Source organism: Triturus cristatus, chromosome 1_2, assembly GCF_964204655.1.
Source record: "Triturus cristatus chromosome 1_2, aTriCri1.1, whole genome shotgun sequence".
In the NCBI taxonomy this organism is placed as follows: domain Eukaryota; kingdom Metazoa; phylum Chordata; class Amphibia; order Caudata; family Salamandridae; genus Triturus; species Triturus cristatus.
In genome coordinates, this window is record NC_140580.1 from 709615238 (window position 1) to 709687326 (window position 72089).

Below are 72089 nucleotides of genomic sequence, written 5' to 3' on the forward strand. Positions count from 1 at the left end.
AAGTCTCTGGACAACTTGAAAAAGTTATTTCGATGAGTTAGATGCCTTGACAATTGCCTGCGCAAAGTAGCTACTCTTTTTCTTTTTTTTTTTAGATCTTTGTATGAAGTTAAGGCCTTCTGGGATAGTAGTTTCATATGGTTATTATAGTTTTTTTCTCCAAATCCTTTCTTGCCTTCTGCAGGCTTGTTTTTCAAGCCTCAGAGCTTCTGAGAACCAGGGAGACACGGGTTCCTTCCTAAAGGAGCACTGATTTTTGGTAGGAACTAGCTCCCTGAAGGTGTCAGACAACCAATTTGTATAGCATGCGGCCGCTAACTCGGCCTCGGCAGGTGGGGGAGGGTAGTGCTCAGCTATGGATTGTTCCAGAATAGCAGAGTTTATTTTGCTCCAGTCAATGTACCTGACGGTGGTTGGACCATTCTGCCTTTGCGGACGATTGCTAAGAATTTCGGTAGAGAACCTGATAACCAAATGATCGGACCAAATCACCGGAAGGGTGCTAATAATTTTTAAAGATGGATCATTAGACAAGAGGCCATCTAAAGTATGACCAGCTCAGTGCGTAGGCTCCTAAACTAACTGTTCTAGTCCTAGAGAATTTGCAATATTAAGGAGATTGGTTGTGTGTTTATCGTATGAGGCCTCAAGGTAGGAATTGAAGTCTCCTAGTATAGTAAAAAAGAATTGAGAAAGGAGACTGCTTGTCAGAACACACCAGTGCCGACCGCTGCGTGCGACAAGAACACTGACAGGTAACTGTGGTGTGTGCGCGGGGAATCATGAAGAAACTACGATTCCCGGCAGCCTTAGAGGTGGCGTAGCGACGCGCGTGTCAGTGGCGTCACCATTACTTCAAGGATCGGCAGAATGGAGCCTGTGCCGCTAATCGTGGTTGTTCACGGAGGGTCTTGATTGCTGACGGGTCGGTAAGGGTGCTTTGCACCAAGCTACGTTTGTATATCTGTACTTGAGAGATAGCGGGATCGTTTCCCACATTTGTGGTGCGTAGGCAGCGCACATTGACTGCATTAACCACTCGTTGTGAGTGTGGATCACGGAGTGCTGCTGTAAGCATTTCGAGATAGCAACTCTCTTTTCCCCAGATACACTCTTGTTGGCGAGCTACACTTACGATAGGCTCATGCAGAGTGTAGGGTGAGGAGGCTCGTTTGTGGAAACCTTTGTGAATCTCATTGTTACCGGATAGTGGGAGATTCTACTGACCACGGGTTTTGATGCCTAATTTATTTGTTGTTACATTACTGCATTTCTGAAAGTCAGCATATGACATTTGGGAGGATTATGGATTGCAATCCTCAAAACATGAGTGGTATGAAGTAATACTATTGTGTTATCCAACTGCTGCTATATTGACATTATATTCTGAATAACCATCCTTCTGGTTGCTTTCCCTGTTCTGTATTTATTTTCTTCACAGCAGGTGTTAGGACTAGAGAGAGCTATGTGGCCTATTCTCTCGGCCCCTGTTAAACCATCCACCTGCATAATAGGGTATGTGTAATTCCTGTAGGCAGACTTGTCTCATTACCTGGAAGGTCTTTTATTATCTTTATGAATTTTATTGTTTTTTATATCCAAGTAGAGGTATATCTATATGCTGTGGATGATCTTCTACTACAGACAGCTCTTGTAGCATAAGGCAGCACAACGTTTATTTCTTTACAGGTATAAAAGGGGTAGAAATGAAATGATGATATGAAACAGTATGTCAGAATCATAAGTGTTTTCCTAAGACAAGGGTTGATTGTTTTTTTTTCCGCGTGTTTCAGGTCTCCCTCCCCACTGTTCCCTTCCTTTCCTTCCCCCGCTTGATCACCTTTTATGTCTGTTTATTTGCTATCAGACATAGGGGATATCAGGAGGTGGACCACAATATCTTCAATACGATCTCGAGGATTCAGTTCTGACACTGCTCTCTGCTAAAACTTGAAAAGTATAGCAGAACGTATTTTTATTGCCTCCCGGGGTCTATAAAGATGGATTCCAGAGAAAAGAACTTGGCAGTCTTTAGTAATTTTAAACTGGATTGCCTCGTGGTCTTCAATAGTCACTCCCATGCAGAACGCGGATAGTACATTGCGATGGATAAGTGCTATCCCACCGCCTCTTTTAGCATGTCTGTCTTGCCTGAAAAGGGCATAGTCCTTGGGGACGGCGCTCACGAAATCCGGGCTGCAAGCAATGTCTCCCCAAGTCTCAGTGATAAATAGACAGTCCAGCCCTGCTGTGTCAATCAGCTCTGTGATCACTATTGAATGTTTAGGAAGCAAGCGGGCATTCACTAACGCCCAATTGAATCTCTTAGTTTTGTGCAAGGAGTCAGCTTTTTCGGAGGGCCCTAAGGAGAGCATTGGTTCCCCTACTGTTCTGATGGACGGATTTATAATTTGACAGTTGCACGTAGAGCAAGTAAGCGGCGAGAGCCGTGAGAGCAACCTGGGGTCCATGCAACGGCAGTCATTCATTATAACTGGTCGTAGCTCCCAAAGCTCGTTTGCTGAGTAGGTCAACTTTTGTGAGGGTCCTAAGTCCAAAAAGCCATGGGTCCTGTCCCTAGGCCCAGTCCAGGCGCGGACGGGCACAGACGGGCTTGCCTTAGGCCCACCTTCGGCCCAACAGCGGCGCGCCAGCTGGGCGCGTCCGACTCAGCATCTGAATTTTATTGCTGCCCTGAAGCGGAAGTGCAAATAGAAAGGGGAGGAGCTGTACCCCTCCGCTCTGAGAAGTTGGCCTGGTACATGCTGACCACTAATTAAAGTGGTCACCTTGTACCAGTCCAAACAACCCTTATTGATGATTAGGTTAAAGACAACCTTTATTGAAAGCTATCCTAGTGGTAGCTTTGGAGAGCAGCCTTCAGGCTAAGTCTCGAAGGAATGTAAAGCAGCTTGTTTTACCAGATCAGAACCTCCTGAATGACCAAATGAAAGGAGAACCACACAAGGAATATATAAAATATATGTATTTATTACTAAACACTCTCTACTAACCTCTTTATGAGATTACAGAACAAAGCACACAATATTAAATCACTAGAACGACAGTAAATAGCACAATACACAGTGGGCTCCAGGGGGAGACCAACGCATATACTAAGAAAGAGGTATAACAACCACGACTTGACTAGACACAGTGCCTAGACCACGTAGAATCGCTGGGACCCCAAGGAACCACCCAAGGTAGTGACACAGGGGACCCACGGAGGACGGGTGCAGTGTGTGAACACAGGCGCGAGCTCTGTACAACTCTATGGGAAAGTCACGGTTGGAAATTTAAAGATTAAGTACACTTCGGAGAGGACTTTAAGCAAACCCAGTTAAACATAGAAGGTTCTAAGGCCAGCACCCTTGAGAGTACTGAGGTACCTGTGGAGGAGATGGCAGTGGGCATCCAAGGGTTGACACACAAAAAAGCTCCTGGTCCGGACGGAATTCCGCCAGACCTTTATCTAAGCAGGGTTGATCTCTGGGCCCCAATCCTAACAAGGGTAATAAACACAGCTATCGCAACAGGCATGCCACGATCCTGGTCCGAGGCTATAATTGTCCCAATTTTTAAAAAAGGAAAAAAGGATGACCCGAAGTGCTACCGACCCATATCTTTAATTAATGTGACGGCCAAAGTTTTGGGCCGAGTAGTCTTAAACCGCCTATTAGATTGGGCTGAAGAACACCAAATAATTTCGGACTTGCAATATGGGTTCAGGACTGGAAAATCAACCACAGATCAGTGTCTGAACCTTTACTTATTAGTGGCTAAATATACCATCTCAAGCGACCAGGCTGTATATTTGGGGTTCATGGATCTCTCATCCTCTTTTGATCATGTCAACAGGGAAAAGCTCTGGGATCTGATGATCAGACTAGGGGTAGATCAGGGCCTAGTTGACATCTTAAGAGCACTCCACTGGAACACCTCTGCTAAAGTGCGCTTTAACATGGATGGTGACACTACGGCACCCTTCTCTTGCACCAGCGGGGTGAGACAGGGATGTATTTTGGCCCCGTTCCTGTTCTCACTGTATATAAATGAGCTAGAACAGGCATTATGCAAACTGAATGCAGATACCCCTAGAATAGGGTCCTGATCGGTCCCCGTGTTGTTGTATGGTGACGATGCGGTACTCTTAGCCCGTACACCAAAATGCCTTCAGAGTTTGATAGATGGGTTTGTGAGTTTTATGGCCAGTTTAGATCTGTCGGCCACCTTAACTAAATCCTATGTATTACTGGCTGGATCTAAACCTTGTAAAAAGTTCCTATATAAGATAGGCACACACAATATGGAACAGGACCTTCTCCTACCTGGGTTTACCTTTTGATGGGCTTTTAAATTTTAAATTTTTAATTGAAGAGCGGGCCTCAAAATTAATAGGATCCACAGGGGCCATAATGAACTTCGGCCGCAGGTTGGGCAGGTGGTCTCCAGAACAGGTCATGCACCTATACGGCTCAATCTGCTGCCCTAAAGTAATGTATGGGGCTGTGGTTTGGGGTTTTGCATGCACTCAGCAATTACAGATTGAAGAGAACAAATTCTTGAGGAAGATCCTCCAAACCTCACAAAGTATATCGGCCCATATTACTCACGCTGAACTGGGAAGGGCACATATGGAGGACCTGATTAAGGCCAGACCTCTTATGGCTTGGCTAAAAATTTGGTCCAATACGGAGGCAGGTTTGAGCAGACAAATAATTAGAGACTGCATGGATAGAGATAAGGGAATGTGCATTCCATGGTTGAAATATGTAAGGACTGTTCTGGAGGGATTAGGTTGTAAGGACCTTTTTTATTAATCCAATTACAATAACCCCAGAGGACAGGCTTAGAACTCAAAGAAGTTTTTATGCAAAGGAAGCTGCACGGAGAGCGGTTCTTGAAGAAAGCAAGCCTTCGGTGCGTGCTCATAGCATGGTAAAGACAGTAGAAGCTATGGAACCGTACCTTGCCCTTATGCATAATGCACAGGATAGGTTTTTAATCACTCGATTCAGGCTCAATCTCTTACATCACCTGCTGGCTGATCCACCTGGTTTTACTGTTACAGTTGAGCAGAAGGGTACCTGCGGCTGCGAAAATAGGTCTCCGCAGGATACCCTTCACTTTGTTTTATTATGCCCTTTTGTATTCGGTACCCAGGCGTAGCTTTTTACAAAGGATCTTAAAACAAATGAAGTTCAGACATGCCAAGGTCGCTCTTTTATATTTACAAAGGTCTGAAAATCCGTTGACATTGGCTTGTATCATTAATTTTATTAAAGTTGCAATAAGACTTAGGAATACTAGGGGGCAAAGTTGAATGAACTGAGGTCAAGTGTAACTTTGTGATGCACAAATGTAACCAGAATGTATTGAAATGAAGTTTTTTTTTTTTTTTTTTCTTTTCTGTATTATTGTACTTGCCGGTGGAATTCAAGCCTGGATCCGAGGTGAGAAGAACCTGAAAGCAGAGGGGACAGAGTGTGGATCACTTCACAGTGACCAGGGGCACGATAAACGAATGCCCACCGATGTCGGGTGTTTCAGGTGAGAAGAGGTGTAGCTTGACTCTGCAGCCACAGGGACCAGGAGACGTCAAAGATGACCAAAGTCCGGAGGTGAGCTGTCCCATGAAGGATGTCAAGTGCTGGATGGTCAGTGTCCGGATTGAACACCAACAAGCCTTGGCAACTGCAACCCATGCGGGCAGAGGAAAGATGATTCGGTGAGGACCAGCAAGGTCCTGGGGACTCTCCAAGTTATGGAGAGTAAGGGCACGTCTGGAGCAACCAGGAAAGCCCACGGAAAGTCAAAGTTACTTTCACAAGGACCCACAGGCCAACGGAACAGGGATCGCGAAGGGACCTCGAGCTGAATCACAAAATACCAGCCCACTGAACACTCGTGGAGTGTAGGCCGGAAATCTTCAGTGGAATTACTGCTCGGGGTCAGGACTACAAGTAGCCCAGAGCACAGTCTCAGGGTTCACAAAAAAGCATATGCTGCTGCAAAAGTATGCGGTGCACAGGGGTTCAGGTTGCACGGTCCCCACGAGGGATACCGGCCTCAGAATTGCTTAGAGCGCAGATCAACCTCAGAGATTTTGGTAACCCACCTCCTGTGTTGCAGAAGTCTTCAGAGTCCTCCGAAGCTTGGGAGATGCAAACTGGTCAGATGCATTTTAGGTGCCTGCCTTGCAGGGAAGTAACTCCTTTACTCCAAGGGAGATTCTTCAGTCATCCAGCATCGTGAAGATCATCGAAGTACTTGGTTTCTGTAGCAGAGTTTAGTCCAGGTAAAATCTAAAGTCCTGTAGTCAGGAGTTCCTACTTTATACCCAAGGAAGGGGTGGGACAAACTCTCAGGACCCACCTATGGGATGGTCAGGACAGAGGGGTGGCTACACCCATGTATTTTGTCCAGTTTCACGCCAGAGCAGGAGAAAATGGCTCCTGCCACCGGCTTGAGCTGGACTTTGCACAGGGACACCAAATGTGCCCCCAGTGCAGACATCAAAGCACTCTCAGAGTACACCCACCCAGCCCCAATACACTAAAGCCTTTCTGGGAGGTGGTTACACCTCCCTGTGATTGGAAGCCTATTGTAAAGCCTTCCCCTGCTCGAGCTTGGCTCAGCAGCAGGAGGGCAGACTCGTGTCTGTGGCTAGCAGCATCCATTTTGTGATGTCCCAGTCGAGAAAGCTGGTATCGGGTAGCGAAGTATGTCACATTTGCACCACTAGGAGGGTGGAATCATTCCTCCCCTGCAAGTTACTGGCAGGGAGGTATGATTCCAAGGTGTTTGACACCAAACACAGCATGTTTCTATGCAGCTGTTTTAAACATAGCATTTACCTTGAGGTTATAATGCACTTAAATATATATGGTTGGCTGCATCACAAACAACCCAGGAAAATAGGTTCCGAAGGCTGCAGAGGGGCTCTGCTCATGCAGGTGCACTCTTTCACATAAAACCCAGCACCCTGCCTTCAGGATTGATAAGGTCTGCCATATTGATGAATGATAGGTTTATATGTGCAGCGATATAGAATATATATAGTGAACATATATCTAAGTAAGGGGTGCATGCACCACCTTACACAGGCTGCTGTAGCAGACCTGAGGGTGTCATTTTAAATGGTCTCTTAGGGGTGGCACAATACATGCTGCAGCCCCTGGGAGGCCGCTGGGGTACCTGTACCCTGGGTACATAGTATACCATATACTAGGGACTTTTAAGGGTACCCCAGAATCAAATCTGGAGTGTACCTAAAGTACATGCAGTCAATTTAGGAGAAAGCAGCTAGACTGGGGTCCTGGATAGTAGGATACCAGTCAGACTAAGTCGAAAACAGTGTCACATCAGCAAAAAGTGAGGGTAACTATAAGAAGCAGATCCTACTCTCCTACACACCACCCCCAAACGTAAGGACATTAAACTAACCTTGACCAGTTGAGTCTTCAGGTTCTAAGTGGAAATATCTGGAGAGTCCATCTGCATTTGCATGGTTACTGCCAGGTCTATGTTCCACTGTATAGTCCATCCCCTATAGGTGTTACACACACGTAGCATCGAGCGCGCTGCGGCAGCCTAAACAATTAATAGCAGAGTCCGTGATGCTGGCCACGCACAGAACTACAATTCCCATGAGGCTAGGCGTGCACGTCACGTTGCAGGAACACCCATAAAGGCAGAAACGATGCGAGGCAAAGTGTCGGAAATTCTTCGTCTCTGGAGGTGGTGTTGGCGTCCTGTGTATCCAGTGAGGTCCGGTAAGGGTGCTTTGCACTGACTCTCCCTCAACCTTAGGTTTTCCTGTGGGTGCCGTACTCCTTTGGTGAGCGCCACTGCGCTTGTGCGGAGGAAGGTGGTTGCCTGCATCAGTCTCCTGTTATGTGCTTGCCCTGGTAGGCTACCGGTAATGTTAGCACGGCGATGACTCTGCTCACGTCATGCCACATACCTGGTGTTCTGACCGCACCGGTCATGGGATTTTAGCCCTTATCCTTGAAACAGCGGTGACTGGGCTCAAGTCACGCTGTTAACTTTAAAACTTGGTGTTTTCAAATCTGCTGCCTTGTTTGCTCTACATCAAGTATTGGAGGTCATGGTGAATGCAACCATCATATGGATTGAGATACTATTAATAATATTATATGCTTGAATATAATATCTATCACGGAGTGAAGATTTAAGTTTTGTTGTTTCTTCTGGCTCTATTTTCAACAGGGGTATCAAGGTGTGGTATAGGACTACGCTCTATCCCTGTGAGGCATAGTGGAGTCTAGAAAGGGTAGGTTGCTGTTAGAAACCTATTCAAGTGTATTTTGGGGTAGTTCATCTCTACGCTGTTGTTCTATGAATGGTGTGAATTTTGCTCTATGAATGTCTTCTTCTATGTTTCCCACATTACAGCCAAAACGAAGAAATTGATACTTTTACACCGACAACCTAATTATGATAGAAGTGCCTTATTCTACGGGTGTCATTCTGTTTTTGTTACAGGTATAAGAGAATGCGCATGTAGCCATTGTTTCTTAAGGTCTATCTTTAGTAGGAGTGAAGTCACGGTGCTTATAATTGTTCTTATCATGTCAGGTCTCCCTCCCTGCTGTACCCATCCTATCCTTCCCTCGCTTGATCCTCCCACTGACCTGTGCCATTACGGCTACTAAGGCTTGGGTATATCAAGAGGTGGATCCTTCAGAGCAACAAACCGATCCTGAGGACAGACCAACGTGACAGAATTTCTGACCCACAAATTTAGTTGTCCCGGTCAGTTTGTGCAGAATGGCCACTCTTGATGACGTTCTAGCTGTTCTTGCCAATGTGCAGGCATAGCTAGCAACGTCATATCAGGAAGCTGCAGATCTCAAGGCCAGGGTAGAAGGGATGCAACGAAACCCTTTTAACATAGGGGGACAGGCAGCTGTACCCACCAATGCTCTCGTAGTTGAAATGCCAGTATCCATACCGTTAGCGACCCCGGAAAGGTTTCATGGGGAGTCGGGCAAGGTCCAAGTGTTCTTAATGAAGATCATGTTCCACTTTTCTTGAAAACATAAATCCTTCCCCACTAATCAAGCAAGGGTAGCCTTTCTTATCTCGTATTTAGCCGGCGATGCGGCACAATGGGCGATGCCGTTGGTAAATAGAGACGATCCCCTTCTGTTTGATTGGGAATCATTTAAAACTGAGTTCTTGATGCTGTTTGATAGATGTTCGGAGTCGTTCACCGCTGTTAGGGAATTACTGGAGCTGAGGCAGGGTAATAAGGAGCTGGTGATATATCTAAATGCCTTTTGGAGGTTAGTGACAGAAACAAAGTGGCCCGAGGCTAAACAAGCTGCGCTATTCCATCAGGGGTTAATTGAGGAGCTTAAGGACGTAATCGCTCAGATCGACCCCCAGCCTACTAGTTGGGGGGATCTGATTAGTCTAGTGCTGCGTTTAGATCATAGAATCAGTGAGCGAAAAGGGGATCATAAGAGGAAAGAAAGAATCATACCACCGTTTGAACGACCAAGAAACACTAAAGCACACCGCACTCAAGTATCAGAGCCTATGGATATAGGAACTATACGAGCGGCGGTAATACAGGCCAAAAAAGCCGTACGACGTAAACATGGCCTTTGTCTATATTGTGGCAAAAAAGGCCACTATGTTAAGGAATGCCCTGTAAAGCCCAAGAACAACCGATTTCGTAACTGTAGAACGGCAACTGCCGCCATGGATACGGCACAGGAAAAATAACTGACTCAAGAAAAGACGAAGGGGTTTCTTGGGGTCAGGCATATCTCCCTTCCTTACGTAACGACAACCCATCAGCGCAGGGACATTTGTTTATTACTTTACTGCTACTCGTACAGTCGGAATGGACACGAGCCTCAGCCATGATCGATTCTGGAGCCACGGGCATATTCATGGATATAGGGTAAGCAAAACGCAGAAGCATATGCCTAGTGCCCAAAGACAGGCTAGAGGAAGTCTATGCATTAGACAGAAGAAAACTAGACACAGAACCCATAGGATACAACTCAGGAGAAATAGAGGTCCAATATGGAACCTCTCACCGGGAACACCTAACTTTCAACATCATCCAAGCTCCCCAGTATGGGATTATATTGGGGTTACTGTGGTTGATAGAACACAACCCGGAAATCAGTTGGAGGACCAGAACAGTGCAAATGAATTCTCCCTATTGTATGGAGCATTCCCTATGTAAGCTTGAAGGACCTGCGGCAGCTCTAGCCTCCGGTATGACTATAGCCACAGCTGCCGAAAAAGATATCCAACTACCCTCAGTATATCAGGCATACACAGAGGTGTTTAATGACGTCCAGGCAGAAGAACTACCTCCCCATAGACAATATGATTGTCAAATTGACCTTGTTCCTGGGGCGGTAGTGCCTAGCGGGAGAATGTATGCCTTTACTGAGCCTGAGAATCTCCATCTCAGAGCATACTTGGATAAGTACTTGGAATTGGGTTTCATCCGTCTTTCGAAGTCTCCTGCGGCTTCCCCGCTTTTCTTCATACCCAAGGCTAATAGCGAGTTACGCGCCTGCATCGACTTCAGAGCGTTGAATGCCATCACAGTGAAGAACCGCTACCCCTTACCTCTGATCCCAGTGTTACTTGAACAAGTAAAAAAGGCTAAGATCTACACCAAATTGGACCTCAAGGGCACCTATCACCTGGTTCGCATGAGGAGTGGCGATGAGTGGAAGACCGTGTTCAAGACCCGTTACGGATTATTTGAATATTTGGTGATGCCTCTTTGGTTATGCAACGCCCCTGCTGAGTTTCAATACTGCCTGAATGATGTGTTGCGTGAGATCCTAGACCACTATGCGGTGCTATACATCGACAATATTCTCATCTACTCAGAAAATGAGAACACACACATTGGACATGTGGAGTCTGTATTACAGATCCTGCAAAAACATCACCTGTTCTGCAAACTGAGTAAGTGCAAATTCCACGTTAGTACGGTGGAGTTCCTCGGCGTCATGCTCACTCCACATGGACAAGAAATGGCTGAAAGAAAAATCACAGCGGTTAAGGACTGGCCTCATCCTCAGTATGTGCGTGATGTTCAAAGTTTTATTGGGTTCGCGAACTTCTACCGTCGATTCATAAACCAATTCTCCAAATTGGTTGCACCCATAACACAACTGCTGAGAAAAATGCAGAAGTTCGAGTGAAACAAAGAGGCCCAAGATGCATTCTTAGCTCTGGAAACAGCCTTTGTCACCGCCCCAATCTTGACTCACCCTGACCCAGAGAAGCCCTACATCGTTGAGGCAGATGCATCTGATGTGGCATTAGGGGCTGTGTTATCTCAAAGGCATTTTTCCATGGAACAACTTCATCCAGTAGAATATATGTTGAGAAAAATGAACGACGCAGAAAGGAACTACAACATATCGGAAAAAGAGCTCTTGGCCATCAAAAACACCTTCATGGAGTGGAGAAATTTTTTGATGGGCGCCCAGCACGTGATCACGGTTTATACTGACCACCGAAATCTACAATTCATGACCGCAGCTCGACATCTTACCCCTCGCCAGCTCGGATGGATGTTATTCTTCTTAGAATTTCACTTCATTATCACTTACAGGCTGGAATCAGAGAACAGAAAAGCAGATGCCCTCACCAGACAGTGTCTTCCAAAGACATGGAAATAGAACAGGTGCGTTCCATCATTGACCCTACAAAAGTTCTGTGTGTGATACAGCCAGATACCTTCCTCAAAGACGTACTCAAGGGAGTTAACACATTTTCATGGAGGACCTGGCTGAAAAGCCATACGGAATGGCAAATCAGGAATGGTTTCCCAATGAACAAAGAACGCCTGTTGGTACCTACTGAGAAGCTCAGGAAACAAGTATAACTTTGGTGTCATGAATCGCCAAGTGCAGGACATCATGGGGTAGAAAAAACCATGCAACTTATCAACAGACAGTTCTGGTGGCTGTCTCTCAGGATAGACATTAACCCCTTCCATGCTGCGCAGATTCCGCCGCTGTGCTGACGGAATCTTGCGCGGGCGGGGTCATGACGGAACGGTTCCGTCATGAGCACAGCTCAACCGTGGCTCATGACGGAACCGTTCCGTCATGAGCACCGAAGGGGTTAAATGCTGGATAAAAGCTTGTGAAACATGTGCAAAGATGAAATCCAATCAACTACGCCCACAGGGCCTGCTGCAACCTCTCCCTACTCCCAGCAGTCCATGGGAAAACATATCATTGGATTTTGTTGTGGGGTTGCCAGTGGATAAAGGATGCCCGGTAATTCTTGTAGTTGTTGACTAAACAAACAGCAACGGCGGACCTTCTATGCTGCACCTCGTGCCAGTTCCTATGTGTGAAGACGCTGTGCAACCAACCCCTACGCCAGCCGTTGAGTGGCGTTACTGTGCTCCAGATCAAAAAACAATTGTAACAAGTTGGGATGTGCGCAGCTCACAAAGTCCAACAGGCCAGTATAGGTGAAAAATTAGCTTCTTTTATTGGAAATGTTTTTCTTAAAAGCATTACCTTTTTTATCAATTCAGCCAACGAGTTTCGTTCCCATATAGGGAACTTCCTCAGGGCAAAAGTGATATCAACTGAAAATCACAACGTGTATCTGCCAAAATTGCAAGAGCTCATTGTATAACGGGTGATAGTTATTCATAAAAAATGTGTGTTATGCTCCCAAATGGCCCTGAATTAAAGCCCAAACCACTCTGAAATTGGAAGACCCAAGCCACTCATGGGTTGGCAAAAATTTCAGCTCGATGTTATGCCGATGTAATACCTTTCCGTTTGGCCCGTATCTGCACTTATGAACAAGCCATTTCGAATGTAGGCAGTCGTAAAGATGATAATAAATAATCAGAAAGCAGTAGGTATCTTTGGCAGGTTCATCTAGTCATCATTACGTTGTCCCAAGTCGTAAAACATAAAAAATTGTCAATTGAATCACATGTATTGCATCGTGGTTCGTAAAGTGATAACTTAAACCGCAGCATTCCTCACAATCTGGAAACGTGCTGTATATAGTGCTTCCTTTGATGTTTTACGACTTGGGACAACGTAATAAAGACTAGATGAACCTGCCAAAGATATCTACCGCTTTCTGATTATTTATTATCATCGTTACGACTGCCTACATTCGAAATGGCTTGTTCATAAGTGCAGATATGGGCCAAACGGAAAAGTATTACATCGGCATAACATCGATCTGAAATTTTTGCCACCCCCTGAGTGTCTTGGGTCTTCCCATTTCGGAGTGGCTTGGGCTTTAATTCAGGGCCATTTGGGAGTAGAACTCACATTTTTTATGAATAACTATTGCCCGTTATACAATGAGCTCTTGCAATTTTGGCAGATACACATTGGGATTTTCAGTTGATATCACTTTTGCCCTGTGGAAGTTCCCTATATGGGAACGAAACGCGTTGGCTGCATTGGTCAAAAATGTAATGCTTTTAAGAAAAACATTTCCAATTAAAGAAGCTAATTTTTCGCCTACACTGGCCTGTTGGACTTTGTGAGCTGCGCACCCCCACTTGTTACAATAGTAATCGTTGACTATTTAACGAAAATGGGACACTTCGTGGCATGCAGGACGATTCCTTCAGCACGCCAGTTAGCTCATCGATTGATGAGACATGTGTTACGCTTGCACGGTTTACCAAGAATCTTTGTGTCAGACAGGGATTCTCAGTTTACGGCCCAGTTCTGGAGAGTATGGTGTTCATCGCTCCATATAACAATGGCCCTGTCTACAAATTACAACCCTCAAACAGATGGGCTAACTGAGCGTCTCAAACAAACGCTCAAGCAGTACTTGCGCTGTTATGTGGACAATAGCACTAAGGAGTGGGTGGATTATCATTCACTAGCGGAAATAGCCTATAACAATGCCACACACAGTTCTACTTGTACCTCCCCATTCTATTGCATCTATGGATGCCATCCTAGGTTTCTTCCTTTCATCCATCCAACAGAAAACACCAACTTACCCGAAGTATCTCAGAGGGTGGCCCATATCCGAGATACATTGGTCAATACGCAAGGGTACCTGAAGGCGACAAAACGCTGATATAAAGCCACAGCAGAAAAACACAGATGACCTGGACCGCTGTACAAAAAAGGGGATACCGTTTGGTTATCTACCAGAAATATACGCTTTAGAAAACACAACGTGTTTAGCCCCAGGTATATCGGCCCCTACAAGCTCAGTAAATGCATCAGTCCAGTGGCCATGAAACTGGAACTGCCATCACATCTACGTATCATCCCGTTTTTCATGTATCTTTGCTAAAGCCTTGATGCACTTCCGCAAGTAAGCGGCCTCCGCCTCTCTTGGTCCATGAGAACCCGGAATATGAGGTGCGGGGTATACTAGACTCCAAGCTGCGCGGCAGTCGACTCTGGTACCTGGTGGCCTGGAAGGGCCCGTATCTGCACGTATGAACAAGCCATTTCGAATGTAGGCAGTCGTAACGATGATAATAAATAATCAGAAAGCGGTAGGTATCTTTGGCAGGTTCATCTAGTCATCATTACGTTGTCCCAAGTCGTAAAACATCCAACGTTGTCAATTAAATCACATGTATTGCATTATGGTTCGTAAAGTGTAATAACTTAAAGCGCAGCGTTCCTCACAATCTGGAAACGTGCCATATATAGAGCTTCCTTTGATGTTTTACGACTTGGGATAGCGTCAGCATCAGCTGAAACAGAGTCCAGATACACAACTGGCACAGTACACACACTCGCACAAGACAACAGCGCCTGCCCGCCCATGCACACCCAGGCAGAGGCATCACAAAGGCACCCACCGCCCACGGAACATGCCCGCCCATGCACACGCAGGCCTCACTACTCATCTTCCGCCACCGGCGTGTAGACTGAATGTCCCACCATGTGCCGCTGCAAACCACAAGCCCGGGCCTGCGGACATGGCACCCTCCACACCATGCAGCCACGCTCCGCAGGCCACCAGGTCTCACGTGTCTTGATGGGTCTGGAATACTCCATGGCTGAGGACATACCAGTGCACCCGGCAACATCACAGGCTGCACACCTGCTCAGTTTTGATTTGTTCAGCATTACATACATCAATTGTGTGTCTTTTGCACACCCTATCAGCCCAATGGTTGCCAATAAGTCTTTGACCCGGCAGCTAAACCACGTGGCGATAGGCCCGTGCTGCCCGCTGGCTCTGGCCTACACTGCGGTCCAGCAGGGCACACGAAACCTGAGTTGCCTGGACCGCCGGGACGGCGCATCATCGCAGGGTGCCCACCCGCTCAGCAGCTTAAGGTGCCACTGACTCAGTGCACCCAAAGTCACCGTTCCGTGGCGGGGTGCCTGCCGCAATGCGCCGGGTGCGACTAACCCTGTGCAACCCCAGCCAGTGCCACGTGGTGGTCGGCCCGTGCCGTACGCAGGCTTAGGTTGCCACTAACCCTGTGCGCAACAAAACTCATGTGCCCTTCATGATTGGTAACCATGGCGTCCGTCATCCAGTCACCAAGGGCAGAGGAGAATGTGACGTCGTCGGCCCCTTATGTTGGCGTTGTCACATGACCTGCGACGCTTGTGCCGGATGGGTGTGGTGTACGTGCAAACCTGCCCTCAGGGAGTGGCTGTGACATGCTGACAACTAGACCAGTGACCTACACACCACAAGCGAGTTTGCCTGTGACGGGGAGCAACAAGGGCCCCCCCTCGGAGCATAAGCGGAGTGGTCTGGCCTGTCGTACGCCAGACCAGTGCAGGGCTTGCCACAATGACACGTAAGCTCTGGGCGTGGTTCAGTCCATGTCCGGACAAGGAAGTGAGTGATGCGTGTGTCTCAGTTGTAGTGTCCATGGGACCCTGTACACAAAATGCAATGTAGCACCCTCTGACTAGCATCCCACAGGATGACCATCATTGATGCAAGGGAAATCACTGTCCCTACATTCATCCACACATGCAGACATGACTGATGATGGACATGATACAGCAGTCCGTCAATGGATCTTTATTGCACATCCAGTGCAGTTATGCAGCCGGAGCATTTCAGGGCAATGCCCAGCACACTGCACACTATGGGCCTGTGGAGGGCCAGCCAGAGTACATCCAGGGATGACAAGTCCTGCTGAAGGGAAGGGTACAGTCCGCAACCTGGTCACCAATCCGGAAATGGCAGTCCATGTCGCTGTCCAAGGTGAATGCAGCGGAGTGTATCGTGGGTCAGTGGAAGGTCATGAGGCCATGTGCGGGACCAAGCAGACACAGACCAGGTGGCTGTAATGAATGCTAGTGCCCAGTTCTTCTGATCACAGTCCCATCCACGTCCTCGTCCCCGGGTGTGTGCCCTGCCCCACCTGTGGGTGTTGCAGAACCAGCTGCCGCACTGTGTGCCACTGACACATGAGGGGCCTGAGTGGATACGCCTGCCGCACTGTGTGCCACTGACACATCAGGGGCCTGAGTAGATCCGGCTGCTGCACTGGGAGGCACTGACACACCAGGAGGTGGGGATGTGGATGGTGTGGGGGCAGCAGCATTCATCGGCGCCACGCCTTGTGGCGGCAATGCCATGGTGGAGGTCTGTAGGGCATGATAGATCCCAGCTACATTTTGATGATGTGCAGCGGTGGCTGCCATCCTTTCTGCCTCTATACACACCATGTCCTCCATGAGCCTCCGTATGTGTGCCAGCTCACGGCTGATTTCGCTGGAGCCACTCTGAGCGAACAGCTGTTCTACTCTCTGCGTCATGACTCCAGCGATGTCAGTCAGGGCTTGTTGGAGACCATGGGGCGGACATAGACACCCAAGGATGGTGTCCAGTTTGGCAGCACCTGCCCACCCGCATCTGCTCAGCCGTCTCCATCTGGCACTACAGCACACGACATTGGAAGGCCATGTGTTGTTCCTGGAGGTCTTGGGAGGGTGCCGGGGCTGTGGGTGCCTCCTGCTGGGTGGTTTGGGTGGTGGGTGGGGTCTCATCGATGTAGCTGGGCTGCCCTGAGCCTGGAGGTGAGTGGCAGATGAGGTCAATGATGTCTTGGATGGTTTGGGTGTTGATGCTGGCATTGTCCTCCTCGTCATCCGTGAAGAGTGGCTGGGACTGCTCTGCAGGAGGTGTTGACGGTGCCCCTGCAATGTGAAGGGGAGATGGTGTATTATTATGTGTCCACATGTGTGTAGACAAATGGTACAGGTTGACATTCAGACAGCATGGCATTGTACATTGTGACAGTCTGTAGATCTGGGCGCTGACCCAGAGCCATTGTGGGTGTGCACTGTGCTCTACTTGATTGGGCATGTGTGCCATCATGGCCATCTCCACCCATCCCCCCAGTACCTGGTGGTCACTCACCCTGTTGCGGTTGTGTAGTGTCCTGTCGAGCAGTGTCCGGTCCCCCGACTTCGGCCACAGTCACGCTGATGACTGTTGACACCAACTCCTCCATGTCATCCAGCTCCAGCTGTGGCGCTGGGCCCCCACCTCCAGTCTGCATTGCTGTCTTCTGGTTGGCGGAGAGTTTCTCCTTGGTCTTCCGCTTGATGTCATTCCATCGCCTCTTGACCTCGTCCATTGTCCGCTTGTGCTCTCCGACGGCATTCACCTTGTCGACGATGTCCCGCCATATTGCAGTTTTGGTGCCCAGTGACACATTGGAGGTGATGAAGAGTTGTTGATGGTGTTCCGTCACCTCAGTGATTATGATCCTGTTCTCCTGCGGACTGAACTTCGTCTTCTTGTCCTTGCCCTTCCCTGTCCCCGTGGTCCCAGGCTGGTCGTCCGGGGTGCTTATGGGGTTGCGCTTGTCCTCTGCGCCTGCTCCGGCTGACTCCATGGTGCTTGGGTGTAGGTCAATTTGTGTGTGAGTGTTTTTTCTGCTTTTATTGAGATTTTTCCCACCTGCCAGGTGTGTGTTGCAGGCCTGGCGCTGCTAATCGCTGACTTCCTCATCGCGCTTTGGCCCATCGCGTGTTTTTGGTGTTGTGGTTTGTGTTTTTATTTCCATCGAGGTGGTTTTATCGCAGACATTGTCCGCGGTTTTGGCAGACTATCGCATGCTACCGCCTTGTTGTGAATCCTACTTTGTCACGGGTTATTTTCCCGCGATGGGCTGCGATATTGAAAGTTGTGTTACGCTACTGTTGCGGTAGTTATCACACGTTCTTGTGAATATACCCCTTGGTGTTTTCATCTCTGCTTCCTTATTTGCTCTACATCAACTGTTGGAGGTCGTGGTAAACGGAACCATGAAATGGATTGAGATACTATTAACAATATTATATGCTTGAATATGATATCTATCACTGAGTGAAGATTTATGTTTTGTTGTTTCTTCTGGCTCTATTTTCAACAGGGGTATCAAGGAGTGGTATAGGACTACGCTCTATCCCTGTGAGGCATTGTGGAGTCTAGAAAGGGTAGGTTGCTGTTAGAAACCTATTCAAGTGTATTTTGGGGTAGTACATCTCTACGCTGTTGTATGAATGGTGTGAATTTTGCTCTATGAATGTTTTCTTCTATGTTTCCCACATTACAGCCAAAACGAAGAAATGGATACTTTTACACCGACAACCTAATTATGGTAGAAGTGTCTTATTCTACGGGTGTCATTCTTTTTTTGTTACAGGTATAAGAGATTGCGCATGTAGCCATTTTTTCTTAAGGTCTATATTTAGTATGTGTGAACTACACGGTGCTTATAATTGTTCTTATCATTTCAGGTCTCCCTCCCTGCTGTTCCCATCCTATCCTTCCCTCGCTTGATCCTCCCACTAACCTGTGCCATTAGGGCTACTAAGGCTTGGGGATATCAAGAGGTGGACCCTTCTGAGCAACAAACTATCCTGAGCACAGACCAACGTGACAGTAGGGAAATGGACCACCTCAAAAGTTTGGGATTTTCACCCTTCATCTGTTTTAGCCATAAGACAGGCTTATGGTCTGTCTAAACAATGAAGTGAGTGCCAGACAAGTATGGCATCAGCTTCTTCAGAGCCCAAACCACAGCAAAGGCTTCCCTCTCAATAGCTAACCTACGTTTCTCTCTGGGGGTCAGCCTTCTGCTAATAAAAGTTACTGGCTGATCCTGACCCTCATCATTCAAATGTGATAACACAGCACCTACCCCCAACTCAGATGCATCTGTTTGGACAATTAATTGTTTGGAATAGTCAGGACTTTGCAGAATGGGAGCAGTGCACATGGCCTGCTTCAGGTCATTAAATGCCTTTTGACAGCTAACTGTCTACTGAACTTTTTTTGGCATTGTTTTGGAATTTAAGTCATTCAAAGGGGCCACTAGGGATCCATGACCTTTGACAAACCTCCTATAGTACCCAGTCAGGCCCAAGAAAGCTCTGGCCTGAGTCTGGGTGGTTGGAGCAACCCAGTCCATGATGGTTTGGATTTTGCTCTGCAATGGTTGAACCTGACCTCCACCCACAAGGTGGCCCAGGTATACAACTTGACTCTGCCCCATCTGGCACTTGGTGGCCTTGATAGTGAGGCCTGCTTTCTGCAGGGCCTCCAAAACATTTCTCAGGTGGACCAGGTGATCCTCCCAGGTGGAGCTAAAGACAGCAATATCATCTAGATAAGCGCACTATAGGCTTCCAGGCCTGTAAGGACTTTATTCACCAACCTTTGAAAAGTGGCAGGTGCATTCTTCAAAGCAAATGGCATCACCAAAAATTGGTAGTGCCCACTAGGGGTAGAAAATGCTGTTTTTGGCTTTGTATCCTCAGCTAGTCTGATTTGCCAGTAGCCAGCTGTTAGTGCAAATGTGCTCAGAAACTTGGCTGAGGTTAAAACTATCTATAAGCTCATCTGCCCTTGGTATTGGATGGGCATCAGTCCTAGTGACTGCATTGAGACCCCTGTAGTCAACACAAAACCTCATCTCTCTCTTACCATTCTGGGTGTGAGGTGTGGGTACCAAGACTACTGGACTAGCCCAAGGGCTATCTGAGGGCTCAATTACTCCCAGGTTCACATTTTCTGGACTTCAGTCCTGATACAGTCCCTGACAAGGTCAGGTTGCCTGTAAATCTTATTTTTAACAGGCAGACTGTCACCTGTATCCACTTCATGAGTGAACCAGGTAGTCTGACTTGGATTCAGTGAAAACATATGTCTAAACTGATTAAGACTTTTTCTGCAATCAGTTTGCTGCTGGACAGTGAGGCTGCCTGCCAAGGCTACACCATCAACTGACCCATCATCAGGGTTCTGTGAGAGCAGGTCAGGGAGTGGATCACTCTCTTTCTCCTGTCCCTCATCAGTAGCCATGAACAAGCCCATGTCAGCCCTGTCGACATATGGTGTGAGACTGTTCACATGGAGCACCCTATGGGGGTTCCTGGGAGTTCCAAGGTCCACCAGGTAGGTAACCTCTCCCTTTTGCGCAATGATTGTATGAGGGCCACTCCACTTATCTTGGAGGGCTGCTGGGGCCACAGGCTCCAACACCCATACTTTCTGTCCTGGCTGACAAACAGTCAGCACAGCCTTTTGGTCATGCCAGGCCTTTTGCAATTCCTAGCTAGCCTCAAGGTTTTTGGTTGCCTTCTTCGTGATCTCAGCCATCCTGGAGCGGAGACCAAGTAGATAGTCCACAATATCCTGTTTAGGGGGTGTGAGAGGTAACTCCCATCCCTCCTTCACTAGACACAAAGGACTCCTAACTGGATGTCCAAACAGAAATTCAAAAGGGCTGTAACCAACCCCCTTCTGAGGAACCTCTCTGTAGACAAAGAGAAGACTGGGCAAAAGTACGTCTCATCTGCACCTAAGCTTTTCTGGGAGACCTTTAATCATGCCCTTGAGGGTTTTGTTGAACCTTTCAACTAACCCATTGCATTGTGGGTTATAAGGGGTGGTAAATTTTTAATTTACGCCACACTCCTTCCACATAGCAGTCAAGTAACTAGACATGAAGTTTGCATCTCTGTCTGATACTACCTCCTTAGGAAAACCCACCCTGGAAAAGTTTCGCAGGAGGGCTCTAGCCACCACAGGAGCTGTGGTAGTTCTAAAGGGAATTTCCTCTGGAAACCTAGTGGCATGGTCCACCACCACCAGTATGAATCTGTGCCCAGATGCAGTTTGAGAATCCATGGAACCAACTATGTCGATCTCAACCCTCTCAAAGGGAAACCCCACCACAGGTAGTGGTATCAGGGGGGCCTTTGTAGTACCACCTGCCTTACCACTGGATTGACAGGTGACTCAGGAGTGACAAAACTCCTTGGTGTCTTCAGACATGTGAGGCCAATGAAAGTGAGGGACAATTCTGTCCCAAGTCTTGTTTTGGCCTAGGTGACCTGCTAATGGGATGTCATGTGCCAGTGTCAATAGGAAGCCCCTAAACTTCAGAGGTATAACCAACCTCCTGGTGGCACCAGGCTTGGGGTCTCTACTCTCTGAGTAAAGGAGTCCGTCAACCCAGTAGGTCCTATGGGACCCACTGGCACTTCCAGCAGCCTCAGCAGCAGCTTGCTGCCTGAGAGGTTCAAGAGAGGGGCAGCTCTGCTGCTCCTGGCTCAGATCTGCCCTAGAAGGGCCCCCTGTTCCACTGAGACAGTTCCTCCTTCAGGACTAAGATGATCTCCCTCAAAAGACTGATCTGTATTCTGAGGCAGGGGGGAAGACACTGCCTTACCCCTATTGCTCCTTCTCTTGGAAGGCGCCTGGTCCATTTTTCCAGGATCCAGGGCCTGTTCAGTGGAAGACATTTTTGCCTGTGACCTAGTCATAGCAAACACATCTGCAGGGATTCCCAACATTTCTGCATGAGTCCTGAGTTCCACTTCAGCCCAAGCTGAAGTTTCTAAATCATTTCCCAATAAGCATTTAACAGGGAGGTCTGCACTTACCACAACCTTCATAGGGCCAGTTACCCCTCCCCAGGTGAAAAAACAACTGCCAAGGAATGGTCTGTCATGACATTGCTTGCATTGGTCACTCGGGACATCTCACCAAGTATGATTTGCTCAGGAGCCACAAGATCCTTTGTCACCATTGTGACACTTGCTCCTGTGTCCCTGAATGCCAAGGCCTCTTTTCCATTGATCAAAGGCTGCTGTCTGTATTTGCCAGATTACTGGGACTGACATATAAGGAGGCAATATCCATGCCTCCATCATAGATCAACACAGCCTGAGTTGGAATTCTGACTAGGCCAGAGTCCATCTCTGGTTAACCCTACTACGCCCTTATTCTGTGTACCACCACTTGGAGCTGAACTAGGGGGAACAGTTGTCTTAGGGGCAGTGGTGGTTGGAGTTGAGTCCTTGGACTTGGTACAATCACTTGTCCAATGGGTCCTTTGTTTACAGATTTGACACAATGGCTTTTTCTTGCCTTTACCCTTGTTTGATTGTGACTCCCTACCAGATGAAGATTTTGGGGGCCCTTGAGAAGACTTCTGGTCTTTACCCTTCTCCCCAGCCTTATCAGAGTTTTTAGAATCTTGCTTCTTAGAGTCACCACCTCGGTTCTGAACTTTCTGCCTCACCCTGGTTCTGACCCATGTGTCTGCCTTCTGGCCCAATTCTTGGGGAGAGGCCAGATCAGAGTCCACCGGGTACTGATGCAACAGCTGATTTTGTTTATTAGGGATCTGCTCCCTCATAATTAAATTGTACAATCCTTTAAAATCACACACTTTACTGCCAAGTAACCAGGCTTCCAGAGCCTTAGTAGCACAATCTACAAAGTCAACCCATTCTTGAGTCTGTGCCTTTTGGGTATCTCTGAACTTAATGCTGTATTGTTCAGTGGTTATGCCAAAGCTATCTGTCAGAGCACTCTTCAAGACTTTGTAATTATCAGCATCCTCTTCACTACAGTGAAGAGCTTGTCTCTACCTTTGTCTGCGAAGGAGAGCCACAAGATTGCTGCCCACTGCTCTTGAGGGACCCTCTGTACAGGCCCTCTCTAGTGCAGTTATCCATTTGTGGATGTCATCCTCATCCTGGTAGGGAGGGACAATCTTGTTCTGGTTCCTATGGTCATGAGTATGTTCTCTACCTCTAGGGACACTGTTGCTGCCACCATGGGGCTCTAGCCCCAACCTTTTGGAAGCTCTCTGGAGCTCCAGGGATTACCTATTTCTGGCCAATTGCTCTCTCTTGATTCTGAACTTAGCTCTCTCAAACTCAAGCAGTTGGCACTTCTTCTCATAAGATGATTCCCTTTTATTAGAAGCAGAGGTCCCTACAGAAGTACCAGCATGATTAGATTCCTGAGAAGGAGATCTTGATCTTCTTGGTAAACTGTTAACTCTTCCAGGTGGGGTAAAGAGAGGGCCACTGAGGCCTTCTCCCTCACCCAAGGGAAGAATTGGATTGTCCTGGTTAGAATCACCTTGGTCCTCCTGGTCAGCATTGGGGTCCAGGTTATAGAAGTTTCCACTTCCTGGCCTTCCCTCCTCTGCTGCCTCACCCAACTTGCCTGCCTCATCAGACCCTGGGGTCTTTCTGAGGTCATCTAACAGCAAAGTCTCTATGAAACGTTGAGTGCTTGCATGTCTCCCAGTCTTCAGTTTCCTAGATGTACATATATTTCTCAATTCTTAGAATGAGAGATGGTCATACTCCGTTGGCAAGGAGCCACTGGCTTCAGGCCTAGAAGACATACTAGAGTTATGGGGTGTAGGCACCTACCTAACCTAGTGGGAGCTACTAAACTCTCTTGAGTTGGAGAAAGGGTGTGCTAGACCCTTGACTTACCCAACTCTAAGTTCAGTAGAACTTCCTTATTATAGTCTTGATTTATGTGTACCTAATATCTTTAGTGGTTTTCAGTTAGTCACTCAATGAGATTATCTGGTAAAATAATTGCAAGCTTGAATCCCAACCACTGCACACTAATGTGAGAAGTTGGCCTGGTATATCCTGACCACTAATTAAAGTGAGCACCTTGTACCAGTCCAAACAACCCTTATTGATGATTAGGTTAAAGACAACGTTTTTTGAAAGCTATCCTAGTGGTAGCTATGGAGAGCAGCCTCCAGGATAAGTCTCGAAAGAATGTAAAGCAGCTTGTTTTACCAGATCAGAACCTCCTGAATGACCAAATGAAAGGAGAATCACACAAGGAACATATAAAATATATTTATTTATTACTAAACACTCTCTACTAACCTCTTTATGAGATTAGAGAACAGAGCACACAATATTAAATCACTAGAACGACAGTAAATAGCACAATACACAGTGGGCTCCAGGGGGAGACCAAACCATATACTAAGAAAGTGGTATAACAACCACGGCTTGACTAGACACAGTGCCTAGAGCACGTAGAATTGCTGGGACCCCAAGGTAGTGACACATGGGACCCAAGGAGGACGGGTGCAGTGTGTGAGCACAGGCGCATGCTCCGTACAACTCTATGGGAAAGTCGCGGTTGGAATTTTAAAGATTAAGGACACTTCGGAGAGGACTTTAAGCAAACCCAGTTAAACATAGAAGGTTTTAAGGCCAGCACCCTTCATAGTACGGAGGTACCCGTGTTACCTATCCCAGAGGAGCCGGGTGCATTGGGCTCAAGTGATGTCAGAAACCTTCGTAGTTTTCAATGGCGTGATGCGAAAAAGTGCTGCTGCTGGGAAGATGAAAAGTGTCCAATGGAATCCAAGCCTGGATCCGAGGTAAGGAGAACCTAAAAGCAGAGGGGACAAAGTCTGGTTCACTTCACAGTGACCAGGGGCACGATAGACAAATGCCCACCGATGTCGGGTGTTTCAGGTGAGAAGAGGTGAAGCTTGACTCTGCAGCCACCGGGACCAGGAGACGTCGACGATGACCAAAGTCTGGTGGTGATGTGTCCCACAAAGGATGTCGACTGCTGGGTGATCAGTGTCCGGATTGAACACCAACAAGCCTTGGCAACTGCAACCCACACGGGCAGAAGAAAGATGCTTCGGTGAGGACCAGCAAGGTCCTGGGGACTCTCCAAGCTATGGAGAGTCAGGGCACATCTGGAGCAATCTGGAAAGCCCACAGAAAGTCAAAGTTACCTTCAGAGGGACCCACAGGCCAACAGACCAGGGATCGCGATCACAAAATACCAGCCCACGGAACACTCGTGGAGTGTAGGCCAGAAATATTCAGTGGAATTACTGCTCAGGCTCAGGACTACCAGTAGCCCAAAGCACAGCCTCAGGGCTTGCCAAAAAGCATGTGCTGCTGCAAAAGTATGCGGTGCACAGGGGTTCGGGTTGCACGGACCCCACGAGGGATACGGGCCTCAGAATTGCTGAGAGCGCAGATCAACCTCAGAGACTTTGGGAACCCACCTCCTGTGTTGCAGAAATCTTCGGAGTCCTCAGGAGCTCAGGAGATGCAAACCGGTCAGATGCATTTTAGGTGCCTGCCTTGCAGGGAAGTAACTCCTTTACTCCAAGGGAGATTCTTCAGTCATCCAGCGTCGTGCAGATCGTCAAAGTACTTGGTTTCTGTAACAGAGTTTAGTCCAGGTATAATCTAAAGTCCTGTAGTCAGGGGTCCAACTTTATACCCAAGGAAGGGGTGGGACAAACTCTGGGGACCCATCTACGGGAGGGTCAGGACAGAGGGGTGGCCACACCCATGTCCTTGGTCCAGTTTCGCACCAGAGCAGGAGCAAATGGCTCCTGCAACCGGTTTGAGCTGGACTATGCACAGGGACACCAAATGTGCCCCCAATGCAGACATCAAAGCACTCTCAGAGTGCACCCACCCAGCCCCAAAACACTAAAGCCTGTCTGGGAGGTGGTTACACCTCCCTGTGACAGGAAGCCAATTGTCAAGTCTTCCCCTGCTCGAGCTTGGCTCAGCAGCAGGAGGGCAGACTTGTGACTGTGGCTGGCAGCATCCATTTTGTGATGCCCAGGTCGAGAAAGCTGGTACCAGGTAGCCGGTATGTCACATTTGCCCCTCTAGGAGGGTGGAATCATACCTCCCCCGCCAGTTACTGGTGGGGAGGTATGATTCCAAGGTGTTTGACACCAAATACGACATGTTTCTATGCAGCCGTTTTAAAGTTAGCATATACCACGAGGTTATAATGCACTTAAATATATATGGTTGGCTGCATCACAAACAACCCCGAAAAATAGGTTCCAAAGGCTGCAGAGGGGCTCTGCTCATGCAGGTGCACCCTCTCACATAAAACCCAGCACCCTGCCTTCAGGATTGATAAGGTCTGCCATAGGGGTGACTGATAGGTTTATATGTGCAATGATATAGAATAGATATAGTGAACCTATATCTAAGTAAAGGGTGCATGCACCACCTTATACAGGCTGCTGTAGCAGACCTGTGGTATCATTTTGAATGGTCTCTCAGGGGTGGCACAATACATGCTGTAGCCCCTGGGAAGCCTCTGGGGTACCTATGCCCTGGGTACATAGTATACCATATACTAGGGACTTATAAGGGTACCCCAGAATCCAATCTGGAGCGTATCTAAAGTACATGCAGACAATTTAGAGGAGAAAGCAGCTAGACTGGGGTCCTGGATAGCAGGATCCCAGTCAGACTAAGTCGAAAACAGTGTCACATCAGCAAAAAGGGTGGGTAACTATAAGAAGCAGATCGTACTCTCCCACATCCGCTACAATCGGCAATGCCGTGGCGGAACGGGGGCACAGAGAGAAGCAAAACAGCTGCAAGAACATGAGTAAATACGCCACACAAATGCTAGCTAAAAGTATAATTAAAAGCGCCTATAGTCTGTTTAAGACCGATAAAATAATGCCAGAGGTTAAAATGTTAAAAAGAAACACTCGTTAAAACAGAACACAAGTTTTAAAAATGCCAGGATCCAACGAGGGCTTTCACCTCGCACTCACCGCACTCCAACCATCACTTTTTGCATACCAAGGGGCATATTTATTATTCCCTTTGTGTCAATATCTTGATGCAAATGAAAAATTTGATTCATGAAGCCACGCAAGGCTGCCTTCAATGGCTGTGTGGCTTTATAAATCTCTAGTAATGTAACACAACGCAAATCACTGCGTTGCATTATTCTGTGCCAGGGAGGCGTTTCCATGGGTGATGCGTGGATGATCCCACACAACATCGATGGATTTTGATGCATTCCAAGATATACAAGAACAGGTGAACCTGAGAATGTGCTAAAAAGATATGCCTCCCCAGGAGAGGCATAACGAGGAGAAATATCTTTAATTCTCCTCGTTTTTCCTCTTTCTGTGTGTTCTGCATTCTGAAGCACATATAGAAAGGGGAAAACGCCTCTCAAGATTGTTTTTGTGCAGGAAGGTACCGCTTCCTGCAGAAAAATAGTCACCCTTGCACCAAGGTGCCTGTGTTGTCGCTACGCAGCCCTTTGTGCTCCAGCGGAAAGGATAGGAATGTCCTGTATTACCTTAAATACAGTACATTTCTGTCCTTTCCCAGTGACGCACTACATCACAGCAAGGTGACTTGCTATGCTGTGCCACTTTTTCATAAATATGACCCGTTATCTTTTGAGTTGTCAGCAGGACGTTCTTACTGTTCCTGCCAACTCCTGCGCCAAAAGTGAAGCACCGGTGCCATTGTTTATACAAATAGGCCCCCAGATCACTCTCTAGGTAGTAAGGTAAACCAATAATCAGGACTGAGTAGGCCCCTTAGGTCTCTGGCCATGGTGCCACTGCACCTGCTGCACCATTGATAGCTACCCCGGTCCTAAAAAATGACAGGGGAGTTGTTTTTTAGTGTCAAGAAGAGCAACGTTTAACGTGTAAATCTGTAAGTTATATTAGGTTGTGTGGTTGATCGACCACATTTTTTAGGAGAAATCGAGCCTAATGTTTTTTAAGGCTTATTGGATCGTTTTCTTTCGATGGCAACATACTGATGACTGCCTCTTGCAATATGGCGAGTTTGCTTGGGTATTTTTCAAAAGACTCACTGTGGAGCAGTTGGAGAGTGTTGATGATGCTTTCTTGTTACTAACTATTTGGAAAAGTGTACATTTGATACCGGGTTGGTTTAAAATCTTGTTGTTGCCTACTGCTTCTTACCCTGACAATCCTTCATGCTTGATCGGCGACTCACAGACTAGTGATGGCATCAGTGGCATGGGGGGCGGTGGGTGCGGCCGCCCCAGGTGTCATCACTGAGGGGGCTGGCAAAATGGCCAAAATATGTTTTAAACACATGTGTTTGCCATTTTGTCAAGCCGGGGTGACAAGTGCCATCACTGAGGGGGTGACAAAATGGCCAAAATACGTGTTTTAAACACATGTTTTTTTGCCATTTTGTCAAGCGGGGTGTGACAAGAAATTTTTCTCACCAGGTACCACCTGTCCTTTCTACGCCACTGGATGGCATTACGCTGGTCTTTGGTATTTCGGTCAAAATCAACTAAGAGAAACACCCGCCAAGTTTGTATAGTAGTGGGCCTAAAACAAAGGTCCCTAGATAAGACAAACACTAACTGGAGCTGAATGGACAAATTGATTACATAATGACATCACAACATTGATAGATAGAAAAATATATTTCTTATTTATTTTTATGGATACGGCATTTTCAAAAGATTTTTTTAAATTATACACATAAAAACATTAAATAATGAAAAACAACGGCTATGCTACATAACAGTTATACACAATGTTTTTCAATGTCCCACACATCACTAAATTCATACACACATACATTCATTCCGTCAGCAATCACGCTAACAAATAACGGTCTGGGTGGAGAAACTTCCAGATGAGATCATCTAGGTGGTTAACTCATATATCATCCAGTTAGGAGATAAAGATATTGTAGAGTGAGAAATGCCGAAAGTTCAAACGCCAACGCGCGTTTCGGAATCAGACCCAAAACTGGGCCCCACCTTCATCACGGTGAAGACAGATAGGTAGTGGGGGACATGAACCAAACTTTAAAACTAAATCCGCAACAATATGGGTTTATGTGCACATCTTCACTGGATGGATGTATATATATTCAGAGACTCAACTGGCCGCTTGTCCAATCCGGGCGACTGGTTATGGCAGGAAGGATTCTATAAGTGTTGGTCCCGCGGATCAAGTAGGATTAAATGCATTTAGCGGTGTTTAAAAAGAATAGCCCAGGAAGGTGCAACTAGATCTCCGATTTGCGGCAGGGCGGTGATAAATGCAAACTGGTTTCCACACGAATACAGGTGGTTCAAAGATAAGCTGCCCTGTGACGCAAGGGCTTCATCAGGGTCATGGATATCGTGTTTTTAAAGCAACGGATATTTTCTGTCTATACTAGTTCCGCCATATAGCAAAACGCCGATCACAGGTCAGGCAGCGCGCCGAAATCGTCCTGGATCCTCATTTGGTATTTCGGGATCAGCCTGGCCTCTGGCTGTTCGGAATATTTTTGTTTCCCTCAGGTTCTGGTTTTTTATAATGCATGGCGATAAAAAAGTGGTTGCCCATAAACTCCTAACCCAATTTAATGAAATACACCTAAAAAAACGGGATGATTAGCTACAAACCAACAAAAGGATACCATGTATGAAGCGTTGTCACCAAAGGAAAAAGAAATGCAATCCATGGAGACAAAAATAGCATACCTGTGGGTAGGTTCGAGCATCAAATATTAATAGCACATTTTTGAACGATATAAAAATGATTGCCCACAAAAGGCAAACTGCCTTAACCATTAAAGGCTGTTAATAAAAGCGCCACACTACTTAAACAGTGCTTACACCAATAATAGAACGCATTTGAAAGGAATTTATACAAGGGCAAATCTTCAACAACATTCCAGAAATGCCCTTACGGAAAAACGAGTGGCATTCGAATCAAAGAGAGGACCCCTTCTAGGTGTGTAAGTGAGTATGACGACCCAGCCTTCCAAGTAAGGGACCATCTATTATCCAGCCTGTTGGACTTTGTAAACTTTTGTTTTACCTGTGGGCTTTAATTCATTTACAGACAGTATGATTTAGAAATGATTCTCTGATGTAGTGTGCTAACGCTCCTTTAGGAACACTGGTAAGGTAAATGTGTGTATCCGACGCACTCAACCAGGGCCAGCAAGGGAGACGTTACTGCCCCGTAGAGCAATGACATTTTACTTCACTTTTCCTGGTTGAGGAACTTGGGGCCATATGTAGAAAATAACTTTTGCTTTCGGGAAAAACGTCCCTATTCAAAAATCGTCCCATTTACGACCACAGAAATTATTTTCATATGTACATAACACAATTTGCGATTCAGTAACATGTTACAAAATCACGATTTATGTTTAGAAATTTGGTATTCGGAAGGGACGTGTTTAGTGCGTCCCTTCCATATACCGAATTGCAGTGCCATGTATGAATGGTTTGTGACTGAATTATGGTTGCAAAACATTCATTTATTTACAGACACCTCAAGGGAGGTGTTAATCATTTGCATATTGGCAATCATTGGCAAATGGGAAGGGGTCCCTATGGGACACCTTACCCCTTGTGAAAGTTGAAACAAATATATTTAAGAGCAGGCAGTGGTCCAAGGGACCACAAACGTTTCATTTTATGTTTTGTAATGCATCCCATTTCACTTTAAGGAAAACAGGCTCTATTTATTAATAAGCTATAACAGACATGGTGGTCTGCAGACCCCAGCAGGCCACCCTCCCTGTGATGGCTTATATTCCTAATGGGTCGCAAATTGCAACCTACCTCTTTAAGGTTCATGAGTAGGTCTATTTGGGGGGGCGTGGCTAACCGCCGGCAATGGCGGACCTGACTCGGTAGAGCTCCGGACCCTCCCGGGGCGAATCAACACTTACAAGCCGTTTTCACAGCTCCATCTGCGGGGGGCTTGCAGCGGCAGATGTCCTCAACCCCCGGTGACGGCGTGATCGGCGCGAAGGCTGCAGAGGAGCGGAGGTACAACCGCTGGGAACACAGGCCTACCTGCTCTGTGACGCAAAGGGGAGCCGAGGGCTGGAGTGCGGGGCGGGCCGCCGAATGGAGATGCTGAGGTCTAGTTCCCTGAGCCCCTGCGCTGGACGCGGAGCTGGCCGGACGGACCCAGAGAGACAGCCAAAGACCCGGGGGCCCTGCCAGATGACGAGGAGCTCCGGATGGGAGTGGGGGGCTGCCGGGAGACGATGGGAGTGCGGAGGTGAGCCAAGACGGAGCGCGCGGCGGCCAGAGGAGGTGGGCTGCGAAGCCGGCCGGCCTGATTCTATCAAGGACGTGCCCCCCCCCTCGTGATAGAGCCTGGGACGACTGAATTCTTCCCCTGCCGCCAGCCTTGATGACTGAGTTAGGCCGGTGGTGACAGAGGCAGCGAGAGAGGCGGGACATCTGCGCTGGTTGGCGCCAGGAGGAGGTCTCGTGTACGCCTGAGCTTTGAGGGCCAAATACGTAACCCCTTACACCGGGAGCTGTTGACGGGCGCCTAAGTGACAGAACAGGAGAAGAGGCAAGCACCTAGGAAGCGAGGAGGAGCAGGCTGTGAAGCGGTAGGAGGCCGCACGAACCAGAGAGTGTCAATACGGAACCCCCCCTCTTCCCTCGGCCCCCCCCTGACCCTCCTGGAGCTACGAGGGTGAAGCCAGCTGGGGACTGCGAATGGGGAGCCTTGGAGTGGTACCCGGCTATCGTCTCCCCCCCTCGAGACCATAACCGACGAAGCCCTCTCTCATGGGGTGCGGCGGACTAGGGGACAAAAGCAGCGGCACGGGGACTCACCGGGAGGCCGCGACAGGAGTTCGTGGTGGCCGTGCGGGAATTCGTGGGAGGAGAGAGACGAGAGAAGGAGGACCTGGCCGGCCCTGGTGGCCATGGTGTGTGGTTCTCTGCTGGAGAGGTCGGCGCCTCTATTGCCGGGCTGGGGCCCGGAGCTGATCTGGAAGCTGAGCCGGGGCCCCCCCCTCCACCGATACCCACTTGAGGAGATAGATCGAGCGGCATTTGTCCTGGGAGTGGGAGAGAAGCCCTATTGGATCACCTTTGAGGTCGATCCGCCGGGGAAGGAGGTGGAGGTGTGAAGCCATGGGAAGGACCAAGACTAAGGAGAACCAGCGGGCTAGCGGCCCCCCCCATGGTACCGGACCGGGCCGATGGAACCCCCTTGCGGGGAGCGTCCGTGGCGACTGCCGCGCAGGGCGCGCCGGATAAGCTGGACCTCATCCTGCAGGAGATACGGGACTCAAGGGCCGCAATGGAGCTCCAACTGGGTATGTTGACCACGGGGCTGCAACTGCTGAAGGCAGATCACGCCAAACTGGCGGATGCAGTAAAAGAACATGGCCAATCCCTTGCAGACCTTACACCTGTGGTGGCTGATCACTCCTCCTCCCTGAAACGGCTGCAACAGCAGGTTACCTCGCTCCTGGACCGTGTGGAGGATGCGGTAGGTAGAAACCGGCGCAACAACATCCGCGTCATAGGGCTGCCGAACGCTGTGAGGGGAATAAGGCGGCTGACTTCATGGAAACGTGGTTCCGGGAACATGTAGCCCCGGAGGGACTCTCACCCTACTTCTGTGTAGAGAGAGCACACAGAATACCGACGGGACAGCCAAGGCCTGGGGCGCTGCCCCGACCTCTAATTGTTAAAATCCTCAATTATAGAGACCGCGACATGCTCCTGCAGAAGGCTAGGGAACGAACACTGATACAGTACGAAAACCAACGTGTCTCATTATACTCGGACTCTACTGCGATGGTGCAGAGACAGAGGCCGTCCTATCAGACAGTAAAGAAAAAGATGCAGACTGCACAGCTTAAATATGCACTCCTCTACCCCGCACGCCTCAAGGTGCTGCACAACAAGAAGACTCATTTCTTTGAGAGCCCAGCGGATGTGGAGGAGTGGATGGAGGTCATGGGCATCGGTCCCAGTAAGGCGGTAGGCATGGAGAGCACCTCACAGGATTTGGAAAAGCTCTGACAACGGACCTCTGGAAGATCAGAGAGCACTAAAGACGGGAGAGGCGGAGCAGGGCCCTCGCGAGAGCAGCAGCGGAGAGAGCGGGAGGGGGCGCTGTCGGTGGCCGGCTCCTTCCGCGATGATTTGAACAAGACCGCCACGGACTCGGAGGATGGCACGGTTCATTCTGACACCGATAATAGTGTTATACTCTTCCATACCATCACGCCGAGAGCGGCCGACGACCTGATGGATGAATAAGGCGAAAAGCTGGAACACTGACATTTGAGTCTCCTACTAGTGTCTTTAACGCAAGGCGGGCAAGCACCCGGCAACTGAGCAATTGCTATCTCCTTTCCTAAAATGATAATTTGCTGGGTGATCTGGTGGGATGCTGGGGTTGGTGATTGAGCGGTGCGTTGCTGGCCATGGACTCTGCCACCGTATCCATATAGCTGTGACCTACCCTTACGTGTCTGACGCTCACGGGGGAACTATATGATATGTACTGATATCCTACACACGCTAATGTTGGCACCCCACTTACCCTGCAACCCTTTCTTTTTACCCCCCCCCCGGGAGACAGGGTACCGTTGAGCCACTGAGTACTGGGCCATCTAAGGAAATATGTTTGGATGCAGAGTTAGCTACCCCCCCATGGCGTATGCACTGTTAATCGTTATGTACCATTTGTGCACTATTGTTGGGCCCAACGCAGTTTAGGCGTTGTGCCACGTTTTGTTCAAGTTGTTGGGGAAAAGGGTCTCCTGGTCGGTACTGCCTCGCTAGGGCCACGCGGAGATACGCTCCGCTCTTACACGAGACAATGCTGGGGACTGCTGCTGATAGGATCGTACAACCTGCTTACATGGAACGTGAGGGGACTGGGGGCAATGCAGAAAAGACATCGTATACACGCATTCCTACTCAGACGCAAGACTCAAATAGCATACCTCCAAGAGTCTCACCTCACTGACTCTGAAACGCAGAAAATGAGGAAAAAATGGAGAGGGACCCTATATTCCACGACTTACTCTGCCTTTGCTAGAGGGGCGACTATCTGGGTACGTCATGGGGTTCCCTTTGCCCCACTGGAACGACGGATAGACGATCAGGGACGGCACATACTGGTAAAGGGAACACTCGATGGGTCTCTGGTGGTCCTTGGGAGTATCTATGCCCCTAACTTTGACCAGGACCGCTTTCTAGGTCGACTGAGTGGAGTGTTGGCTGACTGGGTAGGAATCCCCTGGGTGTAGGGCGGGGACTGGAACTAGTGCTTGATATTGGCCAGGACATATCACACGCCCCCCTCCAGGGTACGACCGTTAGTAAGATCACGGACCACTTCACCACGTGGGTAGGTGGGTGGACACTCTCGGATGCGTGGCGTTGTCGATACCCGGCACACAAGGAATACTCCTACTACTCCCCGGTGCATGACCTGCACACCAGAATCGACAGGTTTCTTTGCTCCAGCTCACTTATTGAGAAAATACACAGCTCCACATACTTAGCTAAGACTTTTTCTGACCATAGTCCCTTAGAACTCACTTCAGTGGGGCGTGGTGCCTACCCCGGTGCCCACCTGGAAACTACACCCATACCTGCTCGAAGATGCCCCCTTCCGCGTGACACTTTCTGACACGGTTACTAATTACCTAACCGATAATTGGAATACTGCGACATTGCGCTTGATAGAATGGGATGCTCTGAAGGTAGTAGTGATCAGAGGTGCGACTATAGGACAATTGGTGGGGGCCCGCCAAGAGACACACCAGAAGCTGCAAGATATTGAGAATAAGCTACATGCCCTGGAGAGGGAAGTGATATCAGACCCTACAAAGCGAGAAAGGCTGCAATCCGCTCACATAGAACATGAGGAAACCCTAGAAACACTGAGAGTAATAGACCACAAAACTTACTTGCAGCGTAAACATGTAGATGCGGACAGAGCAGGCACCCTGCTAGCCCGCATGGTCAGAGACAGACCCGACCCGCCGATTATAGCTAGCATTCGCACTATGACGGGCCAAGTAGTCCATACACAGGCAGAAATAAACACCGCCTTCAGAGACTACCTTGGTAAACTTTATGGACCCCCCTCCCCGGTAGACGGCTCCTCTATTGCCGACTTCTTCCAAGACCTACCTTTCCCGACCCTTTCGGAGGAAGTACGGAAAAACATAGATGGACCGATCACCCAACAGGAGATCCGAACCGCAATTAAAGGCTTAAACCGTAATAAAACGCCAGGGCTTGATGGTCTCCCGGTCGAGTTTTATCTTACATATGCGGAGTCCTTGGTGCCCACTCTGGAGGCCGTCTATAAGACGGCTATGGAGATGGGGCGCTTACCAGATTCTACGATGCAGGGACTGGTTATGTCTATCCCCAAGCCGGGGAGAGACGTGCTGGACATGTCAAACTATAGACCCCTCTCTATGTTGGCTACTGAATACAAAATACTGAGTAAAGCCCTCGCCAACCGCATACAACTGCACCTCCCTGCACTTATACATGGTGACCAGTGTGGTTTCCTCCCAAACCGCAGCACTTCCCTTAATACTAGACGGTTGCATGCAATTATGGAGGCTATCCCAAGGACTCACCACCAGGCTGGATGTATTGCACTGGACCTTAAGAAGGCGTTTGACTCCCTCTCATGGGATTTTATGTTTGCAACGCTCCGCCGCTTTGGGTTCCCAGACACATACTTACAATGGGTCCGTTTGTTATATACGTCCCCGACGACCAGGGCCCGTACGGGCTGTTATATATCTGAGGCCTACAGCATTCATCGCAGCACAAGGCAGGGATGCCCTCTGTCCCCATTGCTGTTCGTGCTGGCATTAGAACCGCTAGCCCTGGCACTCCGACGGTCGGCTGCCCAACTTGGTATCTGTATCGACGGAGTTTACCATTTACTGTCTATTTATGCAGACAACATGCTACTATACTTACGAGACCTTACCGCTGATGCGGCCCCCCTCCCGGACACATTTGCGGTGTTTGAGCGACTATCGGGCCTGGCTATCAACCCCGACAAATCGACATGCTATTTCTTCCAAGAAACAGCACACGTAACTCATTTGCGATTTGGCACTTACTCCTTCATGGTGGCTCCCACTACATTTAAATACCTTGGTATACAGGTATATCGAACGCAGGAGGACCAGATAGATGGCAATATCCAATGGGCAATAACGGGGCTCCGGGCTAGTGTGGGCTTCTGGTCTTCCTTGCCCCTTTCAGTAATGGGACGGATCACCATTGCTAAGATGGTGATGCTGCCTCGTCTGCTTTACTACTTTGTGAACTTGCCGGTGAACCTCCCACAATCCATTTTTAAGACGCTCGACAGTCTGTTGCTCACCCTTATATGGGGTTCGGGTCGGAGACGGATAAGTCTCAGGAAGCTCCAGCTGGGGACGCAGAGTGGTGGCCTGGGAGTCCCGGACTTCAGAGGATACTATTATGCTAGTCAACTCCAGTGGCTATCCTATTGGACGGCGGGGAGGAATCTTGGCGAGATTGGGTTTACACCGCAGAGGCTGCACAGAGGGGAGCTACACACCCTATTATTGCCGAGGGCTCGTGTTCCCCCTGACTGCCCCCCACTATTGAGGACTGCCCTGGTATGCTGGAGGAAGGCCCTGGCTTACACATCGGTAGCAACCCCATACGCCGGGAATATACCCCTGTTAGGCATGCCCACGCCACAGGGGAGACTCACACAGACTAGACTCCAGGCATGGATGGACAGTGGGATAGATGAGGTGGGAGCCTTTTTTGGGGATGGCACATTGATAGACCACGATACCTTCCTACAAGTCACGGGGGCGCCACCAAGACTTTATCTCTTACATGCAGCTACCACACACTATATCAGAGCTACCTGGGCCCCACAGCGGACTGAGCCCCGACAGCACGCCTTAGTACACCTCCTCTATTATATGGGACCTGGGAGACACTTAGAGCGTTGGTTATATACTGGAGTACGAACACACGCGGCAACAGCTCTCACCTCCCTTAGGGAGCAATGAATGATGGACTCAGGGGTGGAACTCACCGACCGTGCATGGAAATGCATTCTGGAGCATCCCAAAAAAGTGTCGCGCAATGTGCGGCTTAAATTCATACAGACAATGGTGCTGCACAGATCATACCTCACACCGAAGCGACTCCATTGTATGTTCCCGGACTCACCCCATAGCTGCCCCAGATGTAGAGAGGATGAAGCAGGATTTCTCCACATGCTATGGTCCTGCCCTCGACTGCGGGAATACTGGGAAGGGGTACGGCATTCCCTAGCTACAGTAACACACCTACCGGTCCCAGACGATGCCCTGAATTGTCTGGTGGGCCTTCGCAAACGATCTAAAGTTCAGAAGGCGCAGCTCAGGTTTGTGGATCTCGCCCTCATTTTAGCAATTAGGGCGATCACTATGAGATGGAAATCCCCCAGAGGTCCAGCGGTCACGGTATGGCAGGCTGAAATGCTGCAGTCGGGCAGGGCGGAGGGGGTGACCATCAGGAGGGAGGAGGAGAGAGGGCTGAGGAAGCAACATATCTCCCTAGAATGGGAGGCCACACTAATAGCACTGGAAGCAATGGACCTGGCCCACACACCGGACACTACGTCATCGTAAAACAATCAGTGCGAGTTTATTTGGGCCGGTACGACTTGAAGAGTTGGAAGGTTGTGACTCGAACCAGTACGCGATACCCCCGAAGCAATTGCTCTCATAATGACTTCCCTGTTATTGCGAATGCAGCAACAGTTTGACTGACCAGGAGAGGGCTAGGGTGGGATAAGAGGGGGGGATGGGGACAAGTTGGGGGTTGAATTTAATAAACGCACTATTTTTGGGTAATAATGCAATATGTAGGATTCCCCTCTAATGCAAGATGGGAGACATTGGATTGATACAAATGTCTGGGGAGATGAATGACACCTGAGGGAAGAAAACCAAAAAGACTGTATTTGCATGGTTATATGTTGTAAGCACTAGGGGTGGGCGGAATTTGCGGAATTAACCTTCGCAAATTATCGCGAGAATGTTTAAAATTATCGCAAACAAGCAGAAATATCGCGAAGATGCGGAAGTTTTTTTCCGGCATGTTCGCGCGATTTTCTGCATGGTTGCGGGTCGCCAACTTACCCATGTGGCTGCTTGCGGGCGCGGCCATCTTGTTTTGAGTTGTTCTCGCGGTGCATGATCGCGAGAAGAAAGACGTGATCGCGCGACGCATGACGTCACTGCGGGCGCGAACTGTCGCGAGACAGCGCAAATGGCTAAAAACAATACAACATCTCATGGAGAACGCGACCGGATCAAGAAAACTTGTCGGCGAACGCAGGGAATCAGGTAAGGCGATCGCGCGCGCGCGAGAATGTATCATTTTACAGCGCGAGCAAGAAACAAATTATCGCCAAGCTGCGGAAACCGGAATTTTGCACATGACGTACAGCAGTCACTAATAAAGAGTGTTAAAAAAAAAATGAGTAGGTCTATTTGCGCCCCATTAGTAATCGCTATCTGAAGTTTGTACGTTTTCTTATATTAGGAATTGTGATTTCCTAATTGCGATTTGGTAAAAATCTCAATTAGGAAACCACAAGTCCTATTTTGTTTTACATATGGCCTAAGATTTGCTGCTGCGTAAAAGCTCGGTATGTCAGTTCTTTGCTGGTGGTGAACTAGGGCAGTCACCTATTTTGACTTACCCTAAAGAGAGCCCTGGATCACTTTCTATAGATTTACAGAGTTGTACGATGCTTAGAAAAGTATGAAATTGCCCGGTTTCCTTGAGTGCGGAGGTTCAAAAAACACAAAAAAAGGCAATTATTTTGCTCGTAAAATTTCAATCAAATTGGTCTTATGTAAGCTACTTTTGATGTGTGCACAATTCTCTTCCCTACAGTCAGCTTTAGCTGTCTGAGAGATCTACTTTTACTAAAACTTCAATATAAACATAGAGTGGCTTTGGGAATGCTCCCTGCTCATGATTTAATAGCTTCCTCGGAATTCTTGTGAAGTCCTTCAGCCAGAGTATTTTGATCCTATTGTGTTTTAAATCAATAAATTCTGTTTTCTTTTAAAATTATTGGAGGATAATGGGTGGGTTATATATATTTTATGTATATTTATCTTTGCATCTCCTCTACATTGTTTATTTTTATTGCATTTACTTTTCCTACATCTCTTGTATATTTTTCCTGTATTCTCTTTCCTTTCTCTTGTACTTCCATCTTAACCTGTTATTTCCTTTTCTCTTTCTATTGTACTTACTCTTGTATACCTTAATTGTTTTTTCTTCTTTGTTCACACCTGATTTTCTTTGGTTTCTTTGCTATGATCCTTTCACGCTTTGGGTCCACTTTCTTCTCTCTTTTTCTCTACTTTTCCATTTTTATTTTTCTTGCGGTTCCCTTTGTTTGAACCTCCTCTTCTTGGTGGTTTTGATTTTTGTTTTGTAGATGAAGGGAAGGTATGTAGTAACCTGTGTTGCATTTATCTGGATTCTTACTCCCTAGCTGCTCAGCCAGTGTGAATGTGATGCATGGAATGTTGGTGTGAGTGTCTTGAGTGGAATGTTTGGGTGCCTGGATGCTTGAGTGTGTCAGTTAGAGTATGGGCTGAGCAGCAAGCAGATTGCTCCTGGTAGGACTGTATCGCTGTATCTCTACAACTCAACTACCTGTAACTTAACTCAATAAATCTAAATAAAACTACATCCTGGCTACAGACTTCATCGCTACAGCGTACACTAATGAGCACAAAAACAGAAGCATTATAAAGCCTGGGAAGGGGCTGTTTTTGCGTTTGAGGGAAGCTTCCGTCATAAAACAGCCCTGGAAGATCGAGTCAGAGAGATGTCTTCAGTTCAGCCACGCGCCATGTTGGTTCGTTGGCCTGTGCTTCTGATCTTTTTTACCAGCCTGACGTCTCATTTGTTTGCACCCAGCGCCGGTGACTGCTATCAAACAACAATATTTTCAGTTTATGCTCAAAGCAGGATCGGACATCAATTTTCACAATACACAAAGAACCATTATGACACACCAAACTTCACAGTGCAGTAAATCTGACATCGCCCATCCATATTCACAATGTACACAAAAGTGTCAGGCACCAACATTCTCAGTGCACACAGAGAGCCAAATAGACATAAATGTTCAAAAGTGCACGTTGGGATGATATCAAATACCCCTATCATATACAAAAAATGAAGAGTATCTCGCACAGATATGTATCCTGGACACACAGGACAGGGTATAAGACAGCAATGTGCTCAGGGAGAACAGAAGCTGACAATGTACTCAGAGTGCAATATCAGAAGACTATATTCACGGAACATGCGGTGTATAAGAACAAACACAAATAACCTGTCTGCAGATACTACATTTGTAAATAGAGTTGAGATTCGAATGACTGGATATTTTAAAGGGCTAAAGCAACTCTTGTGTAACAACCCAAAGTTTGCAATCGAAAGAAAAATAAAAAAAGAACCTGGCCACACTCCTCAAAAATAGTTTCATGCCAACTTAAAAACAAAACATCACCGTGACATCATTAATTGGAACCAAACACAAGCCACCATCGAAAACACAACACAAATAGCACGAGAATAGAATCGAGAATTAACTCATTAGAGCAGGGAACCACAAATAAAGCAATAGTACAGAGAACTTTATAGCTGGAGATCAGGCAGGGTGCAAGCCAGTCATGTGCAGAGAAATGGGCGGAGTATCGGTCATTATCTGCAAATGCATAGATACGCGTGGCTTATTATTGAATGCCTTGTCAGTTACTGGTGAGTTTAGGCACTCGAAATGTAGTCATAAATGCTCTCTGCCGCTCACCCTCAGTACCTGGATACCCTCATGGGGGGCCAGAATCTGTCTAGAAATCTATTGATTAATTGATAGACTGAACGCATAGAACAATGCATTTGTGAGAGTTTGAGCAATTGGCATTGTAAATGACAATGCCTTTTATTTATATGTTTTGAAAACCTACAAGTGGTGCGTAAATCCTCACGTTGTACTTATAGTCGTTGCTTACAAGAAGCAAGGCTGGCAGTAACTGCGCCTCTTTTACTGACAGTCTTGCTTCTCGTAAGCAAGGACTATAAGTACCAAGTGCGTGTTTATGCATCGCTTGCAGGTTTTCTAAACATATAAATAAAAAGCATCATCATTTACAATGCCGATAGCTCAAACTCTCGCAAATGCGAGACCTATTGTATTGCAATGTAACAGTCCACGAGTAGATTGGAAATATGGGACGCAAGGTGGATTAGATGAATAGTCCAGACGCTCACAGAAAGACTTTCTTATTGAGTCTGTTGGCGGTGGGTCATTCCATGTTGTCCTCAATTATCCAGATGAATGACCCCTTCTAAAGATCACAGACGAGGCCTGAGTGTCAACTGGGGAGGTTGTGTGAGGTAGCCTCATGGGCAACAGGGCCTTGTTTCTGTGGAGCTGCCATTTGGAACCACAGTGGCAGCAAATGTTACTTGACTACTATAAAGGTCAACTAAATTGAACACTGCTGCAGATAATGATATAAAGTCATTTTTCACCACACCAAACATAAAGTATAGACACTAATGTGCCACTCCAGTAGATCATTTTGGGCCCTCTGGATCTCATTCTGGGCTCTCAGGAAATCCTTACTGGCCGTTAGAGGTTATATAATCTGGCCCAACTGGTCATCTTGCTGTGCAGCACCACCGATCGGGTTTTGGCCAATGGTCCTAACATATGTAGTCCCCCCTGAGCCTGACTCCCCACAGCAGGTCTTGTCCCAGCCCTGTCAAAGGGGTCCTATTACCTTGACTGGGTAGCAACGGGTCTTTGTCTGTCCTGGCTGCAGAGCAGTTGTAATGGCTGTGATGATCACAGGAGCCATGATGGGGTGGCCACAGTTGATGGTGCTGGGGGACACTGGGGTCCTGTGGGGGCACACATGTTTCCAACGGGGACAGGACTCTGCTGCCTGTATTATGCCTAGTGTCTTTGATGGCTTGAGGCTTTGGTGTTTCTGTGGCAGAGTGGCCATCAGGCTAGAAGTTGTTGTTCATGATCTGGACAGTTGACCTTAAAAAATTGAAAAAACATTTTTTATCAAATGATATCCTGTTATTGATTTAAAAAAAACAAAGATTCTATGTGTCATGATATTTGTGGCCTAATTTAGAGTTGGCAGACATACAAACCATCTCCAACAGAACAAATATCCCCAACTGATCACAATGAGTAGCCTTGCTGTTATTACTATTGTTATTGTTTTTATTATCATCATGTTTAGCATACATTTATAGGGCCTGATTTCCAGTTAGGTGAAGGGCTACTCCTTCAAACATGATGATATGCACTGTTAGCAATGCTGTAGGGATATCCCTCATGTTTGCACAGACAAAGCAGTCCAAGATAACCTAACAGTTTGAAGCTGCAAGGGTGTGTTAGAACACTACTTTTGTTGACTCTCGTGTCCCAGGCTCCATCATCCGATGTCTTTGGCGCCAGGCTGCACACAGTGCACCAGCGCAAGGAGAGAGCAGAAATGCTCCATATCTTTGTAAAAATGTTTTGCTCTCTCCCTTTCACGAAACAAAGCACACACAGCAACTTTGCTTGCTGCCTGCGTTAAGGGAAAGATTGGTATAACCCCTCCCTCCAGTTTTAAAGTTCTTGCGAGACATTTTCTAATTAAACATGTTTCCAACAAGTGAAAGTTAGTTGAAAAGTGTAAGCCTAGGAAAAACATAAATTATGTGAAATACACAAAACCCAATAATCGAGATTTAAGGAAGACTACACTTGCATAAGGGAAATTTGAGAGGGACTTGCTTACATCTGAAATCCAATCAAAAAAAGATGGCTAACAGGATATGTAATTCCATTAAGCATTTCTGCACCAAGTCTAGTGAAAATACAACAGTGCATCAGTTCATATAATAAAAGCATAAGACAACATTGGCAAAACTAACTTTTAAAGACCCCCTTCGCATGCTCAGGAGAAGCTGCAATAGGCCCTTTCCAAATTAAGACTGCAGTCCATTAGGCTGCTAATAGATGTGCACTGAGTAAGACACAAGTCTTTCCTTAAGTCATTATTAAAGGTGCCTTGAGTCAAACATAAATGCTTGGTGTAGCGGGCTGCAGTACCTTAAGCATCCTCCAGAAGATGAAACAAACCCTTTTGAGTCAGACATAATCATCCCATAGAATTCCACCTCTGACCCCTCCATCTTCTATCTCAGGATACATGAGAATTATGAACATATCAAATTCCCTTGAATGCCTCATTTTTTTTTAAGTGAAAGTGAGCAATGGCAAAATATCTAAACTGTGCTTTTATTTTGAACACGCAGGTTGTAAACGGGAAACAGCCATTACAACAACACTTTTACAATGCATGCCATTACAAAGCATGTCATTACAATGCATATGCCTTTACAAAGCATGCTGTTGTAATGGCATGCGTAGTAAAGGCATATGTGTGTGAAACGTTTGCGTTGTAATGGTAGGTCGTTGTAAAAGTATTTGCGTAATAATACCCGTGTTGTAATGGCACGCGTGGTATAAGTACGCGTTGTGACATCACTTATTCTTGTAAACATCCAGCATTTGGGCCTGGGAGTCATTCACCATTGAATTAAATCAAAAATGCTCTAAACCGGCTACTGGCAAAAAAGCAGGTAAACCGTTGGGGCCAGCATGGTTCACCAAAAGCCTCAGAATTCAAAAACAACAACTGAACAAAACACTACGAAAACTAAGAACACAGGGCTCACCTTCTACTAAAGACCAATTGCTTTTAATTTCCAATGCCAGAAAAGACCTTAAAAGAGACATCATGGTGGCCAAGAAGGTATTCCAGGAACATCTCTGGGCGAAACTCCATCACTCTTGCAAACAAAGAGACTCCAAGCTTTTCTGGGAAATCATCAACCAGTTAACAAATGGCAGGAACCAACACTATAACTCGGTCATCATGGAGGATACATGGAGAGCCCACATTGAATCACTATATAACGAAATCTCTCCCCCAGGCATTGCTGATTGCGGCTTTAACGAAAAACGACACTCCCTCTGATTCAGACGTTCCCCCACGGATTCTTAAAGAACAAGTACTGAAAATAATAAAAAAATTAAGATCTGAGGGTGCCCCTGGGCCTAACGGCCTCCCAAATGCCTTGTTTCGGCACAACCCACCATTCTGGGCAGATCATTTGTCTCCTCTTCTCTCGAACATTCTAACTTTTAACATGATCCCTGACTCTTGGAGGGGAAGTATTCTAACCCCAATATATAAATCGGGTTCTTGTTCCGATCCTGCAAATTACAGATTGATCGCGTTAATTGATGTGGAGGCTAAAATCTACGCTCCAAACTTTCTGGTAGATTTAGAGAACTGGGTGGTGCGAAAAAACCTTATTCCTCCAACACAAACCGGATTTAGGGCTGGGATGGGCACCCTCACGAACATATCCGCAGTAACACTCATGGCCAATCAAGCCCTTAGAAAATCAAGGCCACTCTACGTATGTTTCATCGACCTTAAAGCGGCCTTCGACAAGGTTTCAAGAGCCAAGCTATGGGCAAAAATGCGCAACTGGGGTGTCCCAGCTAAGTTGCTGGAGGCTATAATTAATCTGTACTCCCAGACGTGGGTCCAGATTAGGAAAGGAGATGGTCTCAGCATTACTAAGAAGATCCACACACTCAACGGACTAAAACAAGGGTGTGTGTTGGCACCGTGCCTTTTTAACATTTACACCGCTGACCTGGATGAGCACCTTCGGTCAATCCAATGTGACACTCCGAAACTTGGCACAACATCCACACCCAACCTTCAATACGCGGACGACATCGTCTTACTGGCGCAAACGCCAATTGGTTTGCAACGATTAATCACAGAACTGGGAGCCTATACCACCTCGGTCCAACTGACCATCAACCACAAAAAAACGAAGGCGATGCGCTTTAATAAACATCATAAAACCGACCGCAAATTTACTTGGACTTTGGACAAGCGACCTTTGACCGAGGTGGATTCATACAAATATCTTGGCTTCCAAATTGATCGCAAACTCACCTTCAAGATCCACCTGTCCCAAGGTCATACGAAATCCAAACAGCTGCAGTTTGCCTTCAAAATTTTAAAAAACAAACTTGCAGGTGGCTCCTTTGGGCACCTATTAAGGGTTATAGCAGCAAAATTCCTGCCTTCTATCTCATATGGTACAGAAATCCTGAACGGTAAGGATGCTATAGGCCGGAACCTGGAACAATCTATTCTTTTTAAGAAGCTGTTTGCAATCCCCCGCCACATTCCGCAAGCCCAACTTCGACTTGAGTATGGTCTAAAAAACAAGATCCCTGACAAACAAGGCACATTAGTCAAGTACTATTGGCGGATGCGGGATGCAGAGGAAGACACACTCGCACGTTATTGGTCAACAACGCCATAAAATGGCATTCCATATTACTAGACAAAACTACCTTCACAAAAAACAAACACGCCTGGGCTGTGATCCAGTCATACCAGAGGCTGCAACCCCAATCCTACCTGCTAGATCACTTTTCGTACCAGAAAAAAAAAAAAATCACTTTATTAAGGCTTGGGTCATACCCATCAAAAGACTTGACCCCAAAATGGAAATACGTATGGCAATCAAAGGAATGCCGCCTGTGTGGAGCTTGGGATGAGTCCTTACTGCACCTACTATGCATCTGCCCTGCTTTGGCAGAAACGCGCAAAAAGGGCCTTCGGGAGCTCTTTAGGAAGGAACAAATAAGAACTTGTAGAGCAGTAGTGATTCACTGTCTCACAGGCTCATCTATCCCATTGTCCTGCAGAGCCATAAACTTTTTTAAAAATGTGGCAAGAGACCTGGCCAATGCAGAACCTGTTAACCAACTCATGCAGTATTAGAACATCTGGCTTTGAAACCATTCGAAAGTTCTGCTTACATGTTAACTTTTTATATTTTTTACAAAAATAATTATAACGTATATCCTTGTAAGTTTTATTCATGGTGGTTTTTCCACCCCTTTATGGTTTTTTTAATGAAATCAAATACAAGTATATTCTTCTTCTTCTTCTTGTTAACAGGGTGGAGATTCAACATATATAATTGCATATTCACTTAGTATGCGATTGTTGCTTATTTTCTGTGGCCTTAATAAATATCCGAAAGCTGGACTGTAATGGTGAAAGTCAATAGTGTATTGAGTGCTGCTCCTGTCTTTTTTTTAATCAGTCACCCCTCATATTGAAAAGCAGTCACATGTAAATACAAAAATAACCTACGTGCTATGAAGCAGTCGTGAGTCAGTTAGTCAGTGAATAAGTCATTCAGTCATGGAAGAGCAGGAGAGAAGATGAGGTGCCTGGGATTAGGAGATGGAGCAAAAATGTGAGGCTGAACATGTGAAGGAACTGTAGAATGATATGGTATGGTAGCAAGGATATCTGAATGAATGAATGAAAATGGTATTGTATAGCGCATGGTCAGTCAAACAGAGCATCCTTGTGCTAGTTCAAACACCATTCCTCAAATCAACAGTTGCCGAATAAATTAGATAAACTGAGAAAATTGAAGGAACAGACACCCCCCTAAGAAAAATTTGAGTTAAATTAAGCGATGACACAAATTATCCGGCTCCGAGAACAACCACATTTTCAGAATTTTCTTAAAGGTAGCACCATTAGACATGAGACAAAGAGAATCAGGAAGTTAGTTCCAAGCCTTGGATCTCAAAGCAGCAAAATATTTGCCTCCCGTTGATTTTGAACTGAACGTAGGAGATTTTAGCAAATTAGAATTTGAAGGTCTAAAGCTCCCCTGTGACCTATAGTGACAGAAGCAACTCGGGCCAGTAACATGGAAGGATCTAAAAAACAATACTAAGGGTTTAAAAAGAACCCTTTTATGGAAAGGCAATTAATGCAATTTTTTTAGCACTTTAGAAAAGGAGCATTTTCGGAGAAGTCTGAGCATAAGCCCAGTGGCTGGGTTTTGGACAACCTGGTGCCTGTTAAGAAGTTGCTTAGAAATGCCTACATTACGGCTGTTACAATAATCTGACCTTGAGGTTATGAGCGCAAAAGCAACAGTTTTCCTTGCCACTAAAGAGAGAAAATCCAAAGATTTTTTTGGTGTGTTTTAATCAGGGAGAAACACATTCACACAGCTGAAAGAACTTGTAGCTTGTGAACTATGTGGGAGAGAGCGAATGCAATAGAAATACAGAGAAAGAAAAATAGCTTCCTGACATTACCGGAAGAAGGGCAGAATTTATTGATTCAAAACACAATAGGATCAAAATACTCTGGCTGAAGGACTTCACAAGAATACGAGGCAGCTAGTAAATCATGAGCAGGGAGCATTCCCAAAGCCACTCTATGTTTATATTGAAGTTTTAGTAAAAGTAGATCTCTCAGACAGCTAAAGCTGACTGTAAGGAAGAGAATTGTGCACACATCAAAAGTAGCTTATATAAGACCACTTTGATTGACATTTTACAAGCAAAATATTTTCCTTTTTTTGTTTTTTTGAAGCTCTGCACTCAAGGAAACCGGGCAATTTCTTACTTTTCTAAGTATCGTACAATTTATAGAAAGTGATCCAGGGCTCTCTTTAGAGTAAGTCAAAATAGGTGACTGCCCTAGTTCATAGAACATATACACCAAGCATGAACAAAATAAATGGTTAAGGGGAAAGAAATGTTGACTGCTAACCATACAGCTAATCTGGCCTACGGGCAGACAATCAACGAGTGTGCACAAAGTACGCACATACAATGATACACATGGGACTCAAACCCATTAGAACCTATAAATGAAGGTTAGAAAAGTGTAAAGAACAATAAAACACATGGGGCTCATACCTATAAGAACCTCTAAATGAAGGTTAGAAAAGTGCACAGAACAATAAAACCACATGGGACTCGTACCCATAAGAACCCCCGTGAGGAAGTTAGAAACGTGCACAGAACAGCGGAATACATGGGACTCGTACCCATTAGAACCCCTGTGAGGAGGTTAGAAACGTGCAGGGAACAATAGAAAACATGGGACTTGTACCCATTAGAACCACATTGATGGGACTAAAACCCACTACAAACTGCGTAGATGGGACTAAAACCCACTACAAAAACATGGGACTTGTACCCATTAGAACTGCATAAATGGGACCAACACCCACTACAAAAAAAAAAGAAACAGGACTTGTACCCATTAGAAACTACGTTGATGGGACTAAAATCCACTACAAATTGCATAGATGGGACTAACACCCACTACAAGAAAAACATGGGACTTTTACCCAGTGGAAACTACGTTGATGGGACTAAAACCCACTACAAACTGCATAGATGGGACTAAAACCCACTACAAAAACAAAATGTGAAACACCAGGTGCCTACACCATGAACTGTGAAGATATATTGAATGGGACTAAAACCAGTCAACAGTGGCAAGAGAGAGACACCCCTTAAAACACCCCTCTTGTAAGGGTAAAGTGTCATTTGGATTGAAGCGTGAGAAAAACAATAGCTGGAACCACTTAAAAAGATGCGTACCATAATGCATGCATGTCAATCAAAATAAAATACAAGAACAAAAAATGGTACATTCTACACATTCTGAGACTAGGATACAAAACAGGAATGCAAAGCAGAACATGGCTAAATGAAACAAAATGACCATTAACAAAATCCTTCACCGGTGAGCGACCTCTCACCCGTGCCATGCCATGGTGTCTTGCAACGAATACGGCTGCAGTGTTGCAAGATCCGGCACTGATCTTGCAACACTGCAGCCGTATTCGTTGCAAGACACTGGGTGCCCCCCTGGTGGAGCATTTCACGAATTTCGAACATAATGCGGGAAGTCTGAGGTGGTGGGTTATTGAGAAGGTAAAGCCCAAGCCTAGAGGGGGCGATTTCGCTGACATACTCAACAAACGCGAATGCAGATGGTTACATTCCTTAGACACGGCTACGAGAGGGTTGAATGAATTTGAGGAAATTAGCAAGCAGGTTTCCATTATGAATAATAGGTAACACATCAACTCTAGTTCTCACTTGGAGCTAGGAACCTGCATCTCTGATAATTTCTATTCCAATTATCCAGTGTATACACATAGGCGATTGTTTGTCCTCGCCTGTATCTTGCCTATTGCACTGACTGATCATTTAGACGCCACCCTTATCTGAATAGGGATTCCAGTATAACATGATTATGGGTCTATGTAAGGACATGGTATAATTACCATATTAGTACCACGGATGATCATGGTGCGACCCATTTTATGACGCGGCACTATGAATTTTGTTTGACTACTGTTAATTGTATGAAAAGGTTTGTCCTTAAATGTAGGTATTTTGTCCTTTGTCTTTAATGTTTTTAATTGTCCCCCATTTGTCTTCAATTTTGTTATGACGTGGTACTATGCATTGTATGAAAAGATCTTTCTGTAAATGTATGTAATTTGTTCTTTGTTTTTAGTGTTTTCAATGTTTGCGAATTATGTTGTTTGGCACTTAAAGATCAATACATTAATTAAACTTGGGTATTTGGTATACCCTCGATGATGACCATTATTGTATGGGACTGTGTTACCTCATTGGAGAGCAGTATATGACATCGCAATTGTGCACACACTAAATTTAATTAATTTTTGGTACAACATTATACCTAATCTCTGGTAAAATTGGTTGACACTGGAGGATTATTAATTTTAACGTTTCTAAGTGCTTTCCTTCTCAAACACACTTATTGTTACCGGAGGGCTGCATCGTGCTGTAGTCTTTCAACTCTCTTTGCTCTTTCCCGCACCGTCATTATTACGCTGACGGTTGCCCCGGTAATGTACGTCCTCGCGGCTGAGCGCATACACAGCCGCCAGCTCGGTGAGACGCTTCTGCGACCGATTAGTTCGGTTCAAGGTAAATTCCCAGATAATTTGGGGCCTGAGTCTAGAATGCTCCCGAGTTTCGAAACTAATTCCTCCTTTTAATGCCCTCTTTCATTTATTGACAGCTCGGCTTTAATCCATCACCATAAGAGACACCAAATACGGTTCCTGACGACCCCAGGTAAACATGGTCATTCCTACGCTTAGCCTTATAATTTGGCATGGGAGGCTTTATTTTAATTGAATGATGTAATTTTTCAGACATTAATCCTTACATCGTGAAGGACGTCTGGAATTAGCATACATCCTCTTTGCGCTTCCACCAAATAAAATTGGCTCCTGAAGTATATCAGGTAAGCCGCCTATCAGGCCTTTACTTTCTTTCTATTAATGAATCTTAGGACAACATCCTTATCACCCCCTCCTTGTTTTAAATTTTTTAGGCATACAATTAAGTCTAAGAGTCACTCAGGTTGCCCTTCTGGTCCTGATGAAGACCCGCACGGCCAAGGTTCAAATTTCCCCTAAGGCCACCTAGTCGGGTCAAAACGTCGACGCCTCCCCCCCTCCTCAACCGCCTGCGACACGCAACTTCCTTTCTTGCTAGACCATTGATTGGTTTCAATTCTCTAATTACATAAATGCATCTTTGTAACTTATAAATGTGGCCAGGTTTTGCTTTGGACGGTGAATTACGACCGATCCTCTCGTGAATCAAAGAATTCCTTTTTCACTATGCTCTATCATTCTCTGTCTCACTCATTCACCCTTTAGCACTCTTGCTTTATGCACGTTCCCTCTGGAGCAACCTTGTGTTGTATATTATTGAAATTTAAAATTTAAATTGCCTAAATGAAAATAAATGTATGGTGATTTAGACTTTGGATGTTGCCCCCCCCCCTTTTTTTGATGTTGGAATGTTATATTTAATATTGTGAGCTACTCAAAAAATCCTTTTCTATTTAGCTCGTGAATAAGTAAATAATATAACTAAGTGAGAGCCTTTTGCTCTGTTGTATCAATAATTTGTTCAGGACCACTGTTTTTTGTACTTATAGATTAAGCGTAGCATCGCTATGTGCCGAAAATAAACAAAGTAGTTCCTACAGCGTAATGAAACTGAAGTTGGCTGGTGCTCCCTGAACAGGAAACAGAAGTGATGTCTCAGGTGTGCCAAGCAATGAAGAGCCAGAAAACAGGACCGACGTAAGAGGGAACCTATGGAAAACAGCAGGCAGGATTCCAATGAAATTCCACTCAGTATAATAAGTAAAACAGGTCTTGCAGATAGCGCATGTGCGCTGATGCTCGACCCAAAAAATGTGCGATGTGACATTCTAATAAAAAGAAATGATGTATTTATAATATTTTACAAATGTGTACCTACTGTTATTGGTATGCTATTTATTTGCATTACATGTACTACTGTTATTTCGTTTTTGCATTGCATTGTCCAGGATAACGAGTACTATCTGAGTAATGGCATTGCATGCACAATATTTATGACTCAGGCAGAATGTACAAAGCATTTATGATTCATGTTGTTTTGATCTGAGTTTATGTATGATATACTATATTTGTATACAATCTTATGTGGAGTCTCTTTTGTGGTGTGTTCATTGTGTTTCTGAGTAAGTGTCTGGTGCAAACGACTTACAAATTACCTCTGATGATAAACCTGACTGCTCTGTGCCATGTTACCAGAGGTTGAGTACAGGATATCTTTGGTGTGTGACTTAATTGCCCTGATTAGAGTGGTGGGCTCTGCCTGCCTTGGGTGATAACCCTAGCCAACCAGAAACCCCATTTCAAACGTCTTTAAAAGAGGTTATGCCACAAATGGCTGGGCTAGACAAGTACAGGCATTAGGGTCACTTTTTTGGAAAGTACTGATTTTAGGGTGCCCTTGAAGCAAATCATCCACTTCAGCTGGAACATCAGATGGCAAAGCATCACTCTGCGCATTAGACAAACATACTGGCTGAAGTTTAACCAGCAATGCATTAGGACAGCCGGAAGGACCCTCAGTTGCATGGCTGAACAGCAGCTGATCTTGTGTATCGCTACTTTTCTCTCCCAGGTTGTTTGGGGGAGTCTTGGAGGTCTCTAGAATATTTCCATTGCCTTTCGAATCCCTTGCGAACAGAGGGTATTCTTTAGCCTCTTATGATTTTTAGATATGATATCCAGACCGAGGTTGGGAGGAGATGAATTTCCCTCACTCTTGTCCACATTGGCTGACCCTGACATTGAGCTAGCCTTAAGTGGGGTAGTCGAAGTGCTAGAACTGCCCTGTGGAGATAGAAGAGCCCCTTAATGACTAACTTCAGAGTCACAGTCCGAGTTAGTGTCAGAGATTTCTCACTTGTACCTCCTATCTGCCTTAGGGCTCCACTCGGGGCTGCCAGTTTAGGTGCAAAGGGGCTGGGCCTCAGAGTGTTTTCACAGGAAGCAGCATTCCTTTCCCTGCCAACCCCTGGCGGGTGTAACGAACCAACAACCGCTTTGTCTTGGAGGGCAAAGGTGTTGTACCAGAGGATTTGTTATGTGGCCCTCGGTGATGTCATTGCCCCATAGTTCAATTAGGTGATTTGCCAGCACTGCAGACACAAGTCAATCAATCAATCAGGAGGTACTTGTAAAGCACAGCTTATTTCCCCGGGGGATATCCAGGGGCTGAGTTTCTGGTGCCTTAGTCAAAGAGCCAGGTCTTGAGCCCCTTCCTGAAGTCGGTGACTTAGGGGAAGGTTCGCAGGTGGAGATCACTCCAGAACTTGGCAGCTAGGTAGAAAAGGAACAACCTCCACTGTGATACCAACAGATGCAGAGGATTTGTGTCAGGGAGAGGGAGGTGGAGTGAAGCTCCCTGGTGTGTCGGTGGAATGTCAGTCGATGGTTAATGTTGGTGGTTCCGATCTCATGGAGGGCTTAGTATACGTGAGTCGGCAGCTTGAAGTGGCCTCTCTTGTGGATGGGAAGCCAGTGGAGGGTTCTATAGTGAGGGGTGATGCTGATTCTCTTGAGGAGGTTGAGGATGAGCCTGGCTGCTGTGTTCTTAATGGTCTGGAGGTGTTTGAGGAGCTGTTTGGTGGCTCCGCGTAGTGTGTGTTGCTGTAGTCAAGCCGACTGGAGACAAGGGCTTGGGTGACCACTTTTCTGGTGGCGATCAGGATCCATCGATGATCTTGCAGAGTATGTGAAGGGTGTGGAAGCAGAAAGAGGACACAGTGATGACCTGTTGCTTCATGGTGAGTTGGTTGTCGAGGACAATGCAGAGGTTGGGTGCGTTGTATGAGGGGGTCGGCGTTGGGCCAAGCTCAGCGGGCCACCAGATGTGGTCCTATGGTGAGGTGTTTCCGAAGATAAGCACCTCTGTTGTGTCCGTGTTCAGCTTCAGGCAGTTGGACCTTATCCAGTTGGCAATGTTGGACATGGTGTTCCAGAAGTTGGATCTGGTAGTGGTGAGGTCTTCTGTGAGGGAGAGTATGAGCTGAGTTTCCTTGGGGTACGAGATGATGTTAAGTCCATGGGTGTGGATGGTGTCAGCTAATGGCGTCATGTAGGTATTGAAGAGGATGGGGCTGAGGGAGGAGCCTTGTGGGACTCCGCAGAATAAGCTTTTGGGTTTGGAGGTGAAGGGTGATAGGCAGATCCTTTTTGTCCATCCAGTGAGGAAGGAGGAGATCCACGTAAGGGCGTTACCCCTGATGCTGATGTGGAGGCATCTAGCTATGAAAGTATAGTGGGATACGGTGTCGACATCTGCTGTGAGGTCGAGGAGGATCAAGGCTGTGGTCTCCCCTTGGTCGAGGAGGCATCTGATGTCATTTGCTTCAGCGATCAGGGCGGTCTCTGTGCTATGATTGGATCGGAAGCCGTATTGGGAGCCATCAAGCAGATTGTTATCTTGCAGGTACTCTGTGAGTTCTTGGTTGATGGCTTTCTCCAGGACCTTAATTGGGAAAGGGAGTAGTGAAGTGTGGCCAGTCCACTGATGCAGAGTAAAAGGTGGACCCCTCGGGAGCAAGACAGCCAAACAGGTTAAAGGAGCCTAGAGGCTCCCATTCAGTTACCCTCAGCTGGGCAATAAGGCAGACTCCACTTACCACAGTGCTGCAAAGCGCTGCACTTGCCACAGTGAAAAACCTGGTGGGTCCTCTACTGCATTGTAGTCTGCAAGTGACGATTGGTTGAGACAAAAATAAAGGCTACTGAGGCTGCGAGCTGTAACCAAGGCCCCATCAGCTGCACCTCTGGAGCAGCTGCGACCCATGCAGGTGAGATCGGTTTGGGGGATTCAACAGACGACCATGAGGGAAAATTAAATAAATAAATACATTTCCCTCGTCGTCTGTTGAAATCCCACCCACCCGGCCCTACCGCTCTTACCGCTCTTACCTTCATGGGCCGCTGCTGCTCGAGAGGTGTAGCTGATGGAACCTTGTTTGGAGGAGAGCTGGTTCTCAATTGCTGGAGGACAGTTTGAAATCTCCCAAACTGGCTGGCCACCTCTCACTGGAATACTGTTAGTGTAGGACACAAGCTGTTTTAATATCCCAGTAGTTGTTCTAAACAGCCAGAGGAAGAGGGGAACTGCAGCGCCATTTCAGTCAACTACAATCGTGGCATTCTTGGTGTTCTTGGCATGACATGCTGAAGGCAGAATGATCCTGATGTATTAGGAGGGGAGGCCCCTGTCAGCACGGTCAGCAGCAGATCATGTGGGTTCTGCCCGCTGCCTTCATCCGCCCACAATGGTTGTCTACAACACCCTTCTAGGTCATCAACTCAGTGTCAGAACCCCATGGGTAGGTACAGCCTCACCTCGGGTGTCATGCATGGCAAGGAATGGACACTTGTCAGTGTTTACTCCTGACCGGCCCTGTTGGATGGTCTCTTGCAAACACCACGATCCTGGCCAGCTTAACCCTCAACACCTTGCTCATCAGAAGAGACTTTATTGGAGTCATGGACAAATGATATGGTGTCTGGCACCTGAAAATTAAAACCACACACAGATCTACTGGCCTTCCCGGTTGGGTGAAGACTATGGGACTATCTGATGCATGGCCAACTCACAGAGGTGATGAAAAGGGCTATCCATTTCAATGGCACTTAACACTTTTTCCAGACTTGACTATTACCACATACACACTACATACAACTCTTACATAAAGCTGCTCTCCGGAGAGATTTCAGGTCACTCACCCCTCGCGCTAGAATTGAGGGGAGATGAGCCTAGACCTAGGGGATGTTGGCAAATTAGCCCGTGGGGGTTGCAAAATGCTGAATTAATCACTCCGGTTATGTCCGATATTGACAAATATTTCCACCCTAATACAGAGTTAGTGAACTCAACCCTCACCTCATGGGAGGCCTTCAAAGCAATGATTAGGGACAAGCTTGTGGCATATGTCCATCAACTATGGCGCCAAAAAGCTGATGCAATAAAAACACTTGAAAGCGATGCACTACACCTGGAACGCAAAGCTCTCGAATCTGGGGACCTCTCGTTCCTCCAGAACTCTCAACATACTAAAACCTTGCTACAAGATACTCTTTTAGACTCAGCTAGAAAAATATGAATATGATAATACAAAGGGCAAATTGTTATATTGGCCGCTCGTAGGCTTGCCACTGCTCGTTTCATACCTGGGCTCTTGCTGCTGGATCTCGAGGCTCACCGAGGACTTTGCTGTGGACGCTGTGCTGAGTGGGGGGTGTTTTAACCTTGTGCATTCCAGTCCGGGACTGCGAGGACCAGGCTGCTTGGCGGTGTTCGCAGCTGCATCCTCTTCCCGGCCCCTCCCCCCGGAGGCACTTAACGCCTCGCGGCCCCCGCTTCGCGGGAGCCGTTCGTAGGCTTGCCACTGCTCGTTTCATACCTGGGCTCTTGCTGCTGGATCTCGAGGCTCACCGAGGACTTTGCTGTGGACGCTGTGCTGAGTGGGGGGTGTTTTAACCTTGTGCATTCCAGTCCGGGACTGCGAGGGCCAGGCTGCTTGGCGGTGTTCGCAGCTGCATCCTCTTCCCGGCCCCTCCCCCCGGAGGCACTTAACGCCTCGCGGCCCCCGCTTCGCGGGAGCCGCTCGTAGGCTTGCCACTGCTCGTTTCATACCTGGGCTCTTGCTGCTGGATCTCGAGGCTCACCGAGGACTTTGCTGTGGACGCTGTGCTGAGTGGGGGGTGTTTTAACCTTGTGCATTCCAGTCCGGGACTGCGAGGACCAGGCTGCTTGGCGGTGTTCGCAGCTGCATCCTCTTTCCGGCCCCTCCCCCTAATTCCCCAAGTCTTCATAGCTTAACCTCGTCTCCACGCGTAAGCGGGACGCGCGCGGGACGTAGCCCGGGGCTAAGCCTGGGCAAAGGGTGGGCCCTCTTAGGCCCTCAGAGGCCGAGTAAGGCCGGACCGGGCTTGGTTATTAACTTGATAGTATTTTATAGCGGCTGTATATGCGCGCACCCCATGTTAATTATCCACCATGACTAACACTTCTACCAAAGCTGTATTGGAACTGATGGGAGGCATGCCAGCCGGCCCTTTGGATACCTACTTCAAAAAGGTGCTTCATGAGGAGGAAAAGGACAATACCTTGGCCAAACGCAGGACTGAGCGTCGTCGCTCCATAGAAAACCTAAAGCTTAGGATTCCTGAAAACTCCAACTTGCAGGTCCCTTTTTGTGTTGATGACAGTTGTAATGCCATAGCAGACCCTCCTGTATTGCCGAGTGATCCTCTCCCGTTAAGGGAACACGCCCCCACCCCATCTGCTCCTAATGAGCAGGTCATTCAAGAAAATCATGCTACTGGTTTTTCTAGTTCTCCCCAAGTCGTAAATAATTCCACGCCTTCACTTGGTAAACAGGCCAAGAAATATATTAAGCCGTTTAAAGCAGTTAAGTCTCACGGCCCCCCTCCAAGCAAGAGAAGATGCAAGAAAGGGGGAGTATCAGTCAAATCTAAGTCCAACCACTCTGATTTTGGGAAACATGCATTGTTGGCCATAAATGTAACTAAAGGGATAGCAGTCGAAGAGATTATTACACCTAAATCGCCTCTTCAAGCTTCATTAGTCACCCTTGAATCCGAAGTGCCCCCTATTGTGTCAGGTTGCATCTCTGTTGACTCACTATCATCAACTACCCCCTCTGTTGCTTGCCAGGACATTTGGGGCCAGGTGATCAAGTCCCTTCTTGCACCTCTTTTTGAAGGCTTATTAAGAGTCGAGAAAAGGCTTGCGGACTTAGAAGCCGCAATAGGCAAGAAAACAGACCTGACTATAGGACAGGGGAAGGCGGTTGTTTCTAGTAGCTTAGATCCCACAGCCGTGATACCTAACCCTAATCCCCACTTTTCCAAGGCTTCAGTTCAGCCATCCAACCAGTTAGCTACGACTCAGTATGTGTCTCTACCCTCTACGACTGGGAGTACCCAGGGAGCGACCACACTGGATGATTTAGAGGGGAGGGAACAAACACCCATATAATCACCTTGCGGGACAAGAGGGAAAGTTCTAGTATTGACAAGCCTGTAATAAACAACATGCCACAGGTTGACCTGCCTCCCGAAGCTGTGCCCCTGGTGGTTGTTTTGACGGGGGTCCCACCTTTGACGGCTAATAAAAGAGAAGGGTACATTGAGCTAAAAAATAAAATCATGTTTTGGCTTAGTAGATATAGACCTATTGAGGAGAATATCAACGGAGAGATATTATATGTTAGACGTCTCCCATGGCTGGGTGGTAAAAGCAAAAATATCGAGGGAGACATTGTGGTAGTAAACTTTAGAGACCCACGAGCAGTTAAGCACATTTTGGACTGGCCCCCCGATACTGGTATCAATGGCATCATTCCCCGCGCGCTAACCTACTTTTACCCCAGATCGTTGGTGTTCCCCTCTTCCCGTATAACTAAGCAAGCCTTATTGTACCCCACTCCATCAGGTACATCTATACCCAGCTATTTGTCATGTGCCTCACATACCACCTATGTTGCTGACCCTTCAAGGTGGAACCTTGTTCCCCCTAGATCCATTAAAAACTATAATAGAGGATGGGACCATTTGAAGCCTTTTACTCCATTAGAGACAGTGAACCGATTCGAAGCTCTCTCTGGCTTGGCAGACTGTGATTGAAGATTAAAGTCTCCCCAGGGCCAAGAGGGGCGAGTAGGTTCACCTAGTCTTGAGGCTGGAACACGCGAGATATGTTTGGAAGACCCCGGAGTTGCCCCTGTGGTTACAGGATTATTCACGTCAATCGGAATCTCTACTGGAGGAACTGTATCCCCCTACCAACTTGCACCCTTAGGCCATAGTGCTGTAGACCCTAGGTTGATAGACCCTTTAGTTCAAGTAGATTCTATAGGTGCCCAAACCACGCCTGACCCGGTCATGCATGCGGGGGTCCTCTCTGAATTGTATTTAACAGATAATAAAATCTTACATCTAGTCTCATGGAATGTGGCTGGTCTGCAAATAAAGTTGGATCTACCTGAATGGAATCTCTTCATCGATAAATTCGATGTATGTTTGTTCCAAGAAACATGGAGCATACTTCCACTACATAAATCAGGATATACCACTTTTTTTATACCAGCTCAGAGTAGCGGAAGGGGTAGACCAGCCGGGGGTCTACATGTATGGATCAAGACCGCCCTGAATAGGGAAGTAACTACTCACGACTCTGGGTGTTGTGACATCCAACATATTTCATTTGAGGGGGTAAACAAGGGCAGTAGGATAGACCTATTCAATATCTATGCTAGAGGGTACACAGGAGATACAAATTCAAGCACCGTATCTATTCTAGATCAGGTATTAGCCAATTGCCCCCCTTCCTCCAAAATCATTGTGGGAGGGGACTTTAACTGTACTTTCGAACCACTGGAAGGTGACGATCCCCTGGGCATTGAGGAGGCGGACTCTAGATGGTCTATTCCGACCTTGTCCTTGGCCCCAATTAAAAAATGGTCATTAAAGGTTATACAGATTAATTCCCTTATTGTGGAATATAACCTTAGAGCTCTCAATGGTAGGACTCCCTCCGACCCCGACGGTGCGATGACCTTTAATAGGCTAAGCAGCCCGTCAAGAATTGATTACATCTTATTAGATGTGACACTGTGGTGTGATTTAGTAGACATGGAGGTGACCCCTTCACAGGACAGTGATCACAACCCTTTATGTATGACGATAAGATGGGGGAAGCGGAATAACAACAGGAGGTTAACCTACCCGAGGTCCACCAATGAGGTGATACCATACCAGGGAAATCGTAGGCTAAAATGGGAGAAAGTTCAATCACAGGTTCACAACATGGTAAAGATTAGGGCGCATGTTGGAGACCTGAGTACAGATTTGGCGGTGCTTGACCAGGATCCAGCGACCGCTCAGGGCACGTTTTTTGCTCAGGCGTACAATAACTTAATAGAGAATGTAGGGAAATTCTTTATAATCGATAACAATAAGGGCAGGGGAGGTAGTAGGGGAAATAATACAACTATAGCAAGTAACCCCTGGTACACGGCCCATTGAAGGTTAAAAGAAATGAGATTAGAACTGCCCTCCGAAAAAAGAACCAATTTCTGGTTAGTGTAGCCAGGAAAGATTATGCAAGGGTTTTGGAGCAAGCTAAACGAGAGTGGGAAGAACAACGCTGGCAAGACCTCAAGGCAGCTTCTAAAAGAAAGAATTCAGCGCTGTTTTGGGATCTGCTCAACAAAGCTAGGTTGAATAGCTCTCGCCCCCTAGATAGTCACATAACAGGCCAGCAATGGCAAGTTCACTTTTCCAACCTGTATGGTGGGTCAGAAGTGTCCCTTTCTCCCCCTGACCATGTTTTTAGAACCCCTACCCTGCATCCGGTCAAGGAACCCTTTTCGCCCTCTGAGGTGGTGCTGGCCATTAGACATCTTACCCCGAAGAAAGCTGCCGGCCCAGACGGGATCCCCGGAGACCTCCTCTTGGAGGAACCGGAGTTATGGGCCAAACTTATTGCAAAAATAATTAACCTGATTTCCAACGGATACCCCGTTCCAGACTCGTGGAAGGGAGCGGAGGTAATCACGGTCTTTAAGAAGGGTGCCAGAGATGACCCTGCCAACTACAGACCAATCAGTTTGATTGATGTGTTACAGAAGGTGGTCGGTAGGGTAATCATTTTGAGGGTTGGCATCTGGATGGAAGAGATGCACGTTTTGTCTCATCTGCAAGCGGGGTTCCGCCAAAAGGTGGGTACGATGGACCTGGTCTTTCGCTTCTTTGCGATCTACTGGAAGACGGTCACCATCAATAAAGGTAGCTTATACCTGGCTTTCATAGATCTCAGGATGGCCTTCGACCTGGTCCCTCGTGAGAGGCTGTGGGAAGTTCTGGAGAACATGGGGTTCCCAGGTCCCCTTTTGGGTTTAATTGTGCACCTCCATGAGGGAAATTATGCCAGGATTAGGTGGGGCACTCAAGGACAACTGACTGAGAAGATACCCGTGAAGAGGGGTGTACGCCAGGGATGTGTTATGGCTCCTACGCTGTTCTCTCTTTTTGTGAATGGAGTGGTGGACCATCTGAGAGGGGAACCAGCTGATGCTCCATCCTTGGCAGGTGAAAAAATCCCCACACTCCTCTTCGCGGACGACACCATCTTGATCTCTAAGTCCCCGTCAGGCCTACAAAAGCTTTTGAATCGTTTTAGTACATTCTGTAGCGATAGAGGCCTCATCATCAACACTCTAAAAACCAAGCTCATGGCCTTAGTTCCTTCATCCAGATTTAGGAATAATTTCCTACTTAACGGGGAGCCTTTGAAGTTGGTAGACTCCTTTGATTATTTGGGTATAAGGGTTAACAATCGTATGAGCTGGAAGGACCACTTGGCCAAAATGTTGTTAAACTATAAAAGAGTTTCTGGGGCGGTTATGAGAGAACACCGGAAATCTAAGAGCAAGCCCTTATCACCACTCCTCACCATCTATGAGGGCCAAGTTCTTCCATCCGCCTTATACGGCTCTGAATTATGGGGGTTTGAAAATACCACAGAGCTAGACAGATCCGAAAATAAGTTTTTGAGAGATGCGGTAGCCCTCCCAGTTTCCACCCCGCTAACCCCTCTCCGGGCAGATATGGGCAGGCGCCCTCTTAAGGCTCTAGTGCGCTTGCGCCCGATACTTTTTTGGGTTCGCTTACGAAGGACAAGGGAGCTTCAGGATTATGCCGCCGCCCTAGACGAACTAATTCAGCTCAATTCGAACAATAGGATTAAGTGGCTGAGCAACCTGAAGCGGATGGTAGCCCTCCTGGGTCTGAGTGACACCTGGGAAAGTCAATCACCTCCACCCAAGTTAGTGATTAAACAGCTGTACTGGGATCTAGTCCAGAAGGAAACCCTCTCTAGTAGTTTAGGGGGTCCCCTAACTGAGCGATTCTTGTCATTTAAATGGGTTAGGAGCTTCGACTACCACTCTTGGACTACATTGAGCAGCCCTTGGACAGAGCTCTTTACCTGAAGGTTAGGTTTGGGATTCTCCCAGTAAACGATTTCACCTCGGGGTGGAAAAAGCTAGATGGCCGAGCGAATTCATGTCCTGGCTGTGCAGCCCCTACAGAGTCTGTGGCGCATTTTTTCTTTGCATGTCCAGCTTATAGGGTAGCCAGGAGGATCTGGCTAAAGCCGCTATGTAAGGGGCTGGGTCTTAGATGTCATAAAACGGCCTTGCGGATATTCAGCACTGATACCTCCTCTATTCCTATGGTCTGTGGAGTTGCAAAATTTTTGGGTAGTGCTTGGCGATCCCGTATGAGGCGTTGTAAAACCTCCCCTTTGTCCATTCATTAGCTATTAGACCATGGTTAGGATTTCTACTTTGTCTGACATGTGTTTTTTTTTTATGTGTCTATTTTATAATGGGGCAATGAAAATTGTTGTTTTTATTCAAATTTATGTTGGTATTTTATATACTGTATGTACTGCTATTTTGTTTCTTTTATGATGAAATTTCATCGAATAAAGAATATTGATTGATTGATATTGGCTGCCAAAAATTGACACAGGACCTGCCTGGTTTTGCCCATTAAAGATGATATGGGCACACTTATAACCAACACGAAACGGATAGCGAACGTGTTTGCTGCTTACTACAAGGCACTGTATGTGGCCCATGCACTCTTTGTGAGGGTATGCAGGAGACCACTCATTGCAGACCATCCTATGAGAGGCCTATCACCTGTGGAGCAAGAGACTCTGGGGCACCCTATAACCCCACAGGAAGCAGCTGCTTCCATAACAGTCCTTCAGCTACAGAAAATGCCAGATCCCAATGGGCTCAGAGCCTAGTTCTTTCAGAAATTCAGGAACTTATGCTAAGTCCCCATATTCATGCTACAGGGACCATCCCCAATAGTTGATTATCCCATGATCTGAGGGGCACCACGATTGTGGTCCTACCCAAACCTGGGAAGCCGCTGGACTTCTGCTCCCCTTACTGTCGGATTTCCCTCATTAATGTGGAGTCCAAAATTCTCACCAAGGTCATTGCAAACTGTCTGGCAACAGCCATAACATTTCTGATTCCCTGAGATCATAACCGTTTCATGCCAGACCAAGGCACCAGACACTGTATCCGATGGTTGCATTTCATAATCAGCAGGCGCCAAGAATTGCTAGGTCCCCATGCCTTACTATTATTAGATTTTGAAAAGGCATCCAACTTCCTAGGGTGGTTCATCCCACCCTCTTTCCCATGCCACATCAACATAGGACCAAATTTCTTGTCATTGGTGAAAATGTTATATGCACATCAATAGGCGAGGGTGAGAGTGAATGGATACTTATCGTACTACGCACAAGAAAAGGGTACCTCTTATTTGAGCTGGCCATAGAACCTTTGGCAATGTGGACAGACTGGGATGGCCTATTCTGGGGACTGAAGTGGAGCGATGCACTGGAGGATTGCATGTCCTTATAAGCAGACCACATGCTCATATTCCTTATAGCACCCCATTTGGTTAGCAATTGAGATTCCCAGATACTTTCCCTCTATGAAAAGGCCTCTGGACTGAAGGTTAACTGGAATATATCAGCTCTAGTACCTTTACCAGGCAAAATTGAAGCAGCACCATGACAATCACGACTCCATATTTTCACCACTGTTTTTAAATACTTAGGAATATACATGGACCTTGACCCCCATGCAGCATGAACGCAAACATACCCCTGATAACATCCCTAACCGAGGATTATCTAAAAAATTGGAAGATACTCCTGATGTCCATAATGGGAAAAATAGCACTGATAGAAATGATTCTACTCCATAGGTTCCTACATACTCTTTAAAACATTTCACAGCACTTCCCAAAATCCTTTTCTGAAAATCTCAGCGTACAGTTCGGTACCTTTCTATGACAAGGTAGACAACCAAGGATATACATGGCTTAATGTATACAACATACATATGATGGTGAATTGGGCATGGCTAGCATGCAGCTCCTCCACTGGGCGGCACACTTGACCCTCATTAAGGCCTGGATATTTGGTGACTAGGATGAACCAGAATAAAGAGTAGAACTGAGTACCTTTCCACACACAAACCTGATGCACTATCTCTACGATACCAAAACTTCCCTACACCTTCCCATTGTGACTAGCACAACACTAACCATTTGCCATTCACCAAAGAGGAGCTAATGTGGCCCCATAGACTGACACAAGAATCACCCATGAAACTGGGAGACTGGTTCTTCCCTAGCACCATAACATCTGAATATAGGAAACGGGATTGAAGTGGGATTACCAAACTGGGCAATGTCTGGGGGGTTATAATATGAGATCCTTTGAGGAACTGCAAGCGGTATTCCAAAAGCTTAAATCTCAATTCTTTCACTATCTCCAGCTTCGATACACACGTGACCCCCTCAAACACCCGATTGCTGCAGCTAACTGTGTACAGTCCCTTAGAGACCAACCTGATGCTGGAACCCCTTGGGCAAATTATATTACACAACTCTATCACACTTTGCAAGTTCACACTCCCGGCCCCTAACTATCCTTGAGAGAGGCATGGAATGAGGATCTAAGACCCTTAGATGATGACGATTCGAGGGAGGCCAGAATGGGGCTCTGTATGTTGGCAATATCGGCTCGGAGTGATACAAAGGCATTACCTTTATAGGGTATACTAGCGAATGTATACAACCCGACCATTCCTGTCCCCCCTATGCACTAGATGCTGATTTGCCTAAGGGAAAATCCTCTATAGAGTTTGGTAATGCCCCGTTAACCATCCATAAGAGGAAATGCAGCAGCTAATGGAATTCTCAATTGTCATGCCACCTATAACGGTCCTGCTGGACATAATGGACAATATGGGTAGAACACGGGCTCAATGTTCCTTTGTGGGGTTGGGCTAGCTGGTAGTCAAGTGCAGCATCGCTTGACACTGGAGGGACTCACAGACCCCCACCCTAGTGGAATAGCATATTGGCATATATAACTGTTTTATATTAGAGCAAAGGGTGTACAAAGTGTGAGGGTGCCCTAAGCATATTAGGGTTTTGGGGCAATGGAAGGGCTCTATGTAATGCTGGCGGGTAATCGCCAGAGAGACAACATCATAGTATACGCCCGGAGATAAGATCCACACCCCCCTCACCCTCATCTGCCCTAGTCCCCCTCCGTACCCATTGATATTCACTCCACCACAAACTACTGCACTGACCTGATGGAGACTGATGTTATATTCTCCATAATGCCTGTTGTTGATATCATATGTGTACAATGTGTCATGCCATTTTTTGTTATTCAATATAATAAAAAGCATTTGAAAAATAATACACTTAAATTGGCTAGTCACAATTAACATATTGCCACAAATAACAACTGAATATCTGACTTTCTGCTTATTCGTCACAAGTTCAGCTAAGTAGTTTCATTCCATTTTTATGAATATAATAGATTTAATTGTACAACATTCACCAGCAACAGAAACGTATGTCATTTAAGTATACAAACATTTGCCAAACTTGAAACCATGCAGAGACAACACAACATTAGTAACTATTCATCCAGCTGCTGCTCCAAATACCGTCCCCCCTACCAACCTCAAAGCTTTAAAAATAAAATACTAATAAAAGTGCTTATTATTGCTGTATTTTTCTTCCAATAGCTGAGTTTTGGGAGCGGGGCCTAATTGAGGGATGTCATGGAGGGGAGTGGTGGGCAGGGCACTGTTGGTCGGCCAAACCGAGATGCGCACTGAAGTTGTCTCCAACCTGAGCTCCGTTGCTGGGTTGGAGACAGCAAGCACAGGCTCCCAGCCTCACTGGGAGTGCAAATAATCGGCATTCCCCACCCTCCTCCATAGGCCCACTTGTTTGCACATGGACCTTGTTGAAGCAGACTTCACCTGGCATTGTTAGGTTTCACAGTGGTGTTCAAAGCCATATGTGGTTTGGATAAGCTGGGTCATCTGTTAAATATAATTCAAAATACAAACATAGCTGTACCTATGCCTAAATGCCAATATTTCAACACTAATTTCACACTTACCAGCAAGCCATGTCCTCGCAGCTACAAGGTCTTACATCTGCTGTGGTATGCAGCTGTTGCATAGCACTAGGAAGTCCTGGGTTGAGCCAGAAAATCTTGCACACATACTGGTGATATAGAGATCTGGTATGCAAACCATCCATGTTGATCGAGTGAATATGCTTCCTATTGCAATACACTTGCAATAGAACTCAAACCTTATATTCTTCAGAGTAGCATTATCTGTAGGAAACTGATGTAATCATTCATACTTTTGAGCATAATATCCAGTACTTGGCTGAAGACAACAGAAATGCAGGCTGAGACCTCCCATAGCAGTCACTAACAGGGTACTGGAAGGAGCCAGTCACACAGAAATGTAACACTGCCATTGTCTTCAAAATAGATCAGATGGCAGTTGTGTTTCTAATGTCCGGCAACAGTTCTGATTTAAATTTTAAAGCTAAGGCTTGAACTGTGGCATGGTTCAGAATGTACTTCTTAATGATTTGCATTTCCTGCATGATTTGCACATTAGGAAGTGCTCTGTAGACTCTATCTTGATATTACCTTTTTCACAATCTTCCCTGTACTGGCAGATGGCCATATGTGCGAAATATATGGGCAGTATGTAAATTGTGTGTGTTTACACACAGGTATTGGACAATAAAAAATCGCAATTATTAAAAATCAAACCTTAATACATATACTATTTTAAATTCTCTAAATTATCAAACGTACATTGAAAAGCATTTCTATGTAATAAAAAGATATTTGAGAGCTACAGTGCATATAAAATTAATAACCAGACTTGCTTAGCCCACAATCACAAGTCAAAATGTCTAAAGCATGGCACCCTGAGCAACCATCCAATTTTATTTGAGTACAAGCCAATACATCCTAAAATAAGCCTTTAAAAATTATATTACACACACACACACACATATATATGTACACACACATATATATATCCAAAGAACGCCCACTCCGTGAAGAACAGGTAGAGGCCACTCGGGGGAAAAAACGTTAGAAGACCTTTATTTTCAAAACAGCGTGTGCATAATGCATTTCAGCCCTGCGGCCTTCCTCAGATGCTGCTGTATGCAAAGGGTAACTCCACCCCCACCTTTAAATGTTCAGGAACACTACCATTGGCGGAAGTCCGCTGAACAAAAGTCACATGTTGCAACTCCACTGCAGTTCTGCCACAACTACAGCTCCCAGAATGCTGTAGAACCGGGTGAGTGTTGCTAGGTAGTGACTGAATGTGGTAACCCCTATGAGTATAGGGTATTGTACTGGAACGGTGCGGAGTGTAAAATTGTGAGTCTATGCTAAGAAATATCGAAGATCTTCCTTCGGTCCCCTTCAACGCTCCAGCCTCGTTGCGCGTGTGCCGGCTGGTCCGTAAGGCAGAGTTACAGTGAACCTGTCTCCTCGTCAATGACAAGCTGCATCCACAGCGGTCCAGGGTTCAGGCAAGCACAACAGGGCGGGCCGGAGTCATTCAATACCTTGAATCAGAAAGAAGCTGCACGCGGCGATGCCACATATATATATATATATATGTATATATATATATATATATTCGCTGAAAAAACCATAGGTTTCACACATGATATAGTTAGCTGGACATTTCACTCGTATAAAAACATTGAAATTCCCCCGTTATAGTTCGTTCAGCTAACTATAACTCGCGCGACCGCAATCCACTGCTGATGACGTCATCCAGTGAGTGTGTGTTTCTGTAAAGTTTAAATATGTATAATATATATATAGGGAAAGCCCTGTGGAAGAATGAGTGGCTGTACAAGTGTGTGAATGGATGATTTTCTAGGTGCGTAACTGACTCTATAAGTGAGTCATTTGAGATGTCATGAGTGATGTCATGAGTGATGTCACTGACCATGTCATGAGTGATGCAATATGTGACGTCATCAGCAGTGGATTGCGGTCGCGCGAGTTATAGTTAGCTGAACTAACTATAACGGGGGAATTTTAATGGTTTTTTACGAGTGAAATGTCCAGCTAACTATAACATGTGTGAAACCTATGGTTTTTTCAGTGAATTTGCAAGGTGTTTTTAAATGCTAATTCCTAACTATAACGTCTGTGAAACCTATTTTTTTTTTAGTGAATTTGTAAGGTTTTTTAAATGCTAATTTATGTATGTATTATTATATTTTTTATATATTTATTTTACAATAAACTACCTATGTATATAGTTATAGATTAACTGTATCCTGTAATATGGAATGGCGCAGCTCGTTTTTTTTTTATTTGGATAAAGTTGAACAGCATAGTTAATATCTTCTATAAACTTATAAACAGTTTAAAATGTTTTTTTGTTTTTTTTTAAGGGTTTTTCACGGTGCGTGCAATTTTTTTTATTAAACAAAATGTTTTTTTTTTATTTACGAAGTCCTATAGGGACCCCCTGAGAGGGTCTAGGGGGTCAGGGACTCTCTACCCTGTCCCCTTTTCACATTCTCCACTTGTGTTTTTAGCTCTCTTCTACCTCTAAAACTCAAAATGGCGGCTGGGGGGTGCACGCACCGTGCGCGCACCACGCGATTTTTTGTAAAAAAAAATACAATGTTTTTTTCACCCTTCGGGGTCCTTCAGGGACCCCCTGACAAAGGCTAGGGGGTCAGGAACTCTCTACCCTGCCCCCTTTTCACGTTCTCCACTTGTGTTTTTAGCTCTCTTCTGCCTCTAAAACTCAAAATTGTGGCTGGGGGGTGCGCGCACCGCACAATTTTTTGAAAAAAAAATATGTTTTTTTCACCCTTCTGGGTCCTTCAGGGACCCCCTGACAAAGGCTAGGGGGTCAGGAACTCTCTACCATGCCCCCTTTTCACGTTCTCCACCTTTCTTTTTCACTGTCACACACAAAATGGCGTCCGACACTTCCTGATTTCGACCGATTGGAATGTTGACTGACATCTAACCACCAATCAGAATTACGCTCGCAGACATTTGGTACGCGCACGGTGCGCGCATATAGATATTTATGTACTTTTAACTGCAATTTTCTCAGAAACTACTGAACAGATTGACACCATATATGCAAAAGGCACATGCCTGACCTGAGGACTACCTCTTTGCCAAATTTCAAGTAATTCTGTTCAGCCGTTCGGGCTGTACCTTCGACTAAAGGTCCTATGGGAAAATGCATGGGGAAAACGCGTTTTGGGACCCCCCTTTTTTCTCAGCCCCCGCTTGACGAATCACCCCGAGACTTTCAGGGTAGGAGCTGAGCGGAGCGCCCCATTTCACGAAGATAAGTCAACCGGCGCCAAAGTTATTCAAAATAGAATTATCAGATTTTCTATGGGAACTCAGTCCTAACTATAACTATCTACTGGAGACCGCCAGTAGATAGTATATATATATATATATATATATATATATATATATATATATATATATATATATACATTGAACAACAGATGAATATAAATATTTGTGGATAGCGAATCCAAAAATCCCAATTTTATATTTTATACCGAAAGTGCATAAGGATCAAATCAATCCACCAGGGCGGCCTATAATATCAGCTAGGAACAGTATATTTGAGAACACCTCCAAGTATGTTGACTATTTTCTTCAAGAACATGTTCAAAATTTAAGTTCCTACATCAAAGACACAGGTGACTTCTTAACAAAAATCAAAAACTTCCAATGGAAAGATGACTATTATTTGATTACCCTCGATGTTACGTCACTCTATACTTCTATCAGGCATAATGATGGGCTTCGAGCCATGAAATATTTTCTGGCTAAGAAAGGAATACAATATGAAGAACATAACAAAATGATTGCAAATATGGTCGAACTGTGTTTAATGAATAACATCTTCATGTTTCAGGGTGCAATGTACCAACAATTGAGAGGTGTGGCGATGGGGGCCAGCTTCTCCCCCAGCAACGCGTGTTTACACATGGGCTGGTGGGAGGAGCAGGTTCTCATGGCTAAACACTCTGAAACCTTCAGCAGCAATATCAAATGCTGGTGGAGATTTATTGACGATTTGTTTTGTGTGTGGCAGGGTACAGACGAGGGAGCAATAACATTTATTGAGTCCTTAAATAAAAATGACCTTAACCTCCACTTCACATCAAACATTAGCAAAACCACCATAATATTCCTGGATGTTGAAGTATATGTGGAACATGAAAAAGTGGAAACTAGACTTCATAGAAAGCCCACTGCGGGAAATGCAATCCTACATGCGAGCAGTGCACACCCCAACCATTTAATTCAAAGTATTCCCTATGGCGAACTTTTGCGTATTAAACGCATATGCAGCCATGAGGAGGCTTTAAAGCAAACTCAACAGGATTGCATTAAAAGATTTAGATCTCGGGGATACAGTAAAAAATGTCTGGACAAGGCTCTCATTAAAAGCAATTTGAATGATAGAGATAAGGCATTGGAAAAGAAAGTACAGCAACATGTCCCCATTGACACTGCTAGTGACTTTAGATTTATCTTAGACTATAACCAACAGCAACTGACTGTAAGAAAAATCATTAACAAAAACTGGTACCTTATAAAACAAGACCCTATTATAGGTAAATTGGTACCTAGGAAACCATCTATAACATATAGAAAAGGAACATCAATGAGAGACTCGCTTGTTGATAATGACCCATGTGGCACACCAGCCAAGGGTAGATACAAGCAAAGGGTCTCCCTATGTAGATTAAGGCCCTAGAGGAGGGAGAAGGCACATGAAAAGGAACCTCTAAGCTGGCCTATATACTTAATTAACTGATCTATTCAGATTCTGCATTACCCAATTTGCATGCCAAAATTCATTTCATGTTATAACATTATTTACATAGAGCCACTGTCAGTCCGTTAGCATTTTTATACAAAGAATAATTTTTATTATTTCTTTTTTTCTGTATAATGTGTTTTATAATTTACACTTGACTTAGAACAGACAAAAACATTTTTGTGGTTTTATAATTATAATTTTAGTGCAGACATGTTACATAATTGATGTAAAAAATACATCCTAGACATCCGAGACATAAAAACCATTTACTGGCCATTCATACTTGCATTCATACAAAAAGGGATAGAGAGAAAAAAGTTTTTTTTAACCAAAAAAATTTTGAAAAAAAGAAGAAAGTATAGGACTCTTGGATTGGTCAGATTTCTCTGATTGACAAGATGAAAGATGTCAATTTTCAATATCACTGTGTTGGAAGTAATGTCGTGGTCAACGCGCGTTTCAGTGGGAGACCACCTTCTTCAGGACCAACTGCATAATATTAGAAGATGAGATATATATAAAAGATGTCTGGGTGTCTGCAAAAAAGACAAAGGGAAATGGCATTGGCAAGTGAGAGGGAATGCAATTGATTTCAAAAGGAGATTACTTCCTTGTTTTATAATTATCATACTAGTTGAGTGCTAATCGTGCATCATAGACGTGTGTAAGATAGAGCCGTGTGGATCATTCACCGAAGAGTGAGATGTGAAGCAAAGTCCGACTCCTGTGAAGCCCATTGATGTTATAAGGGTGGAAATTGAAAAGAGAGAGAGAGAGGTGCCATAAGAAGTCCCTAGATATATAATGCCAGATATAAACATGCAGCACATAGGTGGTAATGCTTGGGGCGGCTACCTTATGAGTCATAGAGCAAGGGGCATATGACCCGCTGTGAGATTCATCTGTGCTGTGTAGTACAGCGATAACAATTTCTGGAACAGAAAGTGTTTTAATTATTCAGACTAATACTTGTGGGGTTATAATGGCTATAACAAAAATGAGAGTCAAAGTACCTCAAACAGCTAAAATTGGGAGGTACGTTCACACTGAGAAATTTGTTTATGTATCTCCAAATATTTTATGACATCAGCTGCGGTAATGCTGCGGGAAAGAAGAAGACTTATTTATAAAGCTGATCCATATCATGTTAGTCTATGAGGTTAAGTATAAGGGAGTAGGGACATATTGATACAATGATTTTGGTTACATTTTCAGAACATGAAAAAATCATGAGAGTAGAGCTAGGCAAAGGTCCGATTCAGAGTCTCTCTATGTTTTTTTTTTTTTTTTTTTTTAGAGATGATTTCTGTTTATTTATGTTGGGTAAGTATATCCAATCCCGACTTGTCTGTGGGGAAAGAAGAAGTACATGTCAAGGTGGTGTGCCTGTCCCTAAGATGATACACATGCTGTGTAGGTACATAGTAGTTCGAGAGATCAACCAATATAAATAAGGATTTTGATGGCATGCTATCCCGTGGTGGGAGTTGCCCGGAACTGTGAAGCATTTCTAAATCTTTTGTACTTTGTGCATATGACGAGACACATAATATCTCTAATATAAATTATATCAAAAAACTATTATGTTCCAAAATATACATATATGAATCGGAGGTCAAGACCCAAGTAATGCTAGAACTTCTGTCACAGTGGACGGCAATTTTTTAGATTATAATAAGCCAGCAGAGTATATAGACTGCAGATTGGTTAAAACACTATGGCAACTAACGGGGCTACGATAAACTAAATGTGTTACCCATTTGAACTATTGAGTTCATACCTGTTCACGTTGGAGTTTTGCCGCGAAGTGTCAGTGCCGAGCAGCCGAAGAATTGGAAAACGGATCTGACGTGCTATAAGCGTGAGCGTTTACTCGCGAGACTACGATCCAGTGTGTTGTGATTAGGGTGCATCTTCGTATATTTGGACGCCATTTTGGAAGGGAGTTTAGCCATTCTAAGTCCTATG

At 46.0% G+C, this 72089-nt stretch overlaps 1 long non-coding RNA gene across 2 annotated transcripts; it reads left to right on the forward strand.

Annotated features, from left to right (window-relative positions):
• Positions 1–864: 864 nt before the first annotated feature.
• On the forward strand, positions 865–51294 carry LOC146867873 (uncharacterized). Of its 2 annotated transcripts, none has more exons than XR_014966157.1 (3): positions 865–925; positions 5442–5550; positions 50877–51294. It is a non-coding gene; the product is annotated as an uncharacterized LOC146867873 (long non-coding RNA). The 2 variants fall into 2 exon arrangements; XR_014966156.1 differs by lacking the exon at positions 5442–5550 and adding an exon at positions 18380–18443 and having other exon boundaries at positions 866–925.
• The last annotated feature ends 20795 nt before the right edge of the window (positions 51295–72089 follow it).